General features: G+C 43.1%; 2 protein-coding genes and 2 long non-coding RNA genes across 5 annotated transcripts; all 4 read left to right on the top strand.

Annotated features, from left to right (window-relative positions):
• Positions 1 to 2,417: 2,417 nt before the first annotated feature.
• On the top strand, positions 2,418 to 7,976 carry LOC142728041 (phosphatidylinositol polyphosphate 5-phosphatase type IV-like). Of its 2 annotated transcripts, none has more exons than XM_075849080.1 (12): positions 2,418 to 3,036; positions 3,409 to 3,500; positions 3,722 to 3,846; positions 4,117 to 4,236; positions 5,212 to 5,307; positions 5,419 to 5,580; positions 5,756 to 5,871; positions 6,080 to 6,216; positions 6,424 to 6,531; positions 7,199 to 7,333; positions 7,453 to 7,538; positions 7,626 to 7,976. In XM_075849080.1, exons 1-9 carry the CDS (start codon positions 2,722 to 2,724, stop codon positions 6,497 to 6,499), a joined length of 1,239 nt encoding a protein of 412 aa, XP_075705195.1. In that variant the 5' UTR covers positions 2,418 to 2,721; the 3' UTR covers positions 6,500 to 6,531; positions 7,199 to 7,333; positions 7,453 to 7,538; positions 7,626 to 7,976. The 2 variants fall into 2 exon arrangements, with proteins under 2 accessions (XP_075705195.1, XP_075705196.1); XM_075849081.1 differs by having other exon boundaries at positions 6,407 to 6,531.
• Positions 7,977 to 23,976: 16,000 nt separating this feature from the next.
• Positions 23,977 to 31,281, top strand: LOC142728050 (uncharacterized). The gene is made up of 3 exons (XM_075849083.1): positions 23,977 to 24,800; positions 27,162 to 27,319; positions 31,183 to 31,281. The coding sequence occupies exons 1-3, from the start codon at positions 24,122 to 24,124 to the stop codon at positions 31,279 to 31,281; spliced, it is 936 nt and encodes a 311-aa protein (XP_075705198.1). The 5' UTR covers positions 23,977 to 24,121.
• A 160-nt stretch (positions 31,282 to 31,441) lies between these two features.
• On the top strand, positions 31,442 to 52,596 carry LOC142728047 (uncharacterized). The gene is made up of 3 exons (XR_012877448.1): positions 31,442 to 31,493; positions 47,653 to 47,699; positions 52,525 to 52,596. It is a non-coding gene; the product is annotated as an uncharacterized LOC142728047 (long non-coding RNA).
• Positions 52,597 to 56,978: 4,382 nt separating this feature from the next.
• Positions 56,979 to 61,663, top strand: LOC142728043 (uncharacterized). Its single transcript, XR_012877444.1, has 3 exons — positions 56,979 to 57,111; positions 57,755 to 58,063; positions 60,323 to 61,663. It is a non-coding gene; the product is annotated as an uncharacterized LOC142728043 (long non-coding RNA).
• The last annotated feature ends 10,426 nt before the right edge of the window (positions 61,664 to 72,089 follow it).

The following is a 72,089-nucleotide window of genomic DNA, read 5'->3' as shown; positions in this document are numbered from 1 at the left end:
GGAGATGCAGCATGTAGCGTGTTCTTACTGGTGCACAGTCACATCCTCTAATGTTTTTTTTTTTATTAAAATTCAAAATTAAAATGATGTATTTTCAGATAATATAAATTATTTCCCCCATGTCACACAGACAGAAATGATAATTTATCACCTATAAAGAATTCATCAGAGTACGTTCCCATTAAAAACTACAATTTCATTTATTTTCAATAAAAAAATTCTCTATACAGTAAAGCAATTGATGAAAACACCCGGAAAAAATTAGCGCTCACAGATCACACTAAACTTTTCTAGAGGTACAAATCATACAATATCATCAAATTCATATTCCCAATACAAGTTATAATAACCTGAATAAGATTATCACTATCTCCCTGCTGTGTGCACTGATGTTCTCTAAAAAGAGTCCCATATTAGTTTGCAGGTTAAGAGAAGTATAAATCAATAGGTAACATACCCCAGGTGGATCTGCAGCGCTACCCCAACGTACGTTACGCTTCAGCTTCGTCAGGAGAGTGAAATGATAATTTATCAGATGTTCAGCAGCTGCAGATCCTTACAGATTGTAATAACTATACACACACTAAACCGACTGTGAGAGATGAACATTACAAGTTCTATGCACCACGAGTGACCCATATGCCCGACTTTTATCATATATTATGGGATTTAATTCTATTCCTGAGCTGTAATCATAGCAGTGCTGGGTAAGAGTCTGACCACAGACAAACATTATGAATATAGAAATTGCATTAAAAATGTACATAAAAATCAAACAATAAAATGAATGGTGAAGCCATACTGATATATGTAAATGATAAGTGTGGTCATAAAAGCAGCTCACACCGGGTATATCTATTGTGATGTCACTACTATAAAAAATTATAGTAAATCCATATTGAAATATGCAAATTATTGGTGTGGTGATAAAAGCAGCTCACACCGGGTATAGCTATTGTGATGTCACAGAGCGTAGGTATATACTATGGTGCTGGCCACAGATCTATCACTCATCAGTTGGATGTGACCGGTAAGTTCTCTATCAATGCTACATCTGTACTTCTCGCTAATCAATTTGTTTTATTAGGAACATTGAATTATTCAATTTCTAGAAGATATTGTGTGATAGTGGTAGTAATATGGTATTAGTATTAGTGTGCAATTAAATTGCTCAAGTATCTTAGATGTGCTGGGTAAATGCACAAAATTTGAGCTCCCTTATTATCATTATGTCTACCACTTGTAAAGGAGAAATTTCAATATGGTCATATTAGAGGACTGTATATTAGGGGACTATATTTCCTTATATTAGTGTAGGTTCCCCAGAAATAATTATAAACAATTTAATTAAATTCTGAAATTTGATCAATTGATATAAAAACTATTTGGTGGGGAATTGATACTGGTCTGGGGATATTTGTCATGGTTTGGGCTAACATCCATGGCTTTGTAATGGGATGTACCACAAGCTTATAATGGTGTGAGGGTCATCTGTCCACATCCTTTTGGCCACATAGTGTACCTTGGGTTTATGTATTGTGATGTCACTACTATTAAAAATAATGATAAATCCATATTGAAATATGCAAATTACGGGTGTGGTCATAAAAGCAACTCACCCCGGGTACAGCTATTGTGATGTCACAGAGCATGGGTATATACTATGGTGCTGGCCACAGATCTATCACTCATCAGTTGGATGTGACCGGTAAGTACTCTATCAGCGCTACGTCTCTAGATGAGTCTCATCTATCAGTTTCTTTATGAATATTTTATAATTATTTATAATTCTGCTGTGTATGCCATTTAAAGTTTAGTTTATATTTGGAATACTTATACAAATTTACTAAGAAGTTGCTAAATGGCAATATGGCGGCCTGTGACTTCTGCTCCATAGACAGAATGCAGCTTGCAGACAAAAATTGGCATCTGTATTCTGCTGGTAAATTGATAAAGCAACCACAAAGAAAGGGAATGTGAATGACCCGCAGCCCTGAGAACGTATTATTGGAACCCTTCAGTTTATAATAGGAGTAATTCTCATAATAAATATTTACTAGGGAATTACTTTTAGGTTCTCTACTTATGTAAAATACGCTATTATTATTAATAATTACTAGTATAAAAATATTAGGGAAGTGATTTAATACTGTATCCTCAATAGCAATTGTCATTTTTCATTAATTAATATATATATATATATATATATATATATATATATATATATATATATATATATATATATATAATGTAATATTGTCTATAACAAATTACAGAGGTTCTAAATTATGGTTAGTATCTCATATAAAAATTACATAAACCCCGGAAATGTCATACTGTGTCAATTCAACAACCAATACATTGTTCCAACATCCAGACCCCAAGCAATGTCATTCACAGGTGGTCCAAGAACCCAAGACCCCAAGCAATGTGATCTTCAAACACTTCTGATTGACCAGATCCTGTACTTGGAATGCCGCTTTTATAACTAATTTCTCCAGCTGGTTCCCTCAGAGTTTTTTCGCTAACTATTTCTTTCTCTGGTCATTCTAGATCTTGCTGTTGGATTGACACTGTGTTACTTACTGTGTTGCTTTTACGGTCAGCGATTTGTCCTATTTTCAGAGAACTAGAGGCGATTAGTTAAATTGAATCTTTACTGCCTCCTGGTTTTCTACCACGGACATTGGTGCAGTTTTGCACCCGGGGCATTAAACAACCATGCCCTTTTGGAGAAAAACAAAAAAATATCATGTCTCTCAGATTCCTGATAAAGGAAATCTGATGAAAGAGATACCAACAATGGAAGAGCCTAACATCTCGCTCCAGAAGTTTTCTATCATCAAAGACATACCAGCTGAAAAATGCAGCGATCCAAGTCACAGCAAATCTTGTGACATTGGCTCAAAGAACACCAAGAAGAGCGCAATCAGGAGCTTGGGCAGCAGCGCTGTGATTGGCGCTAAAGAACTGGATCGCTGTTTCCCAAATAGACGGCTGAGATTATACGTTGCCACCTGGAATATGGAGGGGAAGGTGAGAAGTAATGTACAATATCTATTGTGACCCATCAGTGTGTCTGATCTACAGTTGGATAAATTGGGTCAGTAACCATGTGTCTTTAGTTTGCAGTTGGATATCACATAGACATATTATATCCTACCATAGGCCCAAATTTGCTAAACATTTGGGCCAATCACTGTTGCTGCACACACTGCAAACTGTCAAACTAATAACCTATGTCTTTGGAATGGCAATACCTCCGATCCTAAGACTGCAGCCCTGGCCATCGTCTATAAAGACTAAAATCCAATTCGATCAGATAGAATTTTTTGTAGGCGATATAGAAGATGTCAGTTTGGTTGGTGCTCTGTGTATACATTATTAATATCTTCATATTTTGAGCAGGAGTTCCCACAAAATCTAGAGGATCTGCTGTTGCCATCAGATGACACCAAAGACATTTATGTAATTGGCGTTCAGGAAGGATGTCCAAACAGGTAAGTCTTCTCAGGTTGTCTTACAACAGTCTATGTCTGCAGATGGACTACAGGTCGGCTGATTGAAATTCTCTCTCGACCTTCTACTTAGTATAGGATCGCTCCTTAATTTTCCTATTTAACCCCAGAGGTTATAATATTGATTGTTTAATAGATGAGTTGAGTATTTTAATCTGGTGTCATTTATTAATATGTAAACTTGAAATTGTGTCTTCTTGTAGACGGGAATGGGAGATAAAATTACAAGAGACCCTTGGTCCGCACTACGTGCTATACCACTCATCCGGGCTCGGAGTCCTGTATCTCACCATCTTTATTCGACGGGAGCTGATCTGGTTCTGCTCAGGTAAGATTGACTTTCTTACATCTACATAATAAGTCCTAATTGAAGTCATTAGTTGGAACTTCTTATTTAGTCATTAGAACTAGATGTCTGAGAACCCAACTCTCAGATTCTTCACTGTGGAGTATTGGAGATCTGAGAGTTTACTCCACAGTTACGAAGTGTGAAATGATGTTGTAGTAATATTTCCAGCGTTTAATAGGAAAATATCTGTATCATTGTTGCATGTTGTACTATTAACCACTGACCCTTCTTCTTGTGTTTCTTATACAGAGGTAGAGCACACCCATGTTACAACCAGGCTATTCCACCATGTAAAAACTAAAGGAGCCTTGGGTGTTGCCTTCACTGTCTTTGGGACATCATTCCTGTTTATTAATTCCCATATGAGATGTAAGTATGTCTGTTATTAATATATGACTATGTGCAGTTTTACTGTGTATAAAAGTGCTGCTGTTTCATAAAAAACTATAATATATGAGATGATATGAAAAGATCTGTACTATTAATGTTTTGGTGCAAAATTAAAGGTTCTTCCTTATTTGGTCAAACTTCTTCTAATCCATCAAACTTATTCTATATAGTGAGAGACAAGTAATAGTGGAAGGATTAACGGCCTAATGTCCTTTACAGACTATTAGGCTGGGTTCACACGACCTATTTTCAGACGTATTGGAGGCGTTTTACGCCTCGAAATACGTCTGAAAAAAAAAGCCTTGAATACGTCGGCAAACATCTGCCCATTCATTTCAATGGGTTTGCCGATGTACTGTGCCAACGACCTGTAATTTTACGCGTCGCTGTCAAAAGACGCAAATAACAGCCTCGTCAAAGAAGTGCAGGACACTTCTTGGGACGTAATTGGAGCCGTTTTTCATTGAATCCAATGAAGAACAGCTCCAAATTACGTCCGTAATTGACGCCTCACAAAATGCGAGTACGAGCAATTACGTCTGAAATGCAGGAGCTGTTTTCTCCTGAAAACAGCTCCGTAATTTCAGCCGTAACTGACGTTATTGTGTGCACATACCCTAATAGAAATACTGTATCCTCTGTCAAGAAAATTATTGTGTCTTAGATTTACAGTAACAGAAATATCAGTGTGTCTGGTGTACAGAGTGCGGACCCACATCATGGAACTCCACCAGTCTCATCTTCTAAAATGTCAATAGAAATCCTATTAAAATAAATACTATTTGCAGAAAATTAATTGTTGAGGGAACATTCAGACTACACAGCCCAAGAAGTAGATATGATACCTAGATAATATATGATAAAGAAACCTGTTGTCAGAGAAAACTTAAATATGGTGGTTGTCCTAAACTCCAGGGGGTCATATTTACTGATATGTATATTTTTTGTTGGCAGTTGGGGCAGTCTACAAGAGGATCCAGGACTATAAAACTATCACCGAGGGTCTCCGTCTGCCTCAAATTATTCCGGAAAGAATAAACTCCAATGCCTGTGAGTATTACTTATGTGGTTGAACCTATCGATTCCTTTATCTATTTATCTCCATTGAGTCTAATGCAGTAACGTGGTCTAATTGTGTCCTGTGTTTTTTTCATTCTACAGTGGACGTCACCAGCCGCTTTGATCGGGTTTTTTGGTTTGGGGACCTCAATTTTCAACTAAAAGAGGACAGAAAAAACGTGGAATCTCTTCTGAAAAACATCAAAGGAAGAGATATGTCCAGTCTCCTCAAACACGACCATCTGAATGACGCCAAGAACAACGGTACAGTTACTAGTAGACAGATCTCTATCACTCCTCAGCCATTACCACATACACCTCAACAGATCAATACAAATCACTGTCATGATGGTTGATATGTTCACCACATTCTTATATAGTCCTACATCTCTTGCACATGTTTTTAATACTGACATGTTTTTTTTTCTTTTAACTTAAGGGTCCATATTTGTAGGGTTTAAGGAGCACACCATTGAATTCCTTCCTACATACAAGTTCGACATTGGCACAGACACCTACGATACATCAGAAAAGCAGAGAATTCCATCATATACGGTAAGATATCTTATTTCCAGGTCTACAGAGCTAAAGAAACAATAGATGTCATGGATAGATTTTCAAACCTAAAATGCAAGAAAGTCTCAAAATTTATATTACTTAAATAAAATAGGCCGAAATGTTCAGTCTATGATGCTATGAGGTTTATAAATAAATGATAATATGATTGCACTGATGATATTTGTTATTTTCATGACCTCTACAGGACAGGGTGTTGTTTAAGAGCCAATACGAGGGAGATGTGCGAGTCCTGAGATACGACTCATGCCCTGTTTTGAAGACCTCAGACCACCGACCCGTTTTTGGCATCTTTGAAGTAAAGCTCAGACCTGGTTCAGATAAGTAAGTCATGTCCATGTTGTTGGTAAGATCCTTTCAGTAGCCGCCATTACTACATGGACCTTATAGCCAGAGCTCACACTTTGGGGCAGGTGGCTGTATACCTGGGTGACAGCACTGGAGTAATATAGGATGTGAAACTAAACAATTATTGTGTGGTTACCCGCTAACATTATCATATGTCTTACATCAGTATATTTCTCATTCCAGCATCCCATTGGCTGGTGGAAGCTTTGACCGCAAGATCTATTTGAAGGGCATTAGGAGGTTAGGACAAAAAAAGTAGCTGCGTCTGTTCATGTCCTGACAGCACATAAGGTGAGAGCATTGTACTTGTCTAGTATGTTTGCTGTGAGAATGTTCTTCCACCTCTTAAGTCTTCCTCTGAATCTGTCATTTATTTTATCAACCAACATAAAGAAATTGTAAATAAGTCATTCTATCTTCTAGTTACATTTTCTTGTTTTCAGATATTTTTTTAATTTCTAAATGAAGGTTGTGGGTTTTAGAGGAAAACTGTAAGCATGTATATAGTATAACAGATTGGTGGGAATTTATTAAGACTGACGTTTCTTACACCGGTCTTAATATAAAAAAAACTTGGCGTAAAATGTGCCTAATTTATGAAAACGCCCACACGTTAATAACTAATAATACATGTTATTATGATAAATGTGTCGGCCGCTGATGGCTCTGCTCCTCCAGCTACTCTCTGTCCACTTTTTAGAAAAGTGCCGTAAGCGCAGAAACTACACAGATCACAATTTTTACCGCAAATTGTGACTTTTGTTCCGTTTATAACTTTTCTACGTAAAAAAAACTGGCATAGAAAAGTTAAAAAATGTCCCCATTTGAAGTGTCTTAAAGAATCCTGCCACTAGGATGGATGGATAAACTGTATTTTATGGTGCATTAGCTTCTAAGCAAACATGATAGATACAAGGAACATTGTTATGGATGTAAGACATTACTTGGCATCTTGCAGGACTCCTAAGGAACATTTACCATCTCAGGTGCATAAAACAATGATTCCACCTTTGTGAACATCAGAAAGTTCCTGTAACATCCTGAACAGCGCAGCTTTAGATCAAACCCACCGCTTGGATCAACCATCTTCAAGGTTTGTAGTGTAACCCCCAGGATCTAATAGGAAAATCCGCAATAAAACATCTTCTATATTTTGTGCCTGCTAAGAAACACACATTAGTAGAGCATTAATAGCAAATATTTCTCTTGCAGCATAAACATCAATTCCGCGTTATATCTGGCGAGAACAGCGCTCCCTGTCACTGGAGGAGCCGCCATCGTTGCTGATAGACAGAAAGGTAAGTTCCTCTAGATATGTCCTCTCTATATTTGTTAAGCAGCCTGAATAATGAATATTTAATAGGGTTGTGCGCTTCTCCCCCCAGAGCAAGTCAGCAGATACAAACAGACCATCAACATCAATGGCAATAACAACCAAGGGCAGAACCCGCCATCTTACAAGTATCCCAATGGCGAGACTTAAAATTGTCTACATCTGTCACAGAAGAGACATCAGTGTGGTTATCGGGGCATCAATGTCACCCAGAAGACCAGGCCCAGAACAGGAGAACATGTCATCTCTTCCTGTGTCTCTGGAATACAGATTTACCACCCCTTACTGACATTACAGTATATACTGTGACATCTTCCATTGTTTTTGCTGGATCTTGTATAACATCATCTTTACCATCTTATATTTTGATCAACAAAAACCATAAATAAATCTTTAACATCAATCCATAAGTGTGACTGGTATTTATTAGTGTGTTCAGTGCCCGGCTGCAACTTACCACGGAGTATACAATTCACTTAACCGACTCTTCACAGCGCTATTTGTGTGACATCGCGTTTAATCCAGTGGTAGGTGACAGGACATTGTATCATATGTACACAATAGAGAGAGTATGGAACGTGCCGCCATATGTACTGGATTAGATCATATGTTGGAAAAAAAGTGACAGGAGATGTAAAACAGTGATATATTTGATAGTTGTTTAACCCCTTAACGCTCAGCGACGTAATATTCCGTTGTTCTGACCATCCCATCCCGTTCGCGCTCAGCGACGGAATATTAAGTCGCGGGAGTAACGGCCATTTCGGTCGTCTTCCCGACACATGCAGGAGCTGTGACAGCTGCTGTCTCGTACAGCAGTTGCCGCAGCTCCTACAGCGGGGACCGATCGCTGTGTCACCGCTGATTAACTCCTTAAAAGCCGCGTTCAATACTGAATGTGGCTTTTTAGGGGTTAAGCTACCATCGCAGGCCTGCTACACGATAGCGGCCGGCGATGGTGACTATGGCTACCGGACTCCTAACAATGGCGTCCGGCTATGCCATCGACGGAAGCCTAGTGGGTCCTGTCAGTGAGTAGCTGACTGCTCTAATACACTGCACTACGCATTTACTAAATAAAAGTTTTAAAAGTAATAAAAGTAAAAATCCCCCTTTTTCCCTTATCAGACCTTTATTATTAATAAAAATATATAAACAAACAAATAAACTATACATAATTGGTATCGCCACGTCCGTAACGGTCTGAACTACAAAATTATTTAGTTATTTATCCCGCACGGTGAACGCCGTAAAAGAAAATAATAATAAACCGTACCAGAATCACAATTGTTTGGTCACTTCACCTCCCAAAAAATGGAATAAAAAGAGATCAAAAAGTTGCATGTACCGAAAAATGGTACTGATCGAAACTACAGTTCGTTACGCAAAAAATAAGTCCTCGCACGGCTTTATTGATGGAAAAATAATAAAGTTCTGGCTCTTAGAATAAGGTAACACAAAAAGTGAATGATTTTTTACAAAACGTATTTTATTGTGCAAACGCCATAAGACATAAAAAAAACTATAAACATCTGGTATCGCCATAATCGTATCGCCCCGCAGAATAAGGTGAATATGTCATTTATAGCGCACGGTGAACGCTGTAAAGAAAATAGAATAAAAAATCAATAGTTAAATTGTTGTTTTTTAGTCACCACGCCACTTAAAAATAGAATAAAAACTGATCAAAAAGTCGCATGCACCCCAAGAAAACTACAATGGATTCCTCAAGGGGTCTAGTTTTCAAAATGGGGTCACTTTTGGGGGTTTTCCACTGTTTTGGCACCACAAGACCTCTTCAAACCGGACATGGTGCCTAATAAAAAGGAGGCCTCATAATCCACTAGGTGCTCCTTTGCTTCGGAGGCCGGTGCTTCAGTCCATTATCACACTAGAGCCACATGTGGGATATTTCTGAAAACTGCAGAATCTGGGCAATACATTTTGAGTTGCGTTTCTCTGGTAAAACCTTTTGTGTTATAAAAAAAATGGTATAAAAAGGATTTTCTGACAAAATAAAATAAAAATGCAAATTTCACCTCTACTTTGCTCTAAATTCCCGTGAAACACCTAAAGGGTTCATAAACGTTCTAAATGCTGTTGTGAATACTTTGAGGGGTCTAGTTTCTGAAATGGGGTGTTTGATAGGGGTTTATAATATATAGGCCCCTCAAAGCAACTTTAAAACTGAACTGTAACCTAAAAAAAATATTAAATGAGTCAATACTTCGCTTCTTACATTATACCGATAATGAGCCGTGCCCACCCCGAGATGACCCCAGTTTTGACCGTTTGTATAAACAGAAACCCCTATTAGACCGTTTCAGTGCCCGGTTTTCCCAAGCATACACCCCCGAGAAGTGTATTTCTATTGATGAGTCCTTGGTACATTTTAAAGGGAAGCTTCAATTCCGCCAGTACCTGCCGGGTAAGAGGGCAAGGTATGGCGTGAAGATGTATAAGCTGTGCGAGAGTGCATCAGGGTATACGTACAAATTTAGGATATATGAAGGGAAGGACACCAGTATTCAGCCCCCAGAATGCCCCCCCCCTTTTTTAATGCAAACATTTTTGGGATTTGGTCCACCCACTGCTGGACCAGGGTTACCAACTCTACCTGGATAATTTTTATAACAGCATCCCACTCTTCAAGTGCCTCGCTTCCAGAAGTCCTGCGGCATGCGGCACTGCTAGAAGAAATCTGAGAGGCCTCCCTAAGACTCTGCAGGGCAAACACCCAGAAGGGGTGAGAGCAGGGCACAATCCAGCAGCAACATATTGTGTGTCAAGTACAAGACAAGAGAGATATCCTTGTATTGACAACAATACATGCCCACACCAGTACCCATGTACCTGTACGAGGTACCAGTACAGAGACCCCCAAACCAGACTGCATCCTGGACTACAATAGGTACATGGGAGGAGTGGACTTGTCAGATCAAGCCCTGAAGCCCTACAGCGCCATGCGGTGTGGTATGAGAAGCTGGCCGTGCACATCATACAGATGGCATTGTACAATGCGTACGTGCTACGTCGATGTACAGCCCAGACGGGAACTTTCCTGGAATTTCAAGAGGTGGTTATCAAGAAACAAATTTTTAGGGACCAGGAAGGGGGAGCACCCAGTACTTCTGCAAGCGAGGCCACACGCATCGTACCAGGGCAACACTTTCCAGGAGAAGTTCCCCAAACTGGCAAGAAGGGAAAAAGTCAAAAGAGGTGCAAAGTCTTCTATAAGAAGGGGGTAAGGGAGGACACAAAATATCAATGTGACGTGTCCCGAAAAACTAAGGCTCTGTATGAAAGAGTGCTTCAAAATGTATCATACATCCCTTGATTTTTAATCTACCCCAGTTTTACTTACCCTGATGCACTCCGCACAGCTTATCCCCCTCATCTTTCCCTTCTGAGCCCTGCTGTGTGTCCAGGCAGCAGATAACAGCCACATGTAGGGTATTGCCATACCCGTAAGAACCCACATTACAGTTTATGGGGTGTATGTCTCCGGTCAAAATGCTCAATACACCTCTAGATGAATGCCTTAAGGGTGTCGTTTTTAAAACGGGGTCACTTCTCGGGGGTTTCAACTGTACTGGTACCTCAGGGGCTTCTGCATACATGACTTCGCACCAGAAAATCCCCAGTAGGCCAAATGGTGGTCCTTTCCTTCTGAGCCCTACCATGGGCCCAAACAGCAGTTTATCACCACAAATGGGATATTGTAAGTAATTTTGTTTTAATTCCCAGCCCAATTCAAATAAGTTCTGTGAAGAAACTATGGGGTCTAAATGGTCACATTACCCATAAATGAATTCCTTGAGGGGTGTAGTTTCCAAAATGGGGTCACTTCTGGTGGGTGTCCATTGCTTTGATACCTCTGGGGCTCTGCAAATGCCACATGGCACCTGAAATCCAATCCAGCAAAATCTGGACTCCAAAGAACAAATAGCGCTCTTTTCCTTCTGAGCCCTCCTATGGACCCAAACGGCAGTTTATCACCACAAATGGGGTATTGCCGCACTCAGGACAAATTGGGCAACAAAATGGAGTATTTTATTTCTTGTGAAAATAAGAAATTTTGAGCTAAAACTACATATAATTGGAAAAAAATATATTTTTTTTTAATTCCCAGCCCAATTCAAATAAGTTCTGTGAAGAAACTATGGGGTCTAAATATTCACATTACCCATAAATTAATTCCTTGAGTGGTGTAGTTTCAAAAATGGGGTCACTTCTGGTGGGTTTCCATTGATTTGATACCTCTGGGGCTCTGCAAATGCGACATGGCACCCGAAAACCAAACCAGCAAAATCTGAACTCCGAAGAACACACAGCGCTTCTTCCCTTCTGAGGCCTCCCATGGGCCCAAACGGCAGTTTATCGCCACAAATGGAGTATTGCTGCCCTCAGTAGAAATTGGGCAACAAAATGGGGTATTTTGTTCCCTGTGAAAATAAGAAATTTTGATGAAAAATTAAATTTTATTGAAAAAAATGTCATTTTTTAAATTTCACAGCCCAATTCAAATACTTGCCGTGTAAAAACTGTGGGGACAAAATGGTAACAACAACCATAAATGAATTCCTTGAGGGGTGTAGTTTCCGAAATGGGGTCACTATTGGGGGATTCCTACTGTTTTGACACCTCAACACCTCTTCAAACCTGGCATGCTGCCTAAAATATATTCTAATAAAAAAGAGGGCTCAAAATGCACTAGGTCCTTCTTTGTTTCTGGGGCTTGTGTTTTAGTCAACAAGCGCACTAGAGCCACATGTGGGACATTTCTAAAAACTGCAGAATCTGGACAATACATATTTAGTCGTTTTTCTCTGGTAAAACCTTCTTTGTTACAGAAAAAAATTGAATACAACTGAAATTCAGCAAGAAAAATGAAATGTGCAAATTTCACCTCCACTTTGCTTTAATTTCTGTCAAATGCCTAAAGGGTTAAATAAACTTTCTAAATGCTGTTTTGAATACTTTGAGGGGTCTAGTTTTCAAAATGGGGTGTTTTATGGGGGTTTCTAATACACAGGCCCCTCAAAGCCACTTCGAAACCGAACAGGTACCTTAAAAAAAAGCCTTTTGAAATTTTCTTAAAAATATGAGAAATTTATGTTCTAAGCCTACTAACGTCCAAGAAAAATAAAAGAATGTTCAAAAAACAATGCCAATCTAAAGTAGACATATGGGAAATGTGAACTAGTAACTATTTTAAGTGGTATAACCATCTGTTTTACAAGCAGATGCACTTAAATTCTGAAAAATGCTATTTTTTATAAATTTTCTCTAAATTTTGCAATTTTTCACAAATAAACACTGAATATATCGTCCAAATTTCACCACTAACATAAAGCCCAATGTCTCATGAGAAAACAATCTCAGAATCGCTTGGATAGGTTTAAGCATTCCGACGTTATTACCACATAAAGTGAAATATGTCAGATTTGAAAAATGGACTCTGAGCCTTAAGGCCCAAACTAGGCTGCGTCCTTAAGGGGTTAAACTTCAGTTCCATAAAATTTTATTTTGGACTCTCTTTACAAGCGGAGACAAACACATTAAGCAGGGAAGCCGCTAGGGTGACACAATCCCCACGGATCTCCTATCAGCTCATCAGGAAACAAGTTAAGTCTCCATAGATAAGATGTCAATGTGCTCTTGAACGACATTTGGTTGCGTCTTCCGGTGACCATATGAATTTACAATATGAACAGTGAAAGTAATTTTATTGTGTAAAAAGTTGTAAAACATAGAAAAGTTCTATAAATTAGGTATCGCCGGAATCGTACTGACCCGCAGAATAAAGGTAACATGTAATTTATAACGCATGGTGAACGCTGTATTCAAAAAACCTAAAAAACTATGGCAGAATTTGCTGTTTTTTGATCACCTTGCCTCCCCAAAAAAGGATAACAAGTGATCAAAAAGTTGCATGTACACCAAAATGGTACCAATAATAACTACAGCTCCTCCCGCAAAAATCAGCCCACATACCAATATGTTTATGAAAAAATAAAATTAGTTATGGCTCCAATAAGTCAGGAAAAAAATATATGCAGTTGTGCCGGCCCGAGGGGAACATTCCTTCTGTTTCAAGTGGCGATTTATCAAGGCCCTAAAAATTAGGGAAACAGGAAGGGCAGGGCCCAAACATATCTACTGGAAGTGAGGGTGCCCGTATTATACCAGGACAACACTTCACAGCAAAATTCCCCAAACTGCATGGATGTCCATAGGATGTCCAAACAGGTAAGTCTTCTCAGTCGTCTTACAACAGCCTATATTCTCTCTCGATTCTCTACTTATTGTAGGATCACTCTCTACTTTTCCTATTTAACCTCAGAGGTCATACTATGGATTGTTTAACAGATAAATTGAGGATCTTAATCTGGCGTCATTTATTAATATATAAATAAATGTAATTGTGTTTTCTTGTAGGCGGGAATGGGAGATAAAATTACAGGAGACCCTTGGTCCGCACTACGTGCTATACCACTCATCCGGGCTCGGAGTCCTGTATCTCACCATCTTTATTAGACGGGAACTGATCTGGTTCTGCTCAGGTGTGATTTACTTTCTTACATCTACATTATGTGTCCTGATTATAGTAATAAACTATTGTGTTTTTACATCTCATTTAGTCATTAGAATTAGACGCCTGACAGCTCCACTCTCAGATTCTTCACTATATGGAGTATTGGAGATCTGAGAGCTGATTCCACAGTTACAAAATGTAATATAATGTTTAGTAATAAATCCAGCGTTTAGGAGGAAATTATCTATGTTTCATTGATGCATGTGGTACTATTACCACTGACCCTTCTCCTTGTGTTTCTTATACAGAGGTAGAGCACACCCATGTAACAACCAGGCTATTCCACCATGTAAAAACTAAAGGAGCTTTGGGTGTTGCCTTCACTGTCTTTGGAACATCTTTCCTGTTTATTAATTCCCATATGAAATGTAAGTATGTCCGATATTAATATGTGACTATGTACAGTTTTACTGTGTATAAAAGTGCTGCTGTTTAATAATAAACTGAAATATATTATATAATATGAAGAGATCTGTACTATTATTGTTTGGGTGCAAAATGAAAGGTTCTTCGGCCATTTGTTCAAACTTTTTCTAATCCATCAAACTTATTCTATGTAATGAGAGGAGAGTAATAGTGGATGGATAAACGGCCTAATGTCCTCTACAGACCGCTATAGAAATTCATTATCCTCTATCAAAAACATTATTGTGTCTTAGATATAGAGTACCAGAAATATCAGTGCGACTGAGAACCAGATCATGGAACTCCACCAGTCTCCTCTTCTGAAATGTCAAAAGATAAATTTAGATGGAATTCCCATTTAACTATAAAATATTTGCAGACCACACAACCTAAGAAGTAGAAACCTAGATCAGATCAGATAAAGAAACCTAGATTATATTGTCAAAGAAAATGAAAATGTGGTGGTTGTCCTAATTCCAGGAGGTCTCATTTACTAATATGCATATGTTTTGTTGGCTGTTAGGGCAGTCAAAAAAGGATCAAGGACTACAAGACCATAACCGAGGGTCTCCGTCTGCCTCAAATTATTCCGGAAATAATAAACTCCAATGCCTGTGAGTATTACTTATGTGGTTGAACCTTTGGATTTCTTTATTTCTCCATTTATCTCCATCGAGTCTAATGCAGTCATGTGACCTAATTGTGTCATCTGTTTATTTGATTCTACAGTGGACGTCACCAGCCGCTTTGATCGAGTTTTTTGGTTTGGGGATCTCAATTTCCAACTAAAAGAGGACAGAAAAACCTGTGGAATCTCTTCTGCAGAACATCAAAGGAAGAGATATGTCCAGTCTCCTCAAACACGACCATCTGAATGAAGCCAAGAACAACGGTACAGTTACTAGTAGACAGATCTCTATCACTCCTCAGCCATTACCACATACACCTCAACAGATCAATACAAATCACTGTCATGATGGTGGATATGTTCACCACATTCTTATATAGTCCTACAATCATCAGTTCCACATGTTTTTAATGCAAATACTTTTTTTTGTCCTTTCAACTCAAGGGTCCATATTTGTAGGGTTTAAGGAGCACACCATTGAATTCCTTCCTACCTATAAGTTTGACATTGGCACAGACACCTATGATACATCAGAAAAGCAGAGAATTCCATCATACACGGTAAGATATCTTTTTTTTTTGGTCTTCAGAGCTAAAGAAACAATAGACAATAAATTCCATGAAGTATCGCCCGGGTTTGTAAGTTTAAGCTGTGTGGATCCAGAGCAAGACAAATCCTCTAAATAAAGGACCACCACAGCAGCTACCCATCATTAACCCATGATATAATGATAATAAAGTCTTAATATTTGGCAATTTAAATAAATTGGGCCCAGAATTTATCTATATGATGCAATGTAGTAAATAAAAAATGTATAATATGATTTCACTGATATGTTATTTCATGACCTCTACAGGACAGGGTGTTGTATAAGAGCCAATGTGAGGGAGATGTGCGAGTCCTGAGATACGACTCTTGCCCTCTTTTAAAAACATCAGACCATCGACCCGTGTATGGCATCTTTGAAGTAAAGCTCAGGCCTGGTTCAGATAAGTAAGTCATGCTTTCCTCCATGTTGATATGATCCTCTCAGTAGCCGCCATTACTACATGGGCCTTATAGCCAGAGCTCACACTAGGGGGCAGGTGGCTGTATACCTGGGTGACAGCACTGGAGGATTATATGATGCCAAGCTAAACAATTATTGTGTGGTTACCTGCTAACATTATCATATGTCTTACATCAATATATTTCTCATTCCAGCATCCCCTTGGCTGGTGGACGATTTGACCGCAAGGTCTATTTAATGGGTATTAGGAGGAAGTGCCAAAAAACTTAGCTGCCTGTGTTCATGTCCTTACAGCACATAAGGTAAGAGCATTGTAATTGTAATTATGTTTTTGTGAGAATCTTCATCCACTTCTTAGGTCTTCCTTTCTACTATATTAGAATTGTTCCTCTTAGTCCCATAAACATTAAATGGGGCGGTGGGTGCATACTCGACCGCTGCTCCATTCAAGCTCCTCCTCACTTTGAGGGGGGGCGGTGCAGTAAGGATGAATGAGGAGTTCAGGATCCCCATTCTCAGGATTAGTGGGGGTCCCAGTTGAAAGTATTTATGTAATATTATATAATTTGTTTTTTAACCCCTTAAGGACGCAGCCTAGTTTGGGCCTTAAGGCTCAGAGCCCATTTTTCAAATCTGACATATTTCACTTTATGTGGTAATAACGTCGGAATGCTTAAACCTATCCAAGCGATTCTGAGATTGTTTTCTCGTGACACTTTGGGCTTCATGTTCGTGGTAAAATTTGGTCGATATATTCAGTCTTTATTTGTGAAAAATTGCAAAATTTAGAGAAAATTTACAAAAAATAGCATTTTTCAGAATTTAAATGCATCTGCTTGAAAAACAGACGGTTATACCACCCAAAATAGTTACTAGTTCACATTTCCCATATGTCTACTTTAGATTGGCATCGTTTTTTGAACATTATTTTATTTTTCTTGGACGTTACAAGGTTTAGAACATAAACAGCAATTTCTCATATTCTTAAGAAAATTTCAAAAGCCTTTTTTTGAAGGTGCCAGTTCAGTTCTGAAGTGGATTTGAGGGGCCTATGTATTAGAAACCCCCATAAAACACCCCATTTTAAAAACTAGACCCCTCAAAGTATTCAAAACAGCATATAGAAAGTTTTTTAACCCTTCAGGCATTTCACAGGAATTAAAGCAAATTGGAAATGAAATTTGCAAATTTCATTTTTTATGCTGAATTTCAATTTTATTCAATTTTTTTTTAGTAACAGAGAAGGTTTTACCAGAGAAACACTACTAAATATGTATTGTCCAGATTCTGCAGTTTTTAGAAATGTCCCACATGTGGCCCTACTGCGCTCGTGGACTAAAACACAAGCCCTAGAAGCAAAGAAGCACCTAGTGCATTTTGAGGCCTCTTTTTTATTAGAATATATTTTAGGCAGCATGCCAGGTTTGAAGAGGCGTTGAGGTATCAAAACAATGGAAACCCACCAGAAGTGACCCCATTTTGGAAATTACACCCCTCAAGGAATTAATTTATGGTTTTTGTTATCATTTTGACCGCACAGTTTTTTCACAGCACCTATTTGAATTGGGCTGTGAAATGAAAAAAATGATATTTTTTCCAATAAAATGTCATTTTTGATCAAATTTTCTTATTTTCACAGGGAACAACATACCCCATTTTGTTGCCCAATTTGTCCTTAGTGCGGCAATACCCCATTTGTGGTGATAAACTGCCGTTTGGGCCCATGGGAGGGCTCAGAAGGAAAGGAGCGCTATGTGTTTGTTGGAGTCCAGATTTTGCTGGATTGGTTTTCGGGTGCCATGTCGCATTTGCAGAGCCCCAGAGGTATCAAAGCAATGGAAACCCACCAGAAGTGACCCCATTTTGGAAACTACACCCCTCAAGGAATTCATTTATGGTTTTTGTTATCATTTTGACCGCACAGGTTTTTCACAGCACCTATTTGAATTGGGCTGTGAAATGAAAAAAATGATATTTTTTCCAATAAGATGTCATTTTTGATCAAAATTTCTTATTTTCACAAGGAACAACATACCCCATTTTGTTGCCAAATTTGTCCTTAGTGCGGCAATACCCCATTTGTGGTGATAAACTGCCCTTTGGGCCCATGGGAGGGCTCAGAAGGAAAGGACCACCATTTGGCCTACTGGAGCTTTTCTGGTGCTAAGTCATGTGTGCAGAAGCCCCTGAGGTACCAGTACAGTTGAAACCCCCGAGAAGTGACCCCATTTTAAAAACTACACCCCTTAAGACATTCATCTAGAGGTGTAGTGAGCATTTTGACCCCACAGGTACTGTGTAAAAGATAATGCGCAGCAGATGGTGCAGTGTGAGATTTGCAATTTTATATATGTATATGCCATTTCAGTGTCCAATATAGTGTGCCCAGCATGCGCCACGGGAGATATACACCCCTTAAATTGTAATGTGGGTTCTCCTGGGTACGACAATACCCTACATGTGGCTGTTATCAGCTGCCTGGGCATACGGCAGGGCTCAGAAGGGAAAGATGAGGGGGGTAAGCTGTGCGGAGTGCATCAGGGTAAATTAAATATCAAGGGATGTATGATACATTTTAAAACAATCTTTTATACAGAGCCCTGGTTTTTCGGGACACGTGTCACATTGGTATATTGTGTTCTTCCTTATCCCCCTCTTATAGCAGACTCTGCACCTCTTTTGACTCTTTCCCTTTCCACCGGTTTGGGGACCTTCTCCTGGAAAGTGTTGCCCTGGTACGATGCGTGTGGCCTCGCTTCCAGAAGTACTGGGTGCCCCCCCTTCCTGGTCCCTAAAGATTAGATCTTGAAATTCCAGGAAAGTTCCCCTCTGGCCTGCACATCGACGTAGCACATACGCATTGTACAAAGCCATCTGTATGATGTGCCCGGCCAGCTTCTTATACCACACCGCATGGCGCTGTAGGGCTTCAGGACTTGATTTGACAAGTCCATCCCTCCCATGTACCTATTGTACTCCAGGATGCAGTCTGGTTTGGGGGTGGCCTTTCCTTCATATATCCTAAACCTGTAGGTATACCCTGATGCACTCTCGCACAGCTTAGACATCTTCACGCCATACCTTGCCCTCTTACCTGGCAGGTACTGGCGGAATTGAACCCTCCCTTTAAAATGTACCAGGGACTCATCAATAGAAAAACACTTCTCGGGGGTGTATGCTTGGGAAAACCGGGCACTGGAACGGTCTAATAGGGGTCTCCGTTTATACAAACGGTCAAAACTGGGGTCATCTCGGAGTGGGCACGGCTCATTATCAGTATAATGTAAGAAGCGAAGTATTGCCTCATTTTTTTTTTTTTTTAGGTTCCAGTTCATTTCTGAAGTTGCTTTGAGGGGCCCATATATTAGAAACCCCTATCAAACACCCCATTTTAGAAACTAGACCCCTCAAAGTATTCACAACAGCATTTAGAAAGTTTATGAACCCTTTAGGTGTTTCACAGAAATTTAGAGCAAAGTAGAGGTGAAATTTACTCTTTTTATACCATTTTTTTTATAACACAAAAGGATTTATCAGAGAAACACAAATTAATACGTATTGTCCAGATTCTGCAGTTTAGAGAAATATCCCACATGTGGCCCTCGGGCGGTAATGGACTGAAGCACCGGCCTCCGAAGCAAAGGAGCACCTAGCGGATTTTGAGCCCTCTTTTTTATTAGGCACCATGTCCGGTTTGAAGAGGTCTTGTGGTGCCAAAACATTGGAAACCCCCCAAAAGTGACCCCAATTTGGAAACTAGACCCCTTGAGGAATCCATTGTAGTTTTCTTGGGGTGCATGCGGCTTTTTGATCAGTTTTTATTCCATTTTTAGGTGGCGTGGTGACTAATAAACAGCAATTCTACTATTGTTTTTGTATACTTTTTTTTTTACAGCGTTCACCGTGCGCTATAAATGACATATTCACTTTATTCTGCGGGGCGATACGATTACGGCGATACCAGATGTTTATAGTTTTTTTTTATGTCTTATGGCGTTTGCACAATAAAATACGTTTTGTAAACAATCATTCACTTTTTGTGTTACCTTATTCTAAGCGCCATAACGTTTTTATTTTTCAATCAATAAAGCCGTGCGAGGACTTATTTTTTGCGTAACGAACTGTATTTTCCATCAGTACCATTTTTAGGTACATGCGACTTTTTGATCTCTTTTTATTCCATTTTTTGGGAGGTGAAGTGACCAAACAATTGTGATTGTGGTACGGTTTATTAATATTTTTTTTTACGGCGTTCACCGTGCGGGATAAATAACAAAATAATTTTGTAGTTCAGGCCGTTACGGACGCGGCGATACCAATTATGTATAGTTTATTTGTTTGTTTATATATTTTTATTAATAATAAAGGACTGATAAGGGAAAAAGTGGGACTTTTACTTTTATTACTTTTAAAACTTTTATTTTCTTATTTTTACACATCTTTTTTTAACTTTTTTTTAACTTTATTACTTTGTCCCACTAGGGGACTTGAGGGCAGGAGGCCCTGATCGCTATTCTAATACACTGCACTACATGCGTAGTGCAGTGTATTAGAACTGTCAGCTACTCACTGACAGCAAGCATAGTGGGTCCTGACGTTGTCAGGACCCACTAGGCTTCCGTCTATGGCATAGCCGGACGCCATTGTTTGGTGTCCGGTTGCCATAGTCACCATCGCCGGCCGCTATCGCGTAGCAGGCCGGCGATGGCAGCTTAACCCCTAAAAAGCCGCGATCTCTATAGAACGCGGCTTTTAAGGGGTTAATCAGCGGGGACACAGCGATCGGTCCCCGCTGTAGGAGCTGTGACAGCTGCTGAACAAGACAGCAGCGTCACAGCTCCTGTATGTGTCGGGAGGACGGCCGAAACGGCCGTTACTCCCGAGACGTACTATTACGGCATGGAGCGCGAACGATACAGCTGCCATGACGTAATAGTACGTCAAGGAGCGGGAAGGGGTTAAGGAAAAGTCACGTTGACATTACTTGGCATCTTGCAGGACTCCTAAGGAACATTTACCATCTCAGGTGGATAAAACAACAATCCAACCTTTGTGAACATCAGAAAGTTCCTATAACATCCTGAGCAGCGCAGCTCAAGATCAAACCGACTACTCGGATCAACCATCTTTAAGGTTCGTAGTGTAACCCCCAGGACCATTTAGGGAAAATCCACATTAAAACATCTTCTCTATTTTGTGCCTGCTAAGAAACACACATTAGTAGAGCATTAATAGCAAATATTTCTCTTGCAGCATAAACACCAATTCTGTCGTACATGTGGCGAGAACAGCGCTCCCTGTCACCGGAGGAGCCGCCTATGTTACTGATAGAAAGGTAAGTTTCTCTAGATGTGTCCCCTCTCTATATTTGTCATGCAGCCTGAATGATCCATATTTAATAAGATTTTGTGCTTCTCCACCCAGAACAAGTCAGCAGATATCAACATAACATCAACACCAATGCCAATAACAACCGATGGCAGAACCCGCCATCTTACAAGTATTCCAATGCGAGACATAAAATGTCTACATCTGTCACAGACGAGACATAAGTGTGGTTATCGGGGCATCAATGTCACCCAGAAGACCAGGCCCAGAACAAGAGAACATGTCATCTCTTCCTGTGTCTCTGGAATACAGATTTTCCACCCCTTCCTGATACTACAGTATACACTGGGACATATTTTGCTGGATCTTGTATAACATCATCTTTACCATCTTATATTTTGATCCACAAAAACCTTAAATAAAACGTAAACATCATTCGATGAGTGTGACTGGTATCATTAGTGCAGCAAATTGATCAAAACTGTCTAACAGTATAACTGTCCTTATTGCCCATAGCAACCAATCAGAGCTCAGCTTTCATTTCTTAGCCTGGTGTCACGGTCACAGGGTATGTGGACCCACTAGGCCGCTCTGCCGTAGCGGGGAGGCAGCTGACCAGGTCACAGTCTATACGAAAGTCAATAGCAGATAGCAATGCTTGGGTACCTGAACTAGTCCAGGCGGTGGCTGTGGCTTCAGCACGGATGGAGGCTGGTGCGGCAGGTAGCGCCAGATGTGGCGAGCAGTATCCGATGTAGCAGAAGACACTGGACGTGGCAGAAGACACCGGACGTGGCAAACAACACTGGACGTGGCAAACGACACTGGACGTGGCAAACGACAGCAGGTGCAATAGACACGACTCCAAAACTGGTAGGCACAGGAACAAGAACAATACGGAATACAGGAACAGGTAACAGGGCACGGGTAACAACTGGAACGAGGAAACACTAAGGGACCGTTTGCGAGACAGACTGGGATAGACTAACAACGCTCAGGCAAGGATCAGAAGGCCTGGGGCCTTCTTATAGACAAGGAAATCATGGCACTTTGGGTACCTGAACTAGTCCAGAGGGTGGCTGTGGCTTCAGCATGGACGGAGGCGGGTGCGGCAGGTAGCGCCAGACGTGGCGGGCAGTATCCGATGTAGCAGAGGACACTGGACGTGGCAGAAGACACGATGTGGTAGAAGACACTGTACGTGGCAGAAGACACTGGACGTGGCAAACGACACTGGACGTGGCAAACGACACTGGACGTGGCAAACGACAGCAGGTGCAGTAGACACGACTCCAACACTGGTAGGCACAGGAACAAGAACAATACGGAATACAGGAACGGGTAACAGGGCACGGGTAACAAGGCACGGGTAACAACTGGAACGGGGAAACACTAAGGGACTATTTGCGAGACAGACTGGAATAGACTAACAACGCTCAGGCAAGGATCAGAGGGCCTGGGGCCTTCTTATAGACCAGGAAATCATGGCAGTTCATGATGATGACGGAGTGGAAGTGAGCACTGGCGTCTCCTAGGAACCATGGCTGCGGGCGTCGGGAGGTGAGTAACCCCGACGGCCCGTGGCCATGGATGCTACACCTCGTCTGAATAAAAGAAAGCTGTGCTGTGATTGGATGCAATACGTGTATTCAATTAACTTAATGGACCCTTCACAACACACCGGGGGGAAGTTTATTAACTTTTCTATGTCAGTTTACTGGTGTAAAAAAGGTGCAAATACATGGACAGCCAGAAATGCACTGAATTTAATAATAGGCCTCTGCGACTCTTATTATATTAGGCACATCTTTCTACAACTACCTGTATATTAAAACTGGAGTATAATATTCGTTCTCTCACGGTCAACGCTGTAAAAACTAAACTCCACAAACAATGGAGGAATCGCTATTTTTTTCCCAATCCACTCCACAACTGAAATTTTTCGTTTCCCACTATATTACATGGTACAATAAATAGTGCCATGAAAATCTACAAAAAAAAAAATTGCCTTTATACGGCTATATCGGTGGAAAAATGTAAAAGCTATGGCTTTTGGAATGGGTGGAGGAGAGTACTAAAGTGAAAATCCGAAAAACGGCTGCGGCTGGTAGGGGTTAATTCATGAAGCTGGTGGGCTTCATACATAAGAATATAATGTCAGGGGCCCCCCAGGCTATTGCCTGGGGGACACATGGTCGCACGGCCCCCCATAAGTTGTTAATAAAATATGTTTTTTTGCTTGGTATGTTTTTCTCTCCCCCTTTCCCTCTTTTCTCCATTTGTTATTTTATATTAGAATGGTACTTACCATCGTGGTGTCCCCCGGGTAAGCTGTGCTGGTGGCACGAGCCGGTTTCCAGATGTTTCTGTCTCTGGGCAGTTTGGAGTTGGTCCCAGCTGATTGGACCTAGGTCAGCTGTGCAATTGCATGAGCAGGTTCTGGCAGATTCTATCTCCAGGCAGTTTTGTGGAAGGCCAGCTGATTGGTCATTGATAAAATCCTAAAGGCGGGAAAATTGGACATAAAAGGAGCAGTTCATCGTGGTCAAGCAGCCAGTTTTTGAAGATTGGACCGTCGCCATGGATGTCCTGCTGATGGAGCTGATCAGAAGAGCGGAGTCGGAAGGAGGAGAAAACTGGCTGAGGCAATGCCTAGCAGCAGCGCCGTCGAGGGAAGTCGAGGGAAGAAGCGAACTTACTGGGCTGGAAAACGACATAGAGGAAGCAGTGTCTCCTGCTGGGTCGTCGCTCGAGGTGCCGTCATCAGCTGCAGCCAAGAGGATGAAGTCTGCAGCAGAGTCATCACTGAGGGTGGAGCGCAGTTCCGGACGTTCGCTCCAGGTGCCGGAGCTTGAGAGGAGGCGGCCGACCGTGTCATCAAAGAAGGTGGCGCACAGTGCCGGAAGTGCGCAGCAAGTGCCGGCGCAATTGGCTAACCCGCTGGCCAGAAGTTTAGTCAGAGAACGGGAGACAACAGGTTGGTCGGGTACCCCCTCCTGCTCCAAGGATGGTGTGGAGGACACAGTGGAAGCGCCGGCCTCACTGGTTTTAGAGGCGGCGCAGGACTTTTCTTCAGAGCTGCAACCGAGGAAGAGGAGCCGGAAGACTAGGGTGGCTTATTCCCCACCTCCGCCAGTATCAAGGAGAAGAAGAGGTCCCAGGAGTCAACTTTCCTGTCAGCAAGTTTCCCCAGGATCTACAGGCACGCAGCAGGAGGTAGCAGAAGTGGTGCACGACCCAGGACAGGTGGAACAGAGTGGTGAGATGCCAGCTACCCCTTATCTGTCCCACCCCATCCCCCCTCCCCTCAATTCTAATGTAATGTTTGATATTTTAAAATTATTAGCTGATTTGGTCAGTAAGTCGGCTGTTCCTGCTAGTTCCCCCGCTGATGTATGGAAGCATAGTAGTCAGCATTTACAGAATGCTGGTTTTAGTAATATTCCTGTTTTAGAGAAAGGAATTGGTGTTTCGGAAACTTGTTGTAAGGAAGTGATGTCTTGCGATATTTCGCCATTAGGTTTTCATTTACAGCCAGCAATTAAGGAGCGTATTTGGAGGAACGAGTTTATAGATTTATTTTCTTTATTACCATCCGCGAAGGAGACTCTTGTCAAGCAGGATGGTAAGTCTGATAAAGATGAGGATAAAAAATTTTCTCCTCCTAAGTCTTTCTTTAACTGGCTACAGGCGTTCTGTATCTATGCTTCAGTTTTAGGGGAAAAGTCTTTCATTAATTCTAGTAATTTATTTCAGCATGTAGACATTATTCTTGAGGCTTACCGCCAGTTTGGTGGTTTAGCATGGTACAATTATGATGAAATGTTTCGCCAGAAGATGGCAGTGTACCCTTCATTGAAATGGGGCACTAAGGATGTTGGTTTGTGGCTTAGTTTAATGCTTCCACAAAGGTCAGTGCCCAAGCAGCAGCCTAGTTCTCAGAATACGTTGAGGAAAGGAGTTTGCTTTGCTTATAATGAAGCTCAGTGTAAATGGTTAAACAATTGTCGGTATAAACATGAATGTTCCTTTTGTGGGGGTTCGCACCCAATGTGTCGCTGTTTTAAAAGAGCAAACCAGTCTCAACCCCCTAGTTCCAAAGAACAGTTATCCAAAAGCATGGACGCCAGTGAAATTAATAAGAATGGCGCCTTGGCTAGAAATGTTCCCAGACAGGGAGAAAGCTAATTTAATTTTTAACGGTTTTAAGTTTGGTTTTGATATCCCTTCTTTCAAAGGATCTGGTTGTTGCTGGGTGGATAATTTGAAATCCATCCAGCAGCATAAGGATATTGTGCATCAGAAAATCCTGAAAGAGCTTGAAACTGGCAGGATCGCTGGTCCTTTTATACATCCGCCGTTTACAAACTTTAGACTTTCACCTTTAGGAATTGTCCCTAAGAAGGAATTTAATTCATTCCGTTTAATACATCACCTTTCTTACCCGTTTAAGGCTTCATTAAACGATGATGCTGACAAGTCTAAAGCGACAGTACACTATGCTTCGTTTGATCAGGCTGTCTCTTTATTGAGACAGTTTGGTCAAAATGCTTTTTTAGCAAAAGCTGATATCAAATCAGCTTTCCGTTTACTACCAGTTAACCCTGCAGGTTTCAACTCTCTAGGTTTTCAATTTGAAGGTGATTATTTTTATGACAAATGTTTACCAATGGGTTTTTCTTTATCTTGTTTCTATTTTGAGGCATTTTCATCCTTTTTACATTGGGTAGTGCAGAAGCAAATTCCGGATGGAGGTGTTCTGCACTATCTTGATGACTTTTTGTTTATAGGTGATGCTAGTTCTGAGTTATGTTATTCCTTATTGTTAAAATTTGTCGAGTTTATGAAATTTTTTGGTGTTCCGTTAGCTGAAGAGAAGACTGTGTTTCCATGTAGGTCATTAGAATTTTTAGGTATTAGAATAGATTCTGAGAGAATGGAATTTAGTTTACCAGAGGAAAAATTGTTAAAGTTAAGGGTTTCTTTAGTCAGTATGTTAGCTAGGAAGAAATGTTCATTACGTGATATGCAGTCACTGTTAGGGTTGTTGAGCTTTGCCTCTAGAGTTATTCCTATGGGAAGAGTTTTTTCAAAGCGGCTGTATTTTTCAACAAGGGGTCTTAAGTCACCTAGGTCCCATATTAGGTTAACGGTTCAGCTAAAAGAAGATTTAGCTGTATGGCTAGAATTTTTATCTAAATTTAATGGACGCAGTTGCTGGCAGTTTAATTTTGAGGATTCTGACTCTTTGTCTTTATTTACGGATGCAGCCGGTAGTATGGGCTACGGGGCATTCTTTAATGGTCAATGGTCGGCTGAGTTATGGCCCAGTGCTTGGCGTGTAAGCAAAGTTACTTCAAATATTGTCTTATTGGAATTATTTCCGGTTTTGGTAGCCATAGTTGTATGGGGTCATTATTTTAAGAATAGGAGAATTTTGTTGTTTACGGATAACAAAGGTGTGGTCTTTGCAATGAACACATTATCTTCAAAATGTGAATTAGTAGTTAAGATATTAAGACATTTAACTTTATGTTGTCTGAAGTTGAACATCTGGTTGAAAGCTAGCTATATAGAAGGAAAAAAGAATGATATAGCAGATTCATTATCTCGTTGTCAGTGGCGGAGGTTCAGAACGATGGCACCAGAAGCGGAGCTTTGTGGAATTCCGTGTCCTCCTCATTTATGGAATCTGATTTGGGACTAATCTATGTTAATATTCAGAGATCCTTGGCTCCAAGAACATGGGCTGATTATTCAGCTGCTTGGAAGGAGTGGGTTAATTTCTGTGTTAATGAGAACTGTAATTTCTTTCATAATGAGGTAGGTCTAGTTTTAAAATTTGTATGTAGCCTGATTAGTAGGAGGCTGTCATTTGCCTCCATTTCTAAGTCTCTGGCAGGCATCTCTTTCTTTCTTAAATTAAACAGTTGTCCGGCTATTTCTTCGCTCTTCCCAGTTAAGCAGCTTTTGAAAGGTTACCATAGGTCAGCTCCGGTTGTGGAAAGACGAAGGCCTATTTCATTAGATTTGTTGTTAAAATTATTCAATGTGTTACATTTAGTTTGTTTTAGTAAGTTTGAAGTGTGTTTGTTTAGAACAGCATTTGTGTTAATGTTCTTTGCAGCCTTGAGAATAAGCGAACTGGTGGCAGAGAGTAAAGTTTCAGTCCCGGGCCTTTCATTTCAGGATGTTAGTTGCAAAATTGACCATGTTTTGTTATTGTTAAAAAAATCTAAGACAGATCAATTAGGAAAAGGTCGTTTGGTTAGAATTAATCAGTTTTCGGGTTCTGTTCTTTGCCCAGTTTCTAATGTTAAACATTGGTTGTCAATCAGGCCGAGTCTTGGGGTTGCTTTCCTGATTCATCAGAATGGGGATCAGCTGTCCAGATTTCAGTTTAACTCTGTTTTGAAGAAATGTTTGAAGTCCCTGAAGTTGGAGCATTTAAAAATATCCTCCCATTCGTTTAGAATAGGTGCAGCTACGGAAGCTGCACAGTTAGGAATTGATGAAGGGATTATAAAAAGAATTGGAAGGTGGGAGTCTAATAGATTTAAACTTTATGTTCGACCAGACTTGTTAGTAGTGTAATTATATATCCACAGGTAAGCGTTTGGTTGTTTGGATCCTTGGCCACTCTTTTATATTTTGGGCACAGAAGAGAGCCGCGAGAAGGTCCTATACAGAAAATTTGTCTATGGATCCGCTAGTTTTTTCGTTTTTTTGGCATGGGGTAAGGGGTTTGCAATGGAAGAACGTGTTTTCTTTAGTTAAATCACTGAGTTCTTATTGGCCGGATCCGAATTTAATTATCATCCATGCTGGAGGCAATGACCTAGGTAAAGAAAAGACTTTGGACTTACTTTGGGAAATGAGAAGGGATATAGCCTTGATAAAATGTCTTTTCCCTGACGCTACTATTTCCTTTTCAGTGATTATTCCAAGACTGCTATGGTCCTCTGGAAATTATAAGTTTTTGAATCGAATCCGTAAAAGGATTAATAGAGCCATGTCTAAATACATGTCGGTCCTCGGTGGTCTTTCTTATAGACACAGTGACCTTGAAGACCTCACAGACGGGCTGTTCAGAAATGATTGTATACATCTTTCTGATGTGGGTATCGACATTTTCAATTTGGGCCTGCAGAATTTAATTGAAGAATGGCTGCGGTGTTTTGGGGGGGCCATGTCTTGGTAATGTCATGGCTTGTGGGGTTTGTCACCCAGCTAATGCTGGGTGGACTTGGTTTTTATTGGTCAAAATATTTATATTTTATTATTTATTCGATTATTTATGGTTATTCTCTTCGAATTATTTTATCTTAGGTTACCCTTAATAAACACCGTGGCCATTTTTATCCAAAGAAACTGTTGTCATGTTTTATTTCATTTTGATTGAGTATTGTGGGGTTTGTGCTACCATGTCAGGGGCCCCCCAGGCTATTGCCTGGGGGACACATGGTCGCACGGCCCCCCATAAGTTGTTAATAAAATATGTTTTTTTGCTTGGTATGTTTTTCTCTCCCCCTTTCCCTCTTTTCTCCATTTGTTATTTTATATTAGAATGGTACTTACCATCGTGGTGTCCCCCGGGTAAGCTGTGCTGGTGGCACGAGCCGGTTTCCAGATGTTTCTGTCTCTGGGCAGTTTGGAGTTGGTCCCAGCTGATTGGACCTAGGTCAGCTGTGCAATTGCATGAGCAGGTTCTGGCAGATTCTATCTCCAGGCAGTTTTGTGGAAGGCCAGCTGATTGGTCATTGATAAAATCCTAAAGGCGGGAAAATTGGACATAAAAGGAGCAGTTCATCGTGGTCAAGCAGCCAGTTTTTGAAGATTGGACCGTCGCCCACCCTCCCGCCCTATTGTTCTTAAATTCCTTCACGTCACGTTGTTTGTTAGAGGGGTTTGTCACCCAGCTAATGCTGGGCGGACTTGGTTTTTATTGGTCAAAATATTTATATTTTATTATTTATTCGATTATTTATGGTTATTCTCTTCGAATTATTTTATCTTAGGTTACCCTTAATAAACACCGTGGCCATTTTTATCCAAAGAAACTGTTGTCATGTTTTATTTCATTTTGATTGAGTATTGTGGGGTTTGTGCTACCATGTGAGAGGCCAATGTGGTTACTGTTGTGATACCGCCATAAATAGGGAAACCGCCGCTTATCTTCTATCAATCACATTATCTCACCCGTTGAGTATGATGAAGACACTAACAGAACATTAAAACGTGGATATTGGGCGAGTCTTTATCTTTACAATTAACTCGCTGACAGAAATAAAAAGACTTAAAGCGCTGCCGTTTCAAAGAAACCAAATCACCCCATAAGGCCCCATGCACATGACCGTATTTTTGTCCACCCGTAAATACTGGCATAAATACGGGTCCTCGGTCACACGTATTCGACCCGTATTCCACCCGTATTTACGGGCACGTTTTTGGCTGCAAAATTGCACTGCACTAATCGGCAGCCCCTTCTCTCTATCAGTGCAGGATAGAGAGAAGGGACAGCCCTTTCCGTAATAAAAGTAAAAGAAATTCATACTTACCCGGCCGTTGTCTTGGTGACGCGTCCCTTTCTTGACATCCAGTCCGACCTCCCTGGATGACGCGGCAGTCCATGTGACCACTGCAGCCAGTGATTGGCCTGTGATTGGCTGCAGCGGTCACATGGGCTGTAACGTCATCCCAGGAGGCCGGACTGGAGGAAGAAGCAGGGAGTTCTGGGTAAGTATGAACGTCTTTTTTTTTTTTTACAGCTTTATCTATATTGTGATCGGTAGCAACTGTCCAGGGTGCTGAAACAGTTACTGCCGATCGTTTAACTCTTTCAGCACCCTGGACAGTGACTATTTACTGACGTCGCCTAGCAACGCTCCCGTAATTACGAGTGCACACACGTAGTCACCCGTAATTACGGGAGCCCCATAGACTTCTATTGGCTGCCCGTGCCGTAATTACGGCCTGAAATAGGCCATGTTCTATCTTTTTCAACAGCACGGGCACCTTCCCGTAAGCATACGGGGAGGTACCCGTGACCAATAGAAGTCTATGGGGCCGTAATTACGGGAGTTTTTACGGTCATGTGCATGGGGCCTAAATCTGTAATGTCACTATTTTTCTGTTTGAGATGGAATAAATCATTTCCTTTCCATACACATTTATTTGTGTATTTGTGTGTGTGTGTGTGTGTGTGTGTGTGTGTGTGTGTATATATATATATATATATATATATATATATATAAAGCAGAGGATTGGAGCAACACTGTGAACAAATGCCTGACTAGGCTGGTGCAAAGCTTCAAAAATAAAGGTGTGACCTCTCCTTATGTGTTAGATATCCAAAAAAGAGAACTCAAATACAGTGACTTGAAAATGCCTTCATAGAGGAGATGAAACGTTGTGGTTCCATGTTGGATGAATAAATTCACTTTATTTGAGTGCTGCTTCACGTTCTCTTTTTTGGATATATATATATATATAAAATGTATAACATATAACCGCTTGTTGCTTTATTAAAACAAACACAAAAACTGTCATTGGTTTGGTCCGAGCCTACCCTTGTAGTTTACCTAGTGGTACAAACCAGTTGGCAGCTTCTGATTGGACGCTTTGAGTGATCTCATCCTCAGAGCTCCTCTGCACCAGCCGTCTCCATGGAACTGCAGGTGTCAGTTGAGCGGATAATAGACAGTGAGAGACTTGAGATCTGTGTAAGAGACGATGTTTAGGGACGGTCTTAGGTGTGTGTGACCTGTACGAGTGCACGGGGCGCTGCACCCTCCCAGCATGTAGGGGGCACCACTGGGCTCTGCCCCTATTCTGTCCTCTCCTCCTCGTTACACACACTAAGGAAACAAGAGCCGAGGAGCAAGAGCAGAGGAGGAAGCTTCGTCACAGCCCGTCCTGCAAGAAACCTGTGATCCTGTCAGCAAGAAGAGATGTAAGTGTCTATGTGTGTGTATGTGTCTCTGTGTTCGTGTGTGTATATGTTCCAGTATGTGTGTGTGCAGGGGCGGACATACCGCATGTGCAGCCGGTGCAGCTGCACAAGGGCCCCGCGTGGGAAGGGGGCCCGTTCCTCTGCTGGCCGACTCAGTTCTCAGCTGCGCGATGCTGAGGACTGAGACAGAGGCCCGTGGACCACTGGCGTAGCTATAGGGGTCGCAGCGGTCGCAATTGCGACCGGGCCCCGAAGCCAGGGGGGCCCACGGCCCCCCGCACCACATCAATAAAAAGTTACTATAGTAACTCGGGCCGCGGGCCCCTGTTACTATAGTAACATACTTTACTTACCTTCCTGGTTCCGGATCGCAGCGGAGGTCCTGACGTCAGGCGCTGTGCGCAGCACATGACGTCACAGCGCTATGCGCCGCGCACAGCATCGAGACGACAGAACTCCCGCCGCGGCCGAAGAGGAAGGTAAGATAGCCCTGACTGGCGGGGTCCGACTCCTGGGACCCGCCAATCAGCTGTTTTGAAGGGGCCGCAGCACTCGTACGAGAGCTGCTCCCCTTCATTCCTGTCACTTCATTCCGGTCACACTGTGAATCGGTTTCGGCGATTCACAGTGTGGGCGAGTAGTGAAATGAAGGGGAAGCAGCTCTCGTACGAGTGCTGCGGCCCCTTCAAAACAGCTGATTTGCGGGTCCCGGGCGACACATCAGCTATTGATGGCCTATCCTGAGGATAGGCCATCAATGTTTAGGGACTGCACAACCCCTAAGCCTACGATGTAGCAGGCTTAGGGGGCCCATGAGACAGGATCACAGATTGTGTGATGCTGTCTGCTGGGCCCTGTATCTAAGCCAATCACATGGTAGGCTTAGATACATGGCCCATGCGTGATCCTGTCTGCTGGGCCCTGTATCTAAGCCTACCACACTGTAGGTTTAGATACAGGGCCCCAGCACACAGTAATCTTATACTGTATAAGATTACTGTCTGCTGGACCCTGTATCTAAGCCTACCTTGTGGTAGGCTTAGATACAGGGTCCCACAGACAGTATCACACATGGGCCCTGTATCTAAGCCTTAGGGTATGTGCACAGACACTAATTACGTCCGTAAGTGACGGATGTATTTCGGCCGCAAGTACCGGACCGAACACACTGCAGGGAGCCGGGCTCCTAGCGTCGTACTTATGTACGACGCTAGGAGTCCCTGCCTCGCTGTGGGACAACTGTCCTGTACTGTAATCATGTTTTCAGTACCGGACAGTTGTCCGGCAGCGAGGCAGGGACTCCTAGCGTCGTACATAACTATGATGCTAGGAGCCCGGCTCCCTGCAGTGTGTTCGGTCCGGTACTTGCGGCCGAAATACGTCCGTCAATTCCGGACGTAATTAGTGTGTGTGCACATACCCTAACACATGTGTTACTAATCATTTTTTGTGTGTTTTCTTACAGGTTCGGTCGTTGGACTACGGCGGATTCCAGGACTACTTCGATGACAGCTTTTTTTTTTATTAATAAAATGGTTAATGAGGGTTGTGTTTTTTTTTTTTATTTCAATAAAATATTTTTTCTATGTCTTTGTGGTTTTTTTTAAACTATATTACTACCGCCTTAGTAATGGCCGCCGGCTGATTGACAGCATCCATTGCTAAGGCAGGGCTTAGTGTTATCCGGTGCAGAGGCTAACACTAACCCCCTTTATTACCCCGGTACCCACCGCCACCAGGGGTGCTGGGAAGAGCCGGGTACGATCCAGTACCTGACCATCTGTAGTGATGGTCGGCCACTGGGGTGGCCGCAGGCTGGTATTATCAGGAGGGGAAAGGCCAGATACAGTGGCCCTTCCTACCCTGGTGATGCTAGGCTGCTGCTGCTTTATTGTATCTGGCTGGTTATGAAAATGGGGGGGACGCCACGTCATTTAAAAAATAATTGGAAAGAACGATGTCGGGTCCCCCCCAATTTTCATAACCAGCCAGATACAACACAGCAGCAGCAGGCAGCATTACAAGGGTGGGAAGGGCCACTGTTTTTGGCCTTCCCCAGCCTAATACTACCAGCCTGCGGCCACCCCGGTGCCTGCCCGTCACTACAGCTGGTCGGGTACTGGTTTGTACCCGGCTCTTCCCAGTACCCCTGGTGGCGGTGGGTACCGGGGTAATAATGGGGGTTAGTGTAGACTCTGCACCGGCTAACATTAAGCCTCGCCTTAGTAATGGAGGTTGTCAATCAGCCAGCGGCCATTACTAAGGCGGTGATAATAAAGTTTAAAAAGATACAAGCACATAGAAATTTTTTTTATTGAAATAAAAACACAACCCTCATTAACCATTTTATTGAGAATAAAAAAAACGCCGTCATTGAAGTCCTCGTATCCGAAGTCCAACAACCGAACCTGTAAAAAAAACACAAACACACAAAAATAATCAGTAACACATAAAGAAGCAAAATTATTATTCTTACCTTTCCTGGGTCCAGCGCTGGAGCCGCAATGTCAGCGAGCTGGGCCCTGTATCTAATCCTATCATGTGTGATACAGTCTGCTGAGCTGTGTATCTAATCCAATCATGTATGATACTGTGCTGGGCCCTATATCTAATCCGATCATGTGTGATACTGTCTGCTGAGCCACTGTATCTAATCCTATCATGTGTGATACTGTCTGCTGAGCCACTGTATCTAATCCTATAATGTGTGGTACTGTCTGCTGAGCCACTGTATCTAATCCTATCATGTGTGATACTGTCTGCTGAGCCACTGTATCTAATCCTATCATGTGTGGTACTGTCTGCTGAGCCACTGTATCTAATCCTATCATGTGTGGTACTGTCTGCTGAGCCACTGTATCTAATCCTATCATGTGTGATACTGTCTGCTGGGCCACTGTATCTAATCCTATCATGTGTGATACTGTCTGCTGAGCTGTGTATCTAATCCTATCATGTGTGATACTGCCTTCTGAGCCACTGTATCTAATCCTATCATGTGTGATACTGTCTGCTCAGCCACTGTATCTAATCCTATCCATAGTTTATAGGGTCGTAGTGCTATAGATATGCTATGCTGTCTCCTATACACACACTTTTTTTTGGGGCGGACACATATGTATTGGGGCTATTTCCCGGACATTTTAAGCCCTGAGGGTATGTTCACACGGCAGCGTCTGTTACGGCTGAAATTACTGTGCTGTTTTCAGGAGAAAACAGCACCGTAATTTCAGCCGTAATGGCATGTGCAGGCGTCTTTTGCTGCGTCCACTACGGAAGTAATTGAAGCTGGTTTTCCATGGAGTCCATGGAAAACGGCTCCATTTACATCTGAAGAAGTGACAGGCAGTTTTTTACGCGCCGCCTTTCGACAGCGGCGCGTAAAAAAAAATGACCATCGGCACAGAACATCGTAAGACCCATTCAAATGAATGGGCAGATGTTTTCCGACGCTTTTGAGCCGCATTTTCGGATGTAATTCAATGCTAAAACGCCCAAATTACGTCCGTAAATAGTGTGTGTGTGAACCCAGCCTTAGTGACGCCCCGGCTGCTAGTGCTGCATTGTTGGGTCACTTAGGAGACCCAGCGATGCAGCTGAAAGCGGACCGTCGGCCATGAGAAGTTTGCGGGGTGGGGGGGGGGGGCCCTGGCACATTATCTGCACAGGGGCCTTTTGCAGTCTGTGTCCGCCACTGTGTGTGTGTGTGTATATATGTGTATATATGTCTCTATGTTAGTGTGTATATATGTGTGCCTCTGTGTGTATATATGTGTGGGTATAGTTATCAGAGTGTGATATCTGTGGTGTTACATAGGACTGCAGGTGACATCTACTACATTATCTGTAATCAGAGAGTTATCACTGTGTTATCTGTAGTGTTACATAGGACTGCAGGTGACATCTACTACATTATCTGCACAGTGTATATATGGGTATGTATGTGAATGTGTGTTTGTGTTTGTATATATGTTCCTGTGTGTGTGTGTGTGTGTGTGTATATATTCCAGAATGTGTATATATATATATATTTGCCTGTTTGTCTAAATATGTCCCTCCTATGTATGTGCAGTATATATGTTCCAGTATGTGTCTATATATGTGGTTAATTTTTGGTTTGTGGAGGGCGGCAAGAGAGAATCCCGCACTGGGCGCCATCCAACCTAAGGCCGGCCCTGACGGTATTTATATATAAGTGAGCGCAAATATGGCAGCTAAGAGCTTTTATAATGTGACATCTAGTCATGAAATCCATGAAATATGGACAGAACCGGAGGAAAGTCTCTCAGCTTATGTGAAGCAGTAAATGACTCTACAACTTGTAATGTTTATACAAGGACCTTCCCAAGAAACGTTCCTCATCCTCTGTTGTAATATTATACAATGAGCGGACCTGACGTTCTATCTGGTAATGATTGTTACTTCACGGTCCAGTCACTAGTACAGCTGTAAGGAAGGCGAGGACTACAGGCAGGAGAAGAACACAGAGACATAAGACACTAAGGGGGGGGGGGGTCATTTGTCAACTCTTCTACGCCAGGCGTAGAAAAGTCGCAAAAGGGATTAAAAGTCTCATTTTTGATGCAAATTGCAATTTTTGCCCTTTTTTTGCGCCACTTTCCACACTTTTGTAGAAATGGGGCGTGGTCGAGGGGAAAAGGGCGTGGCCACTGAGCCAACAAATTTATTATGATTCTCCCAGAAAAGTGGCATAAATTATAGTGGAAATCTACGCCAGCTCCTCGCTAATGTATATTTCACTCCATGGGGCATAGCAAGGTAGAGGCCCGCGCTGGACCTCGCAGATCTGGCACAGTTTAGAATTTTCTGTAAAAGCAGAATGAGCCATTACAGAAGAGAGAAAGCAGAATACATTGGGACCCTAAAGAGGTCAGGAGCTTTAAATTGTTTGGGTTTTCCGGAAAAAATCATCTTCTGTGCGTGAATATAACCTTAAAGAACCAGTTCCTGTTGTTCAACCCCTTAACTGCTTCCCGCAAAATGTTGTGTCAGATATGTCATAGTGCGAGGGGTGATGTACGGAGCGCTCACGCGCTGTGCGTGCACCATGCGCTGCGGCTGTCAGCTGTGTATTACAGATGACATCCGGGACTAACGGCCAGAAACGGTGATCGCGCTGATTTCTGGCTGTTTAACCCCTCAAATGCTTTGGTCAATCACGACGGCAGCATCTGAGGTGTTAAAAAGAGGGGGCGGCCCCCTCTGACAGCTCGTCACCCCCACCCGCAATGAGATCGCAGGGTCACTATGGTTGTCATGGCAGCCCAGGGCCTAGTGGAGGCCCCCAAGACTGCCTTCACTCTGCCTCTCCTAAGTCCTGCATGTGGCAGGGCTTAAAGTGTAGCTAAACGTTTAAGAAACTTCTGACATGTCATAGTGACATGTCAGAGGTTTTGATTGGTGGGGTTCCGAGCACTGAGACCCCCACTAATCGCTAAAATGAAGCAGCTGAAGTTCTCGTGTGAGCGCTCAGCCGCTTCGTGTCTGTTCGGCTTTTTCCGGAAACCAATGTATCGGAGAAAGTCTAAGAGCCCGTACCAAGCGCTTCAGCTCCGTACTTTTAGCGATAGGTGGGGTCTCGGTGCTTGGACCTCCACCAATCAAAACATCTGACATGTCACTATGACATGTCAGAAGTTTGTTAAACGTTTAGCTGCACTTTAACAGAAGCCTGTGGAAATGACAATATACTGCAATACATTAGTATTGCAGTGTATTGTACCAGCGATCTAACAATCGCTGGTTCATGTCCCCTAGCAAAAAAAAGGCAAATATAGTTTTTAGTAAGGAAAAAAGAACAAATTAAAAGTTAAAAAAAAAACACCTTTTCCCAGTTTTCCTCTAAAGTAATGTAAAAAATAAAAAAAAGTTAACAAAATTGGTATAGCTGTTTCTGAACTATTCAAATATAGCGTTATTTAACGCGCATGGTGAACCCAAAAATATTTAAAACCCCAAAATTGCTGTTTTTTGGTCAACTTAGCTCTTAAAAAAAATGTAATAAAAAGTGATCAAAAAATTGCATGTACAAAAAAATGGTACCTATAAAAACTAGAGCTCGTCCCACAAAAAATACGCATCACACCGCTCAATCGATGAAAAAATAAAAACCGTATGGCTCTTAGAATGTGGCTACACCAATAAAAAAATTTTACCAAAAAGTTTTTTTTCTTTGAAAGTAGTGTAATTTAAGAAAACCTATATAAATTGGTATCTCCACAATCGTATTGAGCCACAGCATGTAGTTCCGTTTTCATTTTTACCGCACGGTGAAATCTGTAAGAACGAAACCCAAAAAGCCATGAAGGGATCGCAGTTTTTTCCAATTTCAGCACGCAAATAATTTTTTTTCCGTTTACCAGTGTATTGTATGGTACTTTAGATGCTACTAATAGAAACTACGACGCCTCCCGTAAAAAATAAGCCCTCAAAGTCTATTAAAATGGCTTCGGCCTGAAGAGGTTATACAAGCCATTTTTCATTTGTCACTCGCCTTCCTAGAGTCATAACTTTTTTATTTTTACCTCTATGGAGTGGTGTGTGAAGGATTATTTTTTTGCGAGAGGAGTTGTCGTTTCTTAGGCACCATTTAAAGTACCATACAATGGGTGAATTTGAGAAAACTGAGCTTCCTCCATGTTTTTGGGGTTTAGTTTTTACTGTACACACTTACCTTCTCTTAAGGTAAAAGTAGATTTAACATCTACTTTTACCATTAAGAGGCTCTGTCACCAGATTTTGCAACCCCTATCTGGTATTGCAGCAGATCGGCGCTGCAATGTAGATAAGAGTAACGTTTTATTTTTAAAAAAAAACAAGCATTTTTGGCCAAGTTATGACCATTTTTGTATTTATGCAAATGAGGCTTTCTAAAGTCCAACTGGGCGTGTATTGTGTGCGTACATCGGGGCGTGTATTATGTGTGTTACATCGGGGCGAGTATTATGTGTGTTACATCGGGGCGTGTTTACTTCTTTTACTAGCTGGGCGTTCTGACGAGAAGTATCATCCACTTCTCTTCACAACGCCCAGCTTCTGGCAGTGCAGACACAGCGTGTTCTCGAGAGATCACGCTGTGTCGTCACTCACTTCCTGCCCCAGGTCCTGCATCGTGTCGGACGAGCGAGGACACATCGGCACCAGAGGCTACAGTTGATTGTGCAGCAGCATCGGCGTTTGCAGGTAAGTCGATGTAGCTACTTACCTGCAAACGCTGATGCTGCTGCAGAATCAACTGTAGCCTCTGGTGCCGATGTGGCCGACACGATGCAGGACCTGGGGCAGGAAGTGAGTGACGTCACAGCGTGATCTCTCGAGAACACGCTGTGTCTGCACTGCCAGAAGCTGGGTGGTAACGAAGAGAAGTGGATGATGCTGATTCGTCAGCATCATACACTCCCATTCCCAACGCCCAGCTAGTAAAAGTAGTAAACACGCCCAGATGTAACACACAATACACGCCCAGATGTAACACACATAATACACGCCCCGATGTACGCACATAATACACGCCCAGTTGTACTTTTACTGTAAACACGCCCAGTTGTACTTTTGCAAGCCTCATTTGCATAAATACAAAAATGGTCATAACTTGGCAAAAAATGCTTGTTTTTTAAAAATAAAAACGTTACTCTTATCTACATTGCAGCGCCGATCTGCTGCAATAGCAGATAGGGGTTGCAAAATCTGGTGACAGAGCCTCTTTAAAGGGGTTGTCTGAGATACCAAAATTTTTTCAAAAACTGTGTCATACATTACCCCTTATACAGACAACCTAAATAAAGCATTATTTAAAAAAAAACTTCTACTTAGCACATTTCTGCTTTGAGTTTAGCACGGCTTGTTTACATGCAGTTCAGCTCTGGTTTGTTGATCTTTCCTTGTGAGGAAACTTTTTTCCCGTGCATGCTCCTTGCAGGCTGCAATGAGCGTGCACGTACCTTCCAAGAGTTCACGTGAGCTGTCCCTGCTCCTCCCCGCTGACATCCTTCACTGGACTTGTCTTCTTGCTGACATTCTTGAAGGACGGTGACCGTTCTCCCCCCATTATGTTTTCACATTGATGTTTTCTTTCTCTTTTCAGGTCTATAAACCTCTTCGTGTCTCCCTCACCCTCGTCCACCCTCTTCTATCTCATGTCTCTCTCCACTAAGGCCATGTTCACACAGAGTTTTTTTGCAGGAAAAATATCTGCCTCAAAATTCCGTCTTGAAGTTTGCGGCAGATTTACCTCTCCCTGCACGTTGATTTTTGCGTCATTTTTCCCGGAATTTTTTGTGCGCTTTTTGCGGCTTTCTTTGTGTTTTTGTTTGCCGCTTTGTTCGGGTCGTTTTTCGCTTAGTTTATCTTGGCGTTTTTTGCTGTGTTTTCCGTTGCGTTTATCGTAGCCTTTTTCGCGTAGTTTATCGTTTCTTTTTTTGTGTCGTTGTTTGCGGCTATTTTTGCTGCTTTTTTCGTTGCGTCTTTCGTGGCGTTTTCCCCGTTGTTTTTCGCTGCGTTCTTTGCCTCTTTTTTCGCGTCTTTTTCGCAGTGTTTTCCGTGGCGTTTATCGTAGCCTTTTTTGCGTCGTTTTTCGCCTCTTTTTTTGCGTCGTTGTTTGCGGTTTTTTTCTGGGTTTTTCGTTGCGTATTTCGTGGCGTTTTCCCTGTCGTTTTTTTGTGGCGTTCTTTGCCTCTTTGTTTGCGGCTTTTTTCGCGGCTTTATTTGCGATGTTTTTCGCGGCGTTTATCGTAGCCTTTTTGGCGTTGTGTTTTGCGTCTGTTTTTTGTGGCGTTTTTCGCCCGCGGCAATTGAGCGCCGCAGGCATAAAACAACGCGAAATACGCTTTCTCTGCCTCCCATTGAAGTCAATGGGCGGTCAGAGGCGTAAACGCCCGAAGATAGAGCATGTCGCTTCTTTTTCCCGCAAGGCAGTTTTACTGCTCGCGGGAAAAAGACGCCGACGCCTCCCATTGAAATTAATGGTACGCATTTTCGGGCCGTTTTTGACGAGTTTTGCAACGCTGTTTCCGCTTTAAAAAAACTTGTCAAAATACTCTGTGTGAACTTAGCCTAATGCTGCCTCCGTTATTGTACTTCATGTACCATTCCTGCTCCTGCACTTTGTGTTGTGAGGAGGAGTCATTTTATTACATAGATGACACACTACCCCTCCCCCACCTGTACCTAGCGCTATTGTAACTTATCGGAGTAGTGGAATCCCACTATGGTCGGGGATTCTGCTCCTGCACGCTTTGCTTGGACATAGACCTAGGCAGAGACATGAAGCAATCCGTTGTGGACCGGAATCATAGTGGCGCTGTCTACCTAAGGGCGGATTTACACGAACGCCATATACGTCCGTGCAACCCGCGTGTTTTTCACACGTGTGGCACGGACCTATGCAAGTCTATGGAGCAGTGCAGACTGTCATTGATTTTTGCGCAGCGTGATTCCGCTGCGTATAACTCACGACATGTTCTATATTCCGGCGTTTTGCGCGATTCACGCACCCATTGAAGTCAATGGGCGCGTGAAAACCACGCATTGCCGCATGGAAGCACCTCCGTGCGAACTGGCTGTTTTGCACAACAGCTGTCAAAAGGATGAATGTAAACAGAAAAGCACCACGTGCTTTTCTGTTTACAAACATCCAAATGGCGTGTCATAATGATGGCGGCTGCGCAAAAACCACGCATATGACGCTGCCTCACGGAGCAGGTAAGTGGCTTTTGCGCAGGCAAAATGCCACGTGTTTTGCCTGCGCAAAAACGCCACGTTGGTCTGAATCAGGCCTTCTACACATTTTTAGGCAAGTTAGTTCAGACATTGATGGGAACTCCGCTGCGGACGATAGGCAGCGGTGCAGAAATTTCAGGCCGCAGCATGCACTGTCTGTTGCGGAGAAGTGGAATGGCACAAAGTATTTCAGCCTTTGCAATGCAAAAACCGAAATCAGTGGCAGGTCCGCTGTGTTTTCTGCAACGTCTGAATTACCTGTCAAAACTGCAAATATTGGTGCAGATTCGTTGCGTACTTTCCCCTAAATCTGCAACAACATTTGAAGCATAAAAACTCTGCCACGTCTGAACGTGCCCTAATAATAACAGCCAGCGCTGTGGCCACCACAGTATTAGCGATGGTCCGCTACTGGATGTTACCCAGGTATGCTATTCCCGGTGCCCCTGGTGGCGGAGGGTAACAGGGTCATAGTGATGGTTAGTGTTCGTCCAGCCCCGTCTTATGCCTCATGCACACTTGCGTGTAAGATTGACGCCCGTGAGAAACGCGTATGAATGGGGTCAGTTTGTGTGCGTTCTGCATCAGTGTGCTTAGCAAGTGGCATGCGTTTTTCACGCACTCAGAAAGGCCATTTTTTTGTTACAACAAATTGCAGCATAAATCACGCAGCAAACACGCTTGTTTGGTTCATGGTTTTCACGCATGCGTCTACTTTAATGTGAGTGTAGGTGCATGATAACGCGCCAATAGAGGACATGCAGTATGTTTCACGCAGCGGACTCTCGCTGCGTGAAAACGGCCCCATTGAAATAAATGGGTCGCGTGTGCTATGCGTGGTTTCGACGATCAGCACACGGACGAGATTCACCCTGGTGTGAATGGGGCCTTAGGCACGATTTACACAAGTGTGAATCACGTCCGTGTGCTGTGCTTTGAAAAAACGCACAACACACGCGACCCATTTATTTCAATGGGGCCGTTGACACATGCGTGACTTTTCACTCAGCGAGAGTCCGCTGCGTGAAACATACTGCATGTCCTCTATTGGTGCGTTATCATGCACCTACACTCACATTGAAGTCAATGCATGCGTGAAAACCACGCACAGCACACGTGTTTGGTGCGTGATTTACACAGCAATTTGTTGTAAAAAAGAAGAAAAAAATGGGCTGGCTTTGTGAGTGCGTGAATAACACATGACAATCGAAAAGCACACTGATGCATAAGGGCGGATTTACACGAGCGTGTGCGTTTTGCGCACACAAATACGGTGGCGTTTTGCGTGCGCAAAATGCACTTGACCGCTCCGTGTCATGTTCATACGGATGCGCGGCTGCGGTTTTCGTGGTGCTTTTCTGTTTACATTCATTATTTTACTGCTGTTGCGCGAATTACGCGCGTCACACGGAAGTGCTTCCGTGTGCTGCGCCTGATTTTCACGCACCTATTGACTCATGCTGCGTAAAATTCACGGACTGTCTGCACTGCCCCATAGACTTGCATAGGTCCGTGCCACAAGCGTGAATACCACGCGGGTTGCACGGACGTATAGCACGTTCGTGTTAATCCGCCCTAACGCAAACACACGGATGGGATTGACGCAAGTTTTTCACGCGCGGAAAATACACACGCTAGTGTGCATGAAGCCTTACTAATGGACGCTGTTAGACAGTGGCCATTAATAATGCACTAGTAATACATTTTTAAATAAATGAGAAGGACATAGAAAAAATATTGTAATAAAATAACACACACAACACTGGTTAACGATTATATTAAAAATAAAAAAGGTGTCATTGAAGTAGTCCTTGAACTTGATGTAGTACCAAGGACCCAACCTGTAGAGGGATGCTTAGATACACTGCTCATGTGTGATACTGTTAGACCATGTATCTAAGCCTACCACAAGGTAGCCTTAGTAACATTACCCAAGCAGACAGTGTCACACATGGGCCATGTATCTAAGAATACCACATGTTAGGCTTAGATACAGGGCCCCAAAACACTAATCTTAGGGTATGTTCACACGGCAGCGTCCGTAACGGCCGAAATTAAGGGGCTGTTTACAGGAGAAAACAGCCCCGTCATTTCAGCCTTAACGGCATGTGCAGGCGCTTGAACGCCGCGTCCATTACGGACGTAACTGTAGCTGGTTTTCCATGTAGTCCATGGAAAACGGCTCCATTTACGTCTGAAGAAGTGACATGACACTTCTTTGGCGCGGGCGTCTATTTACGCACCGTCTTTTGACAGCGATGCGTGAATATACGCCTCGTGTGAACAGACAAACGTCAGCCCATTGCTTTTAATGGGCAGATGTTTGCCAACGCTTTCAAGCCGTAATTTCGGTCGTAATTCGGGGGTTAATACGCCCGAATTACGTCCGTAAATAGGCCGTGTGAACATACCCTTATACAGGAATAAAAGGAATGTCATCTGGGGTCCTGTATCTAAGCCTACATTGTGTTAGGCTTAGATACAGGCTCCATGTGTGACACTGTTAGTTAGACCCCGTATCTAAGCCTAACAATGTAGGCTTAGATACAGGACCCCAGAAGATCTTATCCAGTTCAGCTATTTTGCGCCTTCAGGACCAGACACCGTTTAGCCCTTTTTAGCACGTGTTAGTTAAATGGCTATAACGTTTTTATTTGTTGGGCTAACGACATTATTTTTGCGACGTTTTTTCCGTAGACAATGGAGGTTTATTTTTTTATCGTTTTTATACACACCTTTTTGCCATTTTAGAATTTTCATTCATAAAGTTTGAAAATAATAGTAAAAAAATAAGCTTTTTTACGTTTCAGCTTTTTTTTTTTTTTTGGTAATAACATAGTTTTACCCTAAAATAGACCTTTTTTTTGTGATCGTCATTGTCTACCGTAAATTTTAATATATTATATGTCTATATTAGGATAATTGGGTCAGCGCTAGCGTTACAACAATGATTGGCGGGGGGGAACGGTATTTTTTTGGGGTGGGTATTTTATGTGTATTTATTATTTAATTTTTTTTGTACTTTACTATTTTTTTATTATTATGGTCTGTCCCTCAAAGGTCAAAAAAGACCTTTGGGGAACTTTATATATGTTTTTTCTTTCTTTTACACCATCTTTTCCACTGTAACTGGAGTTGCACAACAGCCCCAGTTACAGGGGAAATCAGCCCTCTCATAGTGACGATTGTCACTAACTGGGCTGTGCTGGGTCTAGTAAGACCCAGCAGCAGTCAGTCACTAACGGCACCCGGCGATCATGTGACCAGTCACATGATCACCGGGAGGAATAGAGACAGCGCCGCTGCTGCTGTCTCTATTCCTATACACAGCGTTCATTGAACGCTGTGTACAAGTCATCAGAGAAGACAGAAGCAGCGAAAGCTGTTTCTATCTTCTCCTCAGGGTCCCCGGCAGTCACTGACAGCCGGAGACCCGACATTCAGCTGCCCGATCGCGCGGGCAGCAAGTTAAAACCCGAGCCGTAGAAAGTCTATGGCTCGGGTTTTAAGGACCCGTCCCTGACCGCTGGCCGTAAAAATACAGCCAGCGGTCGGGAACCAATTGTTAAACAGTTTACTATTATAGGCTCTGCTCCGGGACTCGCCTGACATCGGAGCAGAGCCTATACTAGCGTAGTGCGGCTCCTCCTTGGGCCTGCTCGGTCCTACGGCGCAACGGAGTCCCGCGGGCCGCAGATAACAGCCTCAAGGGCTGCATGCGACCCGTGTGCTGCATCGTATTGTATAATTCCCTATCAAAGCCTACTATGTGTAGGCTTTGATAGGGGAAGAACTAAAAGTACAGATGCCACTGTACCTCTCTAGTCCGCAGGTGCCGTCCCTCTTCACTTTTTTCACTGTGAACACGCATAGGCGCGCTCACAGTGAAAAGCTGCATGGGCGGGCACCCGCAGAAACGACACGTCTCCAGTGACGTGTCGTATCCCATCCGAGGTCTCGCTGGGGCGAGACCATGTGATCGGTATACGACACGACAGTGGAGGAGGAAGAAAACATGATATCAGAAGACATGTGATCGGAAGAAAAGAGCTGCCAGAACGGAGAACAGAAGCAAGATTGCACAGGTAAGTATATTATTCAATAGTTAATGTGTGCATTGTGTGTTTAAATTTAAAATAAAAATATATCTCGGACAACCCCTTTAAGATAAGGTAAATATATACAGCCCCAGAACAACGCTCACTACATATATACAGCACCAGAACAAAGCTCTGTACATAAATACAGTACCAGAACCAAGCTCAGTATATAAATACAGCTCCAGAACCAAGCTCAGTACATAAATACAACATCAGAACCAAGCTCAGTACATAAATACAGCTCCAGAACCAAGCTCAGTACATACGTACAAAACCTAAACCAAGCTCAATACAAATATACAGACCAGAACAAACCTCAGTACATATGTACATCATCAGAACCAAGCTCAATACATAAATATAGCACCAGCAAAAATACAGCTCGGTACAGAGATCTTTTAAATATAAATACAATACCAGAACCAAGCTCAGTACAAATATACAGCCCCAGATCCAAGCTCAGTACATATATACAACAGAGCCAAGCTCAGTACATAAATACAGCACCAGAACCAAGCTCAGTACATAACTACAGCACAAAAACCAAGCTCAGTACATAAATACAGCTCCAGAACCAAGCTCAGTACATCACCAGAACCAAGCTCATTACATAAATACAAAATCAGAACCAAGCTCAGTACATATACCCTGCCAGAAACAAGCTCAGTACATATATACCCTGCCAGAAACAAGCTCAGTACATATACCCTGGCAGAAACAAGCTCAGTACATATATACAGTGCCACAACTAAGCTCAATAAATAAATACAAAACCAGAACCAAGCTCACTACATATATACATCACCAGAACAAAACTCAGTACGTATATACAGCACCAGAACAAAACTCAGTACATATATACAGCACCAGAACCAAGCTCAATACATAAATATAGCACCAGCACAAATACAGCTCGGTACAGAGATCATATGCAAATTCAGTTTAACCCTTGCCATATAAGTTTGTTTGACCTTAAACTTCTGCTCCCAATATAGCCAGAACAATGGTTAGGATATGCTGGAAGTTGTTGTTTCACAAAAGAGAACGTTACTGTATGATCTGCAGCGAGATAATGGGTGTGACTACAGTACTGATCAGTCACGGAGAATAAACATTTACATTGAGTGACTCACATGTGACGATTCTTTTTCGTTGTTCTTCTCTTTTCTTCTCCATGGGGACCAGACCTCTATGATGACTTCTCCCAGCCACAGCCCATTTCTGCAGAGTTTGCCGGTCAGATTTCCGCACCTATAAACGAAGATAAAATTCTCATGGTGCCACACTCTATGCCCCTGACTATAATAGTACTATACTCCGTGCCTCTGAATATAATACCTGCATACGCTGTCTCCATTAATTAAATTGTGTCAAACACTGTAAAGTAAAACACCACACACACTAACAATGCCCCCTGTAGATAGTGCCAGTGACAATGCCCCCTGTAGATAGCGCCAGTCACAATGCCCTCTGTAAATAATGACCGTCACAATAACCTCTGTGTATAGCACCAGTCACAATACCCTCTGTAAATAGTGCCAGTCACACTGCCCCCTGTAGATCGCGCCAGTCAAAATGTCCCCTGTAGATATTGCCCAGTGTAAATAGAGTGCCCTGTAGATATTGCCCCAATGCTGCCCACAGAAAAAAAAGCCAGTGCAATAGTAATCAGTTGTATCTGCATCCTAAGGACACGGATACAATTGGGTAAAAAGTCCTGTTTCACCCCGGTTCTCTGAACCAGCTGTAATTTTAACAACCAGTTCGGGAAAACCGGGGCGAACAGGTCCCCCTTCAGCCTCGGGACCTGGGCAAGTGCCCACATTGCCCTCATTGTAATCCGCTCCTGCATATATGGCTCTGACACTTCTCGGCATCCACTATGTTTGAGCGGCGCTGAAATGATGACGAGATGGAGGGGAGAAGAAGAGCGGTGAGGTGAGTATGTGTTTTTTTATGTTATGGGAGACGTGGGAGGGATGCTATGGTGCATGGTGTGGTCATTGCTGCACAATTTTACCGCACGGCCCAGCAGAAAAATGCAACACATTTATTAAAATGCTTTTGCCTCTTAATAAATGTGTCGCACTTTATGGTCAATTTTTTTTCTATTAAGACTAGTGTATAAAACACCAGTGTTAATAAATTGCCCCCTTTATGATTAGTATCAGCGACTGGTAAGTATCCGGATAGATTGTAGTTGTAGGATCACACGCTGCAGTAACATCTTATTTCATGGATTTCTTACAGACATCGGCGTTATATGGAAATCGATAGCATTTACCAGGAATGTATTCTCACACCTCCTTCTTCTTTTTCAGGTGTCTATTTCCAAGTTCAGAGAATCAAGATGGTGAATGCTCCACAGGTCGGTTCACATGGAAACCGCAACGGAATCAGCGCCAAAAAAATGCCCCAAATCACTTTCCTGGAGCGGTTTCCGCCTCTGACCCCTCATTGAAATCAATGGGTGGCAGAAAAAAACGCGGAACTGATTAATTTGATTAATTTATAGGACTTTGTGGCTGGCGTTGGAGCCGTTTAGGTATTGTGATTGTCATGGGGCAGTTGGGTAAAGGTATGTTTTTAGTCTTGTGTGAGGCTGATAAAGTGTAACTAAACTTTTAACATATCAAAGTGACATAGCAGAAGTTTTGATCAGTGGGGGTCTCAGCACTGAGACCCCCCCCCCCCCCCCGACTGCTACAGCGAAGCGGCAGAAGCGCTTGGATGAGTGCTGTGCCGCATGGTTTCTGATTGGCTTTCCACGGAAAACTGAGTGAGCGTTGTACTGACTAAATGTAAACTCTGAGTCTGTACACCGTTTGCTCAACTTTCCGAGGGAAGACGATCAGAAACAAAGCAGTACATCACTCACCCTGCCGCTTCTGCTGCTTCATTTTAGCAATAAGTGGGGGTCTCAGTGCTAGGACTCCCACCGATCAAAACTTCTGACATGTCACTATGTTTAGTAACAATTTAAGGCCCCATGCACATGACTGTAAAAAAACAGAACCGCCTGGTTCTATTGGCCGCAGAAACTTTTCCGTATCGCTACGGATAGCTGTCTGTGCCGTAGAACCGTGCCGTGAATTATGGAGCATGTCCTACTTTTCGTTTTTTATGGGCCGTGCTCCCATACTTTGTATGAGAGCACGGCCCGAAACTGCGGCCATCGGCAGCTGGCCGTGCCCACAATCACAGGCCGTGATTATGGGCACAGCCGTGTGAATGGGGCCGAAATGTTGATAAAATTCCTATAGAAAGTATTATGACTAAGTAAAGTAGCTGTGATAGAAATAATTCATAGAGTTCTGGTAATAAAGTGATTTTGAGTTGGATTTCCCCGGTCAGATGCGGTTTGGTTGCTGTTTGCAGAAGAGTTTTCTTCTGGAGTTCTTGTTCTTGGAGGATATTATTGAGGACATTTGGACGTTCTAACAGTCAGTTGTCTCTTACAGACGAGTGTGCAGCTTAAAGGGGTTTTTCCATCTTAGACATTTATGGCGGGTCCAGCTCTGATGTATGCCATAAATGTCTAAGATGGGAAGAACTCCTATAAAATGCTCCATTTGTGGCAGGGTAAGGAAGGACACTCTACTTGCCGTCAGATCCACCAAATTAAAGGTAGCGATGAATGGGGTGATAAATGTTGCAGCCAGACGCCCCTTACATCCCGGCTAGTAACAAGATATCATCATTATTTGAGGTGTTCCTGATGTAGAAATCCCTATGTGTAATGACAATGACGTTATCGAGCCCAGTATATTTTGTTTGTCAGTATGTTACACAATCTTTCTGGTTATCAGCAGTGTCCATGAAAGTCTCCCCTGAAATAAGGCTCATTTTTGTAGGGTTTGTGTGGGCAGGGTTTTAATATTTTTCCTGTGAATGGCGCAGTTTAGTTGACGCGTCTCCTTTTCTTTTCCTCTCTAGTGATTTGGCCAGAAGTCACAAGTCAGTGTCCGGCTATTTTCACTACTAGTGATATCACTTTGTGTCATAACTTGGCGCATGTCAGGTCTCTATTGAATGTGTAATATTTTTCCTGATGATGATATCAGATATTTGGTGTCCTCTCTAGGCCACACTTAGGCCCATGTTATAAATGAGATGTAAATGGTCCACTGAATAGATTGTAGAATGGTTTTCTGTTATACAGATGTGAAGGAGAGCGCTATTTCTTCTAGACATCTGATCTTTGGTGTGATTGGTGAATAATTTAGGGGCTGTGGTCAGAGACAATTCCATGATACTTGTGGCTTATAGTCAGTGTGGGGTGGTCGGTGCGACCTCTTGGATAGGAAGACTTGAGGTGGGATCTCTAGTTTGGCTCCGCAGAATGTACCCCAGAACGGATTTAATTGCCCCTTAAAAATGATTTGAGCTTTATCAGAAACCAGGTACACTAACATCTCTTTACTGATCCAGTACATCTATAGCATATACCAGGAACGTATTATAGCACCTCTTTCTTTTCTAGATGTCTATAAGTGAAGAGAAGCAAAATATAGAATCCTCCAGTCAGCGGCAATGGAGGAATCAGAGGACTGGTAATTAATATTATTATTAATTACTCATAATTATCAGGCTGGTTTCTAGCTCTGGATTACTCAGAGGTGTAATTCCCAAGTGACGGCTAAGATTTGAACAGCAAAGCTACTGCAGTCTTAGTACTTGTAGCAGACGCTGAAATAGTAAATTAGAATCACTCGGAAACAACCGCCGATTCCCGGGTGCATACCGTCTTCTATAGCGATGTGACTGCGCATGAGCAGCAGCGCACGCTGAAATACAGGTTTAGAATAAGCACTTGGGAACAGTCGCCGGTTCCCGGGTACATACCGTCCTCTACAGCGATGTGACTGCGCATGAGCAGTAGCGCACGCTGAAATACAGGTTTAGAATAAGCACTTGGGAACAGTCGCCGGTTCCCGGGTACATACCGTCTTCTACAGCGATGTGACTGCGCATGAGCAGTAGCACATGCTGAAATACAGGTTTAGAATAAGTACTTGGGAACAGTCGCCAGTTCCCGGGTACATACAGTCTTCTACAGCGATGTGACAGCGCATGAGCAGTAGCGCACGCTGAAATACAGGTTTAGAATAAGCACTTGGGAACAGTCGCCGGTTCCCGGGTGCATACCGTCTTCTACAGCGATGTGACTGCACATGAGCAGTAGCGCACGCTGAAATACAGGTTTAGAATAAGCACTTGGGAACAGTCGCCGGTTCCCGGGTACATACCGTCCTCTACAGCGATGTGACTGCGCATGAGCAGTAGCGCACGCTGAAATACAGGTTTAGAATAAGCACTTGGGAACAGTCGCCAGTTCCCGGGTACATACAGTCTTGCTGAAATGCAAGTTTAGTAGAAGCACTCGGGAACAGTTGCCAGTTCCCGAGTGCAGGCGGGGACTTGGGCAGCGCTACTGTTGCACATGCGCAGTTGCAGCTACAGGCTGGTAGTCACACCAAGCACTCGGGAATAATTGGATGTTCCGGAGTGCAAACAAAATAAAGCGTGTTCATGAGAACATTGAAAGCGACCACAAAGCCATACTATGGTCGGGAATTGTCTTTTCCCGACCATAGCCAGAGTAATGGGTTATGGTCGGATCCAAGGGCAACCAGTAACACAACAAAACTTCTGCAACAAAGGCGTTGAGTACATAATGGCATGGCTTTATAAGCATTCACACATGGCAGACCTGGGAGCCTTGTTTAGGCCCCCGGTTGCCATGGCACCTATCGGAAACCTGCGATTGCGCTGATGGTGACAGAAGAAGCCCCCGCCATCTGTTTACCCACGTAGATGCCCCACTATTGACCACAGCAACTGAGGGGTAACGTGCCGGGATCTACGCTATTTCCCGCACCATCCAAGTACTGTACATTTACGGTACTTTGTGCTAACTGCATGGCACTGTATATGTATGTCACCCAGTGGTTAAATTACAGAAAGCTGACATCAGTACCGTGAATTTCTAGGTTTATAGGATTTGCGTCTGTAAGTAAATAAACCGTATGCAACCCCAATGGCAGCCTCTATCTGTGGTGCACGGTTGGGTAAACTTTCTTTTGGCACTTGCCCCCTCCCCACCTAGTGCTGCACATGGAATAATACAAGACGTTTTTGGGCATGTGCAGTAGCCTGGGGCTGCTCTGCTTGTATGTACCAAGATGATGAAGCAAGCGGGCCTGGGACATTTCACCCATTTGCCCTTAACAACAACCCACCCCCAAATCTGGAACTTCTACAGAGCAGAGAGTAAGCCGGAGGGCATGAATCGCAGAAACAGTGAGGAAAATCCTGACCTAGAATGGATCCAATTGTAGCAAACTATCAGCTGCGAGAAATATCAGGCATGTTCCTGGATATAAACAAGAATATTCCCATTCACTGACCCCAAACAGATATCTTAAAAATGCTGAGGAATTAGTAAGTTGCCGAACTTTTCATTATACGAAATTTAAGCATCTAGTTACATGAAACCGGAAAATCCCTATTATATTGCCATTTTATAGAGATCAGTGGTAAAATAGTGGCCACTCGGGGGCACAAATATGGATAACCAGGCCTGTACCTCTAGTTGTGCCTGTGATAATGCATCACCCCCATCTTATTCTTAAGGACCATGAAGTGTTTGAGCTTCTACATGGACCTAACAAGCGATCTGCTGGAGTCCCTTATCTACACATATTCAGGGCGGAGGTGCCTTGCTGGGGGCTCCACTACATAAATATCCTGCAGACTGTCCGGAAACAAAATGTACTTCTCAGTCGTGTGTATATATGTATGGAGCATGTCCTCACTGTATATACTGTACTCCCTCCTTACTGTCCTCATATATACTGTATATAATGTACTGTTCAGTTATATGTATATATAGGATGTGTCCTCACTGCATATACTGTACTCCCTCTTTACTGTCCTCATATATACTGTATATAATGTACTGTTCAGTTATATGTATATATATGGGACGTGTCCTCACTGTATATACTGTACTCCCTCTTTACTGTCCTCATATATACTGTATATAAAGTACTGTTCAGTTATATGTATATATGGGACAGGGTCCGCTCTCTAATCAGGATTTTTAAGGTGCTATGGATAAAACATTATCCCCTACTATACCTTTTCCTGTAATATTATAATAAATATTGGATTTCTCTCTTTCTAAACAGACTCCGCTCCCACTGGACAACATGCAGGGCTCCCATGTTACGTCATCGCCATAGAAACTGTTCGGTTTCCAACTATCGTAGAACGGACAACTAACCGGCAACTGAAAGCTCCTCCCAATGTATTAATGTCACTTCTGTATGGACAGCTAAAGATTTGTCTATCCCCTTCAATGGGTTTTCCCATGAAGGACATTTATGACATCTCCACAGGATATGTCATAAATGTCAGATAGATGGGAGTCCCACCTCTGTGACCGGCGCCTATCTCCAGAACGAGGCCCCCTAAACAGTGGCGGATTAAGTAGGCCCTGGGCTGTTACCCAAACATGGGGCCCCCCTACTCCTCCGCCGCCCTGCCACTACCTTTTTGTGCAAGCATTAACAGATGGATGTTACGATTCCCCTTGTCAAAGGGCTGCGTCCCTACATACTGACAGTATCACACTGTGCAGGGACACATCCTCCTGACAAGGGGAATGGTAACACGCAATTGTCTATCAGTCCTGGACTGCACAAAGATATTTTGTGAAAGACAAGGATTTCCTATAAAAAACATGTCAGGAGAGGAGACAGATTCTCTATAAATCTAGTGACTCACAGAAGGTAAAGTAAAGCACCACACACACAGCCCCCATAGAAAGCGCCACACACAGCCCCTGTCGATAGCGCCACACACACAGCCCCTGTAGATAGCATCACACACACAGCCCCTGTCGATAGCGCCACACACACAGCCCCTGTAGATAGCATCACACACACAGCCCCTTTAGATAGCTTCACACCCCCCTCCCCTTGTATATAGTGCCACACAGCCCCCTCTCCCCTTGTATATAGTGCCACATATCCCCCCTCCCCTTGTATGTAGTGCTACACAGCAATCACCCCCCTGTATATTGCCACATATATTGCCTCCAAAACAAAACATTGTACTTACCTTGCCCCGTTCCCGCGACGGACGGTGCGCTGCACTGTCTCCAGGCAGAACGCATGCTCATATCAGCGTGATGCAGTTACGTCATCACGGCGGCCTGCCCAGGGAGTCTTCCCAGCACCTTATAGGCTGCAGTCCTAACTTGGCCTGAAGCCTATATCATTAATTCATATCTGCGTTCTGAGGATGCAGATACAAGTGAATGTGGCTGTCGCTAGCATCGGGGCCCCCTCCAGTGCTAGGCGCCAATGGGCTTGAGGGGGCCCGTGCAGCCCAGCCAATAAATGTTATGGGCTTGGCAGCCATGGGCCCCCTGGGAGCCTTGGTCGGCTGCCCGAGCCTTCCTAACGATGATCCGCCGCTGCCCCCAAACCCAGTGCTAGCTTTTTGTGCTCATGCTGCTTCCTGGTCACTTCTTGATGACATGGTCGGAAGTTACAGAAACAGCGGTGAGTGCCTCGAATTTCTATCTTCTATACATATATATATATATTGATGTGCTCAGGACTTCACCCTAGGATCCCCCCTTACTAGTAATAAAGGCCGTGCACCTGCATTTGGGATTTCAGATCCTCGCTGTCTTTTTGGCTTATTTATCAGTTTGTTTTCTGTGTTTTTACAGATAGTGCCAGAAACCCAACTATGGATTTTAGAGCCAGAGAACAGTCATGGCTGGTTAAAGATGACTCCACAGCCACAGGTGTTGGCAGTCAGAGAAATATTAGGGAGCCACAGAACTCCTTCAAAAGCCTTGTAAATAAAAGAATGAAAGTTTGGTGGAACCGAGCATTCCTAGCAAATTATCTCCAACGGAACCTTATACCGAGGGGGTTACACATACAAGTTTTCCCATCATTTCCAACTGAAGATGTGAATTTTCCATCTAAATGGGAGGAGAACTGCAGTGCGTGTTCATTTAAAGTGATGGAGCTTCTTATTGGACTCAATAACACATCATTAGAAAACAGGGATAACGAGCTGGAAAAGATCCAGCAAAAATGAAAAGCAGAGATGTCCAAAGAGGACTTAGAAACATTTAAAACACAATTGGATCAACAATGCCTCGTGTGGAGAAAAGAAATGGAGAGCAGAAAAACAAAGAAATTGATATGTGATAATAATGATTTTCAACAGAAGAAAATATATTGATGGAATCGGAGACAAAATGGTGAATCACTGAGTCTTTCCTCTTCTATGTGATCTTTGTCATCACAGAGCGGTCACCATGATATGACATTATGTAGTAGCGTGAGGTCTACACGTGACTTACCAAGATACAAAAGAAAACGGAACTAAAATCAGACGTCCAACAGTAGGAGAAAAATGAATAAGGGATTGGAACAAAATCCAAGACATCACAAGAAGGTCATTAACATTTCTATGCATCAATTATCTATAGGTGACATCACACTGTTGGACAAAGTCATGACCTTTTCTCCCGCCTCCTGTTTTGATCTTTTCTCAGCAGTAAAAGATCTGCAATTTTTTGCACAATCTTTGATCTTTAAGAAATGGTATTTTAAAGAGGAAGGCGATTTATTTGTCACAGTTGAGGAACGAGAAACATTGCGAATATTTGAGAAACTCTTTCACCAATAAGGGGGAATATCCCAACTCATGGCTTGGAGGCACTTTACTCTATCATTTTTAGGTAGGGCTAATCTATTAAAAATGGTTGTCTTCCCTAAATTGTTATACTTACTACAATCCTTGCCTATATACTTGAGACCAGTTGACGTTAGGCGGCTGAATACTCTCTTTTGAGGCTACATTTGGAACCAAAAGAGACCAAGAGTGAGCCTATGCATATTGCAGCAACATCATGAAAATGGAGGGATTAATTTTCCACAGATTCACTTATACAATATGGCAGCTCAACTACGAGTGATTGGAGATTGGATAACCGGCAGCTCCTGCTTTTCTGATTCTACATTGGACCAACAATTTTCAAAACCCATTTCCTTAACATGCCTCTTACACACTCCCTACTCGGCTCTATCACCTGATGAACGGGCTAACCCCCTAGTCATGTCCACCTGGAAACATGGACCAAGGTCAGGCAACACTTAGGTTTAAACCCTAGATTTTTCCTACTTCTTCCTTGGGTCCATAACTTTGACTTCCAAAATGCCAACCCCCATGTGGTTTTTCGTGGATGGGTTGGGAGGGAGGGGTTGACATGTATTAATCAGATAACTAACATGCTCACTCGTCGTCCATACTCATTTAATAAACTACGTATACAATATGATTTTTTGGGCCAACACCCATTTTATTACATGCAGGCCTGTAGCTATGCTCATAAGGTCATTAGACACTTACAAGACCAAGACTGGGATGACTTCTTCTGTCACTAAACTCCATCTCATCAATGCCGAAAAAGACTAATCACTACCTATTATAACGTTTTAAGACAGCCATTGGACTACACTAAATCGAGATCAGGCGTATCTTACTGGGTTGACCACTTAGATCAAACAACTCATGACGATGTCCTATCATCTGTAACTATGGCTGCCAAATACCTCCCATCAGCCATGTCCTGGGAGATGTCTTTTACAATAGCCCATAGGGCTGACGTGTCCCCTTATAGGGGCTTTCTCATGGGTAACTCCTCTGACCATTCGTGTTTAAAGTGTGGAGCACCGCAATTACATTGTCTCTGGTTATACCCAACTATTGTTGACTTTTGGCGAAAGATACAATATTTTGTGTCGAACACCCTGTCCATACCATGCCCCTCAACCCAAAAGTGGGGTCTCTTTGGGATACTGCCACCTTCCATGCTCTTTATACCGAAACATCACAAACAACTGTTATACTATGTCTCTGCGGCTGCTAGGAAGGCCATTCTCCAGGTTTGGATAAATAATACACCCCCCACACATCGTATTTCCCTAGAAAATATATCTTATATTTTCCAAATGGATTGGGTGGAAACCTCCCATCGAAAAGAGCACAAAACTGAAGCCTTTTTTAAGTTGTGGGAGAACTTTATACCTCTCTTACCACTTCATATAAAACAAAAACTGATTGCATGCTTTGGCTCCACAACTTGGTATCTGGAGCATCAGCTGTCTGGTGTGACACCAATCATGATCTGATTCCTTAAATATCTGTATTGGATCGCGGTAACGATGGGGATACACGTGTCCATCCTCTTCCCCCTCCCCCCTCTATACTTCCCTTCCCCCTTCTTTATGGTTTATTTAGTGTGTTTCATTTCCTATGAATATTGACACTTTTTCAATTTGTCTTTGGGGTAAAATCTCTAATTCTGTCCTCGCTCCAACTAGGATCATTTGAAGTAATTTATACAAATTGTAGATTATATAATATGCAAAATAATGATATAAGTGTTCAGAGATGCTATTGCCATGGGAAATATTGTTGAATTGTTGTTCGCTTGTTTGTTATGTTTGGAAAAATAAAAAATACATCAATTAAAAAAAAAACGAAATAAAAAAAAAACTCCACTTGTTGTAGAAGGTTAACATACAATTCTTTATTATCCTTTAGAGCAAAGATGATCCACATTCTACAAGATGGTATGGATGCCGGAGTCCTCTCCAAGTCCCTAATGGAGGCACTGATTGTGACTGAGCCAACGATACAGACGCCTTTTCTACTACCCAAAATTCATAAGGACTTTCCAGGTAGGCCAATTATATTGTGTACCGGGGGGTTAACTCAGAAGGTGTGCAAATGGGTCGACCACCATTTAAAACCATTAGTGGAATGTCTACCTTCGTATCTGTGCGACTCTGCAGATTTGTTGTTGAAAATTGAAGAGATTCATTTAGATGACAGACATATTTTGGTAACTTGTGACATTGAGTCACTATATATCGGCATCCAGCATTCGGATGGGTTGCATGCAGTGGCCACCTTTTTGCATATGAGCAATATAGGAAAGACTTTTCAGAGTTGTTGCTCACCCTTTCGGACATTGTTCTCAAACACAATTTTTATCACGTTCAATGGGTCCTTCTACCTGCAACTCCAGGGCACGGCAATGGGGGCAGCCTGTGCACCCTCATACGCCAACCTGTTCCTGGGGCTGTGGGAGAGGGACCTATTCCTGCCAGATCATGAGATATCAATGAACCAACTCCTTTTCTGGGCCCGTTCATTGATGACATCTTCATGATCTGGCAGGGGACTTCGGATGAATTAATGGAATTCATCAGTGTATTTAACTATAATACACGTAACATTAAATTAACATGCAAGTGGAATCATGTTGAGATAGATTTTTTGGACATACTAACTAAAAGGAACCATAATGGTTGTCTCCAGACAGATTTGCATCGTAAAGAGACATCAACAAACTCATTTCTTCACGCCACGTCTTCACAACTTCGCCACACCATCGAAGCTATACCAACTGGACGATTACTGCGTGTTAAGAAAATTTGTTCAACTCATGAAGATTTGAAATTCCGCACGACTGAGTTAAGAAAGAGACTTGCTCAACAGGGCTGCAGCCGCTGCCGCAATGTTAATAAAGGCCATTGACGACCACGTGCACAGCTCCCCCTCGTGCACAGCTCCCCCTCGTGCACAGCTATTACAAACTGTAACTAAAAATAAGGAATTTCTCCTAAGGTAAGATTTACGAACACGTATCATTTGGTCAGAAATGAGGGACACCTCAAACACATTTTGGCCGATGCTCCTCAATGATCCAATTCTACAGAAAGTACTACCAAATTATCTTGCTGTTGCACCATGTAGAGCGCGTTCTTTACGTGACGCAATAGTTCAGTTACCGAACAGTGGAAAAACCGGGTAAATGTTTTGGAAAGATTGGTCCTAAGTGGGATTGTAACCCTTGCGGCGACTGTATTAGTTGCCCTAATATTGAACGCTCTCAGGGTTTTGTTGACTCAAGTGGGTTGAAAAATGTTAAGCTCCCATGGCCAATTACATGTGGCACTACAGGTGTGATCTATCATGCAACTTACCCTTGCCCTAAAATGTATATTGGCATGAGAACCCGAGAATTGCGCTTTCGCGTAAGAGAACATGTTAGAGACATTGAAAATGCCAAAACAGTAGAGTATATGGAACAGCTGAAGACGATTCCACAACATTTTCACCTACATCATGCGTGTAACTCTAGACTTGTGAGAGTGAAGGGAATAGATCACATCAATACTGATATGCGAGGACGAGATGTAAAAAGAGGCTTTTGCAATCAGAATGCAGGTGGATATGGAGGCTTAAGACAACACAACCGAGGGGTCTCAATGAGAACATTGGTGTTGCTGCATTTCTCTGACTGCTACCAAAGCTTTTAGTCGGGTATTTTTGATTTTATGTTCTTATTTTGATTTTAATCGACATTTCTTTATTTATGTATACAGATTAGATATATGGTTTACGCTGCCTGTGTTGACTATGTCAACTGTGCAATTTTCGGGTTGTCATGATCTTCATCCTCAACAATGATTTCCTACTTCTGATGATCTTCACAAACAATAGAAAAGCGGGCTCTGTCTGCAGATCACTGCATATTATATTCTGCACCTTTGAGGCTTGTTGTATTAGATATATCGACATGTAACTAAAATCTGCTTTGTGCATGGCACTTGTAGTCCATTTTATTTTTTGATGCATAATACACACGTTGTTTTTTTCTTCTTTTTTCATCGCACACGCCTATTCACACTATTTTATTTTTCGTTTTTTATTTCTTTTATTTTGTCACCATACATTTATTACCTTTTCACTCTTTTACTTACACATGTTCTATATAAACAACACTTTATTGTGTTTAATATCATTTCTTACCTGTCACTTCCCTACTATGTTCAGGTTGTGCACTGGATTGTTCCTTTTGGCACGTATATATTGGTCTTTTTTCACACATTATAATTGATAATAATGTTCCACACTTGATTACTCCCTACACGTTGACGCTCTTCATCACACATCACTTTGTGTCCATATATTTATATGTATTTGTATGATACATGTGCAATATATCTGTATAACTATCTTGTCTCTCTGTATTTTGGGTTTAGACTTACACTTCATGTCTGCATCGCTATTGGACTGCCCGTACAGGGTTAATATCCTTCTGAATGCTTTTCATGCCTTCAATCACTGGTTGCATTCTGATTGGTTGTGACTGACCGGCCTCCGATTCGTCACCCATGACACGCTGGGTTGCTGACACACGTGACCGCGTCAGGTGACGCGCTGATGTGTTTCCGCCCCAGTGTCTCGTTGTTGCCGTTTCTGGAGTCCGGCCATGTACTCGACCACATATTGCCACCGATAGTAAACAGTGAGTGCACTGATCTGATTTATGGGCATATATATATCACCTGGATATATTTAAGCACCATTGGCTAGCGTTCATTTAAATACTGTGTGTGTACTATCAGCGCCACACCCTGATGAAGGCATTTAGCGCTGAAACGTGCGTCTGGGTGGGCACTCACTGTGTTGGTGCTCCTGAACAACCTTATTATGGGTATGTTATATCCCTCCATACTTGTTTTAATAGTTGATTCATTTTTGCTCTTACTTATGCGCTGGCTGCTTTTTTGCACTGTATAGTTGTTTATTCCATACCATTTGCTATTTATATATGACCTACATTACGCAGGTCTGTGCAGCCATGGGGTCTTATCTAATTATTATTTTCTTTGTGAGTCACACAATGAGCTGTCCTTTTCTTCTGTAGAGTCTTGTGCAGTATTTTTAATTTAATTGTATTGACATGTAGCTTTTCATTGTTATTCCAATAAAGATTTTTTACATTTTCTACACTTTTTTTGGTAGCATCAATTTCTTTGTAGGTTATATATTTGTCGTTTTTTGTCTCAAAATATTTTTCTTTTTTTTTTTTTTCAGGAGATCTTTATCCCAGTCTTTGAGATTTTAAAGAGTCCTGGCAACACGTAGACCCCAGTTAGCAGCTAGAAGATTCCTGCATATACCTAGAAGATGACCACCTTCAACATCTAGAAGACACCAACCAGCACAGAGAAGGAGATCCTGGCTACAAGAAGATTCCTACAAACATCTAGAAGAAGAGACACATTGTAAATACTGGTGTGTCCATCCTAGCAGAAAACCCATGACGTCTGAACAGTGAGGAGAGAACTTATATGTTACTTCTGACTATATGATCCCAGGGTAAAGGAGCAGAAAATGCTGAGAAATATGGAGAGGCTTAGTAATTGTCAGTGCGCAGGATGCTCCATATGTGGTGATAGTCATGAGATGGTCACAGCTAGAGAAATACTCAATTCATTATTCATTTATCAATGATATCATATTAAAACATGTACTGAGACTACTATAGAAAAGAGGCAGGGATATTATCATCATCATCATCATCATCATCATTGGTATTGTTGTTAAGCTGAACGTAGAGAAAAAGTATTCACTGGCCGACCCCCAGATCTATTGTAGAAAGAGTCCTGTTGAGACACTATCATGTAATGGAAGTTGGCACTTGAGTTGTACGCTACTAAAGAAGGAGAAAACATTAGGGTATAATGGTTCCACTACGTATGTGATATGACCTTTCTAGATTCGTTTTCCGCCTCAAAAAACCCTATTGAAATCAATGAGAGACGGAAAAATGCTGTGAACGGCCGCGACCGTTTTTGAAGCGTTTTTAACCAAAAAAAAAAATGCTTGCGTTTTTTTTTCTTCCTTTGCCTGTTGAAGAAGGAGATAAAAATAACGCTTTAAAATGGGCATAAAGAACCACGTAGGAAAACGCATCAAAAACTGTGTCAAAAAACGTGTGTGGTAAAAAAAACACTTAAAAAAAGGCGGAGCTGATTTTTCCAGGCAGAATTTTTTGCCTGCAAAAACTCCACATGAACAGAACCTTAAAAGCAAACAGGCTGGGAGGGTAAAACACTGACTGCATATTAAAAAGGCCAATTTCTCCCGGTTGAGGGCTGCACAGCAGGAAATAGACTGGGAGCAACTATTGTCAAATAAATATACAGACACTACATGGGAATGCTTTACATGTACTTTAAGTAATTACACTGTAAAATATAATCTTATAAGTAACAAGTATTAAAAAACCCTAAAATGAAACTAGAAAAAGCTTGCTTCTAATGTTAAAAAGACAATAAATGACAAGATAAGAGGACTTATAACAAATACAAATCTGAAGGGGCAGCATTAGTCTTTAAAGATCACACACACACACACACACACATACTCACACACACGAAAAAACACACACACACACACACACACACACACACACACACACCCCCATACACCCCCCCCCATACACACACACCCCCCCATACACACACACACACACCCATACACACACACACACTTCCATACACACACACCTACATACTTCCATACACACACCTACATACTTCCATACACACACACACGATATACACATACATACACACACACACATACATACTTCCATACACACACACATACATACTTCCATACACACACACACATATACACACACACACCCCCATGCACACCCCCATACACACACACACCCCCATACACACACACACACACCCACACACACACACACACCCACACACACACACACACACACACACACCTACATACTTCCATACACACACACCTACATACTTCCATACACACACCTACATACTTACACACACACACACACACACCTACATACTTCCATACACACACGACACACACACGACATACATACACACACACACACATACATACTTCCATACACACACATATACACACACACACGCACACCCCCATACACACACACACCTACATACTTCCATACACACACACACGACATACACATACATACACACACACACACACACACACACAAACACACACACACACATACATACTTCCATACACACACACACACACACACACACACACACACACCTACATACTTCCATACACACACACACACACCTACATACTTCCATACACACACACATTCTTCCATATACACACACACACACACACATTCTTCCATATACACACACATACATACTTCCATACACACACACACACACATACATACATACTTCCATACACACACACACACACACACACACACACACACACACACACACACACGTACATACAAATACATTACACAGATACATTTACATATATTCAAATTAAGCACATACATATATTGACACTATACAAACACATATATCCACATTACACTCTACACACAAACATATATCGACATTATACACACATGCACATTACACAAATACATTTACACATTACACACGAGGAAACATTATTCACCTGGTATATCCCTGCCGCTCCGATGGTCTCACCACTCATTTTAGCTGTCCTGCAGTGATGAAATTTCAGCTTCACGCACGTGACCGCTGCGTCAATGCTGAGGCCAGCGACTGGCTAGAGCAATCATGTGTAGGTAGTTATCATGTCATCACTGCATGACAGCAGACACAGGCCTGCTAATCCTCTGAAGCAGAGGTGGATATATTAAGCGAGAGCGCTTTCTGTAAAGAACTTGGTTAGGGGTTTAGGGAGTAAGAGGGTTAGGAGGTTAGCGGGTTAGGGTTGGAGTTAGGGTGTTAGAGGGTTAGGGTAAGGGTTTGGGGCGTTAGGGGTTTAGAGGGTAGATGTTAGTGTTAGGGGGTTATAGGGTTAGGTTTAGGGTTACAGCTTTTCCAGAAGCGGAATCCCCAGCCAGAGCATTTTCCGATGCTCTGGCTGAAATTTCCGGCATCTTAAAGTCCCCAATATCGCTGTTTATATATGGACAGTGACATAAAGGTCTTTCTCAAGAGAGGAGTCCTCGACATGACCATTTGCTGCAAAGCGCTTGGTTAGGGGGTTAGGCATTAGGGTTAAGGGGTTGGGATTTAGGGGATAGGGTTTTTTCAAGAGCGGAATCCCCGGCCAGAGCATTGCCTTGGATTCTCGCATTACAAAGCCCTTGATGCCACACTCCATATATGAATACTGACGTCAAGTTCTTTCTCAAGCCAGGAAGGAGTCCACCGCCAGAGTGCTTGCTGTAAAGCTCTCGGTTAGGGGATAGAGGGTTAGAGTTGGGGTTATGGTGAGGTGGTTTGAGTTAGGGTTGGGGTTATAGTTAGGGGGTTAGGAATAGTGTTAGGGTTAGGGGCTTAGGGTGCTTGGGTTAAGGGGTTTGGGTTCTAGGTTTAGGGGTTAGGATTGGGGGATAGGATTAGGATTTAGAGTTTAGTGGTTAGGGTCAGGAATAGGGTTAGGTTTAGGGTTGGAGTTAGAGTTAGAAGGTTAGGGTAAGAGGGCTAGGTTTAAGGTTAGGAGCAGAATCCCCAGCCATAGTGTTTCCGACGCTCTGGCTGAGGAATCCGGCATCTTATAGCCCCTGCCGTCACTGTCCATTTATGGACATTGACTTCAGGGGCTCATTCTAGGAGTGGAATCCCCGGCAAGAGTTTTGCCGACGCTCTGTCAAGGGATTCTCGCATTACAGAGCACTTAACGTTACTCTCCATATATCAACAGGGATGCCAAAGTCTTTCTCAAAACAGGAATCCCCGGCCAGAGTACTTGCTGTAAAGTTCTTGGTTAGGGGCTACATTTAGGGATAGGGTTTTAGGGGTTAGGGTTAGAGCTTTTCCAGGAGCGAAATCCCCGGCCAGAGCATTGCTGACGCTCTGGTTGGGGATTCCAGCATCTTAAAGCCCCTAATGTTACTGTACATGTATGGACAGGGACGTCAGGGGCTTCCTCTAGGAGCGTAATCCCCAGCCAGAGTGTTGCCTACGTTGGGGTTATGTTTTAAGTTAGTGGGTTAGGAAGTTAGTGTGTTAGGGGTTGTGGATAGGGGCTTGGGGTTAGGATTAGAGTCAGGGTTAAGGAAAAAGGGTTAAGGGGTTAGGATGCTAGGGTTAAGGGGTTAGGTTTTGGGGATTAGGGTTTGTGTTAGGGTTTAGAGGATAGTGTTAGAAATAGGTTTAGGGCAAGGGTTGGGGTAGGATTGGGGTTAGGGTTGGGGTTAGCGGGTTAGGAAATTAGAATGTTAGGAGTTGGGGTTAGGAACAGGGTTAGAATCGGTGTAGGGTTGGGGTTAGGGGTTAAGGTTCGAAAAGGGTTAGGAATACGGTGAGGGTAGTGGGTTGGGGTTAGGAATAGGTTTGGGGTTAAGGGATAGTGTTTAGAGGTTAGGGGCTATGGTTGCGGGTTAGGGTTAGGAATATGGTTAAGTTTAAATGGGTAGGGTGTTAGGGTTAAGGGGTGGGGGTTAGGGAGTTGGAGTTAGGATGCTAGAGTTAGGGGATAGGGTTAGGGTTTAGAGGTTAGTTGTTAGCGTTAGGAATAGGGTTGGTGTTAGGATTTAGAGGTTAGGGGCTAGGGTTGGGGATTAGGAATATGGTTAGGGTTACAGTGTTAGGGGGTTGGGGTGCAATTTTAAAGGGGTTAGGATAAGGGTTAGGGTTTAGCAGTTAGGGTTGTGGATTAGGGGTAGGAATAGGGTTAGTGGTTAGGGTTAGAAGATCAGGGTTGGGATTTAGGGTAAGAGTTAGGGTAAGAATTATGGGGTTAGGGTGCTAGGGTTAAGTGGTAAGGTTTAGTGGGTTAGGGGATAGGGTTAGTTGTTAGGGTTTAGAGGTTTGTGTGGTTAGGGTTGGGGTGTTAGAGTTTGGGTTAAGGGGTTAGGGGCTATGGTTAGAGTTAAGGGATAGGATTAGGGCTTTTCCTGACGCTCTGGTTAGGGATTCCGGCATCTTAAAGCCCCTAATGTTACTGTTTATATATGGACTGCGACATCAGGGGCTCCCTCTTGGAGAGGAATCCCCGGCCAGAGTGTTGACTACGCTCTGGCCGGGGATGCTCGCATTACAAATCCCTTAATGTCACTCTCCATAAATGAACAGGGATGTCAAGGTCTTCCTCAAGACAGTCCCAGGAGTCCCTGGACAGAGCCCTTGCTGTAAAGCGATTTGTGATGGTGTTAGGGTTGGGGTTAAGAATAGAGTAAGGGGGTAGGGTTTGGGTTAGGGGGTTAGTAAAAGGGTTGGCGTTAGTAGATAGGGTTTAGAGTTCAGGGTCGGGGTTAGGAATATTTTTAAAGGTTAGGGGTTAGAGGTTGGGGTTAGGGTTAGAGTGTTAGGACGTTGGGGTATGGGTTAGGATGTTAGGGCTAAGGGGTTGGGGTTAGGGGATTATGCTTAGGGGATAGGGTTAGGTTTATAGTTAAGATGTTGGGTTAGGGGTAGGGTTAGATGTTAGGGTTTGGGCAAAGGTTTAGGGGGTTAGGAATAGGGTTTAGAGGCTAGTGGTTGGGGGTTAGGATTAGTGGTTTAGGGTTAGCGTTTGGATTAGAATTCAGGATGGAGTTCGGGTTAGGAGTTAGGGCTCCTCCAGGAGCGAAATCCCCAGCCAGAGCCATAATGGGTTAGGAATAGGGTTAGGGGGTTAGGATGTTAGCGTTTGGGGTTAGGGTTAGGAATAGGGTTAGAGTGAAAGGATGGGGTTGAATTTAGGGAGTTAGGGGCTAGGGTTTAGAGATTAGGTTTGGGGGGTTTGGAATAGGGTTGGGGTATGGAATGAGGCGAAGGGGTTAGAGTGTTAGGGTTTAGGAATAGGGTAGGGGGTTAGGGCTAGGGGTTATGAAAAGGTTAAGGTGAGGGGTTAAGGAGTTATAGTTAGGGTTTTTAAGTTAGGAGTGGGGGTTAGGAATAGGGTGAGGGTATGTGGTTAGGGGGTAGGGTTTTGGATAGGGGGTTGGGGTAGGGTTATAAATTAGAGTTGGGGGTTAGAGTTAGGAATACGTTTGAGGTAAAAGGGTTAGGGGGTTGAGGGCTAGGGTGCTAGGGTTAGGGTTTGGGGATTAGGGGGTAGGGTTTGTGTTAGAGTTTAGAGGTTAGGGTTTAGGAATAGGGTGAGAGTGTTATGGTTGGGCTTAGGTTTAGGGGGTTATGGTTTTAGGGCGAAGGTTAGGGGGTAGGGTTACAGGGTTGCGGTTAGGGTTAGCAGGTTAGGGTTAGAAAGTTAAGGAGTTAACGTTATGTGTTAGGGTTTGTATTAGGGGGGTTAGTATTAGTGGATAGGGTTGGAGTGAAGGTGTTAGGGGTTGGGGTTAGGGGGATAAATTTGGGTTAGTGTTAGGGGAATAGGGTTTGGGTGATTGGCTTAAGGAGTTAGGGGTTTTAGGTTAGGCAATAGGGTTGGGGTTAAGGTTAAGAATAGGGTTAGAGGCTTAGGGTAAAAAATAGGGTTAGACTTAGGGGGTTATGTGGCTAGGGTTAAGGGGTTAGGGGTTTGAGTTATGGGATTAGGGTTAGAGTGTTAGGGTTTTTAGTTTAGGGGGTTGGGGGTGTTAGGTTTAGGGGGTTAGGAATAGTGTGAGGGTAAGTGGTTAGGTGTAGTTTTGGTTTTAGGAATAGGGTCTGAGTTAGGGAATAGGCTTTAGGGGTTCGGGTTGGAGGTTAGGAATAGGGTTAAGGCTAAAGGGTTAGGGGGTTGGAGTTTGGATTAACGGGTTAGAGTTAGGGGATACGGTTAGGGGGTTTGGAATAGGGTTAGTAAAGTTTAGGGGTTAGGGATGGGGGTTAGGGTTGTAGTTAGGGGTTTAGGATTAGAGTTTGGGTTAGAACTAGTGGTAGGGTTAGTGGGTTAGGGCTTTTCCGAGAGCAAGATTCCCGGCCAGAGCCATAATTGAATAGGGGTTGGGGTTAGTATTATGGGCTTAGGAATAGGGTGAGGGGTTAGGGTTGAGGTAAGTGCTGTAGTGAGGGGCTAGGGTTAGAGTTTAGATTTTGGGATTAAGAATAGTGTTATGATTTTGAGGGGGGTAAATGTTGAGGTTAGGCGTTTAGGTTAGGGAGTTAGTGTTTTGATGTTAGGGTTGAGGGTTAGGATTAGGTTTGGGGTTATCAATAAGGTGAGAGAAAGTCATTAGTGGGTAGGGTTTTGGCTAAGGTTTTGGGATTAGGTATAGAATTAGGCAACATGGTAACGGGTAAGGGTTGGGGGTTAGAGTTAGTAATAGAGTTAAAGGGTTAGGGTGCTAGGGTTAAGGGGTTGGATTTAGAGTTTAATTGTTTAGGGGTTTGGGTTAGGGTTGGGGGTTAGGAATAGGGGTAGGGTTGGGGTTAGGATTTAGATATCGGATTATGGTTGGGGGTTAGGAATTGTGTTAGGCGGTTAGGAATAGTGTGAGTGTAGGGGGTGGGGGTTAGGAATGGGGTTGTGGTTAAGAGATATGGTTTAGAGGATAGGGGCTAGTGTTGGGGGTTAGGAATAGGGTTAGGGAGTTAGAGGTTGGGGCTAGGGATAGAATGGTAGGGGTTTGGGTATAGGTTGCTATTTTAAAGGGGTTTGGGTTAGGGGGTTAGAAGTTAGTGGTTAGGGTGGGGGTTGAGGTTAGTTGTTAGGGGGCCATATATGTAAGGGGGTTAGGAGATAGGGATTAGAGTAAGGGGATAGGTTAGGTTTAAGTTTAGAGGTTTGTGGTTAGGGTTGGGTTGTTAGGGTTGGAGTTAGGAATTTAGGGTTAGAGATTGCGTTAGAATTAGGGATAAGGTCAGTGGGTTAGGGAATTAGGGGTTAGGGCTTTTCCAGGAGTGAAATCCTTGGTCATAGCCATAATGGTTTAGGAACAGGGTTAGGGTGTTAATGGTTGGGATTAGGATTAGGGGGTTCAGAATAGGGTTAGGTTGAGGGGGTAGGGTTGGGGTAAGTGTTGTGATCAGGGAGTTAGGGACTAGGGTTTAGAGGTTAGGTTGAGGGGTTAGGAATAGTGTTAGGGTTGGAGTTAGGAATGGGGTGAGTGGGTTAGAGTATTAGGGGTTAGTAATAGGGTAGGGGTACGGGCTAGGGGTTATGAATATGATTAAGGTGATGGTGTAGGGTTGGGGTAAAGGTTGGAGTTAGGCGGTTAGGGAGTTAGAGTTAGGGTTTTGAGGTTAGGGTTAGGAATAGGTTTAGGATTTGGGTTAGAAATAGGGTGAAGGTTAGGGGGTAGGGTAGTAAATAGGGGGTTGGCGTTAGGATTAGGGGTTAGGAATAGAGTCAGGGCATAGGTTTAGGATTTAGAGGTTAGAGGGTAGAATTAGGAATAGGGTTAAGTTTAAAGGGTTAGGTTTAGGGGGTTGAGAGTTGGGTTTGGGGCGCTAGGGTTAAGGGGTTAGGGTTTGTAGATTAGGGGATAGGTGGTTTGTGTTAGGGTTTAGAGGTTAGTGGTTAGAAATAGGGTTAGGGGAAAGGGTGAGAGTGTTGGGGTTAGGTGTTAGGGTATTGGGATTAGGGGGTTAAGAATAGGGTTAGTGAGGGGGGTAGGATTGGGGTTAGGATTTAGAGATCAGGGGTTAAGGTTGGGGGTTGGGAATTGGGATAGGGGGTTAGGAATAGTCTGAGGGTAGGGGGTTGGGATTAGAGGGTTAGGAATGGGGTTGTGGATAAGCGATAGGGTTTATAGGATACGGGCTAGTGTTGGGAGTTAGGAATAGGGTTAGGGAGTTACAGTTTGGGGCTAGGGTTAGGGTGTTGGGTTGGGGCTAGGGTGCTATTTTAAAAGGGTATTGGTTAGCGGTTTAGGATTAGGTGTTGGGGTTCAGAGGTTAGTGGTAAGGGTTAGTTGTTAGGGGGCTATATATGTACAGTAACGTCAGGTGCTCCCTCTAGAAGCGAAATCCCCGGCCAAAGTTTTGTCAATGCTCTGGCCGGGGAATCTCGCATTACAAAGCCCTTCTCACATCACTCTCCATATATGAACATTGACGTCAAGGTCTTTCTCAAGACAGGCGTCCCCGGCGAGAGCGCTTTCTGTAAAGAACTTGGTTAGTGTTAGGGTTAGAGGGTTTGGGTTAGGGGTTTAGGAGTTGGGGTTAAAGGGGTTGGAGTTAAGGTTAGGGACTCGGGAGTAAGAGGGTTAGGAGTTTAGGGTTGTAGTTAGGGGGTTAGAGGGTGAGGGTTTAGGTGGTTAGAGATTTAAGGGGTTAGAGGGTAGAGGTTATGGGTTAGAGGGTTAGTGTTAGGGGGTTATAGGGTTAGTGGTTGAGTTTAGGGTTACAGCTTTTCCAGAAGCGGAATCCCCAGCCAGAGCATTTCCGACGCTCTGGCTGAGAATTCCGGCATCTTAAATTCCCCAATATCACTGTTTATATATGGACAATGATGTCAGGGGCTTGCATTACAAGGCACTTACGTCACACTCCATATATGAAGAGTGACATCAAGGTCTTTCTCAAGACAGGAGTCCTTGACCTGAGCGTTTGCTGTAAAGTTCTTGGTTAGCGTTTTAGGGTGTTAGGCATTAGGGTTAGGCTTTTAGGGGTTAGGGATAGAGCTTTTCCAGGAGAGAAATCCCTGGCCAGAGCATTGCTGACGCTCTATTTGGGGATTCCGGCATCTTAAAGCCCCTAACGTTACTGTACATGTATGGACAGTGACTTCAGGGGCTTCCTCTACAGCGTAATGCCGAGCCAGAGTGTTGCCTACCTTCTGGCCGGGGATTTTCGCATTAATAATCCCTTCATGTCACACTCCATATGTGAACAGTGATGTCAATGTCTTTGTCAATACAGGAGTACCTGGCCAGAGCGCTTGCTGTAAAGCGCTTGGGTGAGGGGGTTGGGGTTAGGAATATGGTTGGCGTTAGGGGATAGGGATTAGAGGTTAGGGTTGCGGGTTAGGAATAGGGTTAAGGTTACAGTGTTAGGGTTAGAGGTTTAGGGGGTTAGGTTAGGGAGTTAGGGTTGAGGGGTTTGGGCTAGGGGATTAGGGGATAGGGTTAGAGTCTAGAGGTTAGGGTTCGGGGTTAGAAATAGGGTAAGGGTTAGAGTATTCTGGTTATGTTTAGGGTGTTGGGGTTAGGGGTAGGGTTGAGGTTAGGTGTTAGGGAGTTAGGGGGTTAAGGTTTGGGTTATTGTTAGAATAAGGGGATACAGTTAGGAATAGATTTAGGGTTTAGAGGTTAGTGATTAGGGTTGGGGGTTAGAGTTGGGTTTTTAGTGTTGGGGTTATGGATTTAGGGATAGGGTGAGGGGGTAGGGTTAGGGTAAGAGTTGGGGTTAGGGGCTAAGGTATAGAGATTAGGGTTAGGAATATTGTTATGGTTGTAGGGTTGGGGTTAGAAATGAGGTCAAGGGGTTCGAGTGTTAGGGAAGAGTGTTAGTTAGTTAGTTAGTGTTAGTTAGAGTGTTACGTTAAGAATAGGGTAGGGGGTTTTGTATAGGGTTAAGCTGAGGGGGTGGGGTTGGGGTTAGGCTGTTAGAGAGTTAGGGTTTTGAGGTTAGGGTTGGGGGTTTTGGTTAGGAATAGGGTCAGGATTGGGATTAGGAATAGGGTGAGGGTAAGTGGTTAGGAGGTAGGGTTGTGGATAGGAGGTTGCGGCTAGGATTAGGGGTTAGGAATATAGTCAGGGGATAGGATTATGGTTAAGAGGTTAGGGGTTAGAGTTAAGAAAAGGGTTAAGGTAAAAGGGATAGGGGGTTAAGGGGCTGGGGTTAGGGTGATAAGGTTAAGGGGTTAGGGTTTTGGGTTTGTGTTAGTGTTAGTGTTTTGAATGAGGGAGTAGAGTTGGGGTTAGGGTTTAGAGGTTAGGGGTTAAGTTTGGAAAAGGGTTAGGAATTGGGTGAGGGTAGGGGGTTGGGGTTAGGTGCTGCCGCAGTGTCCTCTGTAGGTGCTGCCACAGTGCCCTTTGTAGGTAGTGCCACAGTGCCCTCTGTAGGTGCTGCCACAGTGCCCTCTGTAGGTGCTGCCACAGTGATATCAGGGGCTTGCCCAGATCTGGAGTCCCGGAGCAGAGCCGCTTCTGGCACTCTGCCTGGGATTCCAGCTCTGCTCCTGACATCACTGTCCATATATGGACAGATGTCAGGGGCAATGCAGGTTGGCGTTAGCGGTTAGGTTTGAGGGTTATGAAGAATTCGGGATAGGGTTTAGGGAGTAAGGGGTTAGGGCTATTCCAGGAGCGAAATCCCCAGCCAGAGCCATAATGGGTTAGGAATAGGGTTAGGGTGTTAGCGTTAGGGGTTAGGATTAGAAGGTTAGGAATAGGGTTAGGTGAAATGGTAGGGTTGGGTTTAGAGAGTTATGGGCTAGTGTTTAAAGGTTAACTTTGGGGGGTTTGGAATAGTGTTAGGGTTGGGGTTAGGAATGAGAAGGGGTTAGAGTGTTAAGGTTTAGGAATAGGGGATGGGGTTAGGGATAAGGGTTATGAATAGGGTTAAGGTGAGGGGTTAGGGTTGGGTAAGGGTTAGGGTTTTGTGGTTAGGATTGGGGGTTAGGAATAGGGTGAGGGTAAATGGTTAGGGGGTAGGGTTTGGGATAGGGGGTTGGGGTTAGGGATAGGGTTTATAGGTTAGGGTTGGGGGTTAGAGTTAGGAATATGTTTAAGGTCAAATGGTTAGGGGTTTGAGGGTTAGGGTGCTAGGGTTAAGAGGTTAGGGTTTGGGGATTAGGGGAAAGGGGTTGTGTTAGAGTTTAGGAGTTAGGAAAATGGTTAGAGTGAGAGTGTTATGGTTAGGCTTAGGGGGTAGGGTTTTAGGGAGAAAGTTAGGGGGTAGGGTTGGAGTTAGGGGGTTGCGGTTAGGGTTAGTAGGTTAGGTTTAGAAAGTTAGGGAGTTAACATTATGGGTTAGGGTTTGGGTTAGTATTAGGGGATAGTATTGGGGTGAAGGTG

Source organism: Rhinoderma darwinii, unplaced genomic scaffold (assembly GCF_050947455.1).
Source record: "Rhinoderma darwinii isolate aRhiDar2 unplaced genomic scaffold, aRhiDar2.hap1 Scaffold_66, whole genome shotgun sequence".
NCBI classification, from domain to species: domain Eukaryota; kingdom Metazoa; phylum Chordata; class Amphibia; order Anura; family Rhinodermatidae; genus Rhinoderma; species Rhinoderma darwinii.
Note: the sequence above shows the minus strand (reverse complement) of the source record. Positions and strands in the feature narration are given on the sequence as shown.

What these genes read in the sequence shown, in the direction of transcription:
- LOC142728041 (XM_075849080.1), top strand. Translation starts at nt 2,722, where the DNA reads ATGCCCTTTTGGAGAAAAACAAAAAAATATCATGTCTCTCAGATTCCT. An exon ending in TATTAATTCCCATATGAGAT is followed by an intron (nt 4,237 to 5,211) that starts GTAAGTATGTCT and finishes TTTTGTTGGCAG; the next exon opens with TTGGGGCAGTCTACAAGAGG. An exon ending in AGAGAATTCCATCATATACG is followed by an intron (nt 5,872 to 6,079) that starts GTAAGATATCTT and finishes TGACCTCTACAG; the next exon opens with GACAGGGTGTTGTTTAAGAG.
- LOC142728050 (XM_075849083.1), top strand. Translation starts at nt 24,122, where the DNA reads ATGGATGTCCTGCTGATGGAGCTGATCAGAAGAGCGGAGTCGGAAGGA. An exon ending in AGGACAGGTGGAACAGAGTG is followed by an intron (nt 24,801 to 27,161) that starts GTGAGATGCCAG and finishes TCTCGTTGTCAG; the next exon opens with TGGCGGAGGTTCAGAACGAT. An exon ending in CAGCTGCTTGGAAGGAGTGG is followed by an intron (nt 27,320 to 31,182) that starts GTTAATTTCTGT and finishes TCTCATCCTCAG; the next exon opens with AGCTCCTCTGCACCAGCCGT.